The following is a 60,948-nucleotide window of genomic DNA, read 5'->3' as shown; positions in this document are numbered from 1 at the left end:
AAATCTGAAGGAACTGAAGAGGGCTGTGACTTTTCTCTCTATTGGGGTGTATGGCTGCCCTTGAACTGAGTTGCTTTAAATCTTGGGATCTTATTAGAAACTCAATCCCCCAAAGGTGGACTTAAGTGGCCACACTTGCCATCTTTGGGTGGGTATTTGTTTTTAAACAGCAATAAACAAACAGGACTGAAGAAGTTACACAAAACCCTCCTCCTCCCTTTTATTCAGCATAGAAGAAAATGACAAATATACTAATGTTTTAGATTAAATTCGCAAGTACAATCCACCCCAGCATCATTCCTCAAGAGAAAGGAAATACATGAGAACAAAAACTGCTGTTAAAAATCCTGCTTTATTATAATGGAAAGATGATGTTTTTATTTGCTTTAGGATAACACACATCACCTACAATCCTCTCATTTCTCGTGATGGCAGATCTCTGTATTTAGTCCCTCTTCTCTCTGTCTCACAACGATGGAGTCTCTGGCTCAGTTAATTCTAAGTATGCAGATCTCTTCTTCCCAAGGAAGAACAGTCTCCTTCGTGGGTCCAGTACACAGATATTAGGCTCTTCTTGACAAGGATTTTGCTCACTGCCTCTTGGAGTATTTCTCTCTCAGTTTGGAGATTCGACAAAGTTCTGCTTTACACAGAAGAGTGTCTCGGTCGTTTCAGGTTGCAGCAATGGACGGCGTCTCTCAGTGATGCGGTCTCTCCTACAGCTCAGTCTCTTGCATAGAAAATGGTGAGGTTGGCACCTCAGGAAAATGTTCTCATCATCTTTTAGGCAATGTCCTCTTTTAAATCAGGCAGGGTGTTGGGGGCTCTCAGGCTGGTGCTTGCTTCTCTCCCTTCTCCCCTCTTGTTCTTTCTCGTCCCCCCAGCCGGGATTGCCCCAGGGAGAAGGGCAGGACGTTTCTCTAGGCAGACTCGTTGGCGATAGGGGTGGCCGAGTGCTTGGCCACTTCCCTGGGCATCACCTGCTGCAGGGCAGCACGCACCTCTGAGGAGCCCATGGCGGGGAGCTGTTTCTGCTTCCTCAGGTGCTCGGCCTCGGTGGATACCTGGCTGTAGAGATCGGCCACGAAGGATTTCATCAGCCCCTTGGCCTTGGCCGACATGCGCACTTTCTGCATCTGCTGCAGCATCTTGGAGGCATAGCGGGAGGGGACGCCATGCTTCACCGGGCCCTTCTTCCCCTGGCAGCTCTTCTGCTGCTTCAGCGCTGGCTTCTGCCTCATCCGATGCCCTGGCTGTGGCTGGCGCTTCCCCTGCTTGGAGGTGGCTTGTGGCTTATTCTGCGTTGGCTTCTGTCTCCTCAGAAGCTGGACCTTCTTCTTCCCTCCTCGGGCAACAGCCATTGCTCCGCTTCGCTCAGCTCTCCTCTCCGCCTGCAAATGCCAGCAGCCTCCTCCCAGATCTGACCAGTTAAAGCATCTGGCATGCAAATGAGGAGCTCCCACTGTGCCTGCTGATTGGCTAGCTGGGCTGCCACTCCAGGCAACTGCATTGTGACCAGGGAAGTATGGCGTCAGTCCATTGTGACACCCTGTGTGACCTCACCAGTTCCCTCCCTTATGGAAATGAAGGGATCGTAAAATCTAGTAGCTCATTGGCTGTAGACTGTGAGCTTTGGATATGTGAATTTATAGACTTATGATAGGCTCAAAGGGACAGTAAAAATAAATGTGTGGAGATGAGTGATATCTTATTATTTTCATTTTAATATAATTTGATTTTCATTATTTATTTTTATGTTAAAATGTTCATTATAGGCAGAGCTGGTAATGTCCACTCTCTTTATTTTGCCTAACACTTTTCATTATAAAATATGCTTTGAAAAGCTCTCACACCTCCGTCGTTTGCAGCCGGCCTTTTATATTTGGCAGGGGTTATGTCCCATGGCTAGTGAGTTGCCTTTTCTTTGTTACAAGAAACTCTCTCCAACTATTGTTGAGATAAAAAAATCACCATTTCCCCTCTGTTGCTTGCCTTCCGCAGAGAAATTTTGGCAGCCAGCTAGAATAATAACCCAATATACAAACATTCCTAGGCTGGACTGATACCTACTGCAACAGCAGCACATGCTGTATTGGGAACACCTGAGCTCAGCTGTAATAGGGGCTGGAATGAAGATACCTCAACATAAGAACATACGAATGGCCATAGTGGGTCAGACCAATGGTCCATCTAGCCCAGTATCTTGTCTTCCGACTGTAGCCGGTGCTAGATGCTTCAAAGGGAATGAACAAAACAGGGCAATTTATTTAGTGATCTATCCCCTGTCATCCAGTCCCAGCTTCTGGCAGTCAGAGGTTTAAGGACACCCAGAGCCATTGGTCCATAGTCATTGGTTAGTCCTGCTTTGAGCAGGGGGTTGGACTAGATGACCTCCTGAGGTCCCTTCCAACTCTATGATTCTATGAATCTGTCCTCCATGAACTCATCTAATTCTTTGTGAACCCAGTTACATTTTTGGCCTTCACAACATCTCATGACAACGATTTCCACATAGTGACTGTGTGTTGTGTGAAGTACTTTCTTTTGTCTGTTTTAAACAAAAGGCCTTGGCTATCACCTTTCCTCCCCCATCCTGAGCCTGGAATTTAGTTTTAAGAAGGCTGATGGGGCCTCCCTCTGACCCATGTAGGGAGACATCCCTAGAAAACATCGTTTTGGTTTGGCCAGTGAACCAAGAAATCAATTTGTCTCTCATCCCTACCCATAATTCATATGGACAGTGGGGCTGAATTAAGGTTTCCTGGGCAACCATCAATCAGGCATTTCCTAATTTCCAAATGCTTGACTTTGCAATTTAAATAATGTTCCTTTTATGTAGGATGGGGGGTTGTTGTTGTGTTTGTTTGTTTGTGTGTTTTGCTGCTGTTTCTTTTTTCTTTGTTCGTTTCCATGTTCGTTTAGGGGGTAGAGGCTGTATGTTATTTCCTAGGGCACTTTTTTTCCCTAAATGAAAAAGGCAAAACCAAATTCCATTTTATGTAAAGGAAACTGATTCTAAGGGTGGGTGAAAAGGGGGCTCTTTTGGGAGCTGGACTGTGCTAAATAAATTAGACCCCAGGAGACGGGGAATATTGTTTTTAAAGACTTTGGGTTGTGAGTGGATTATTCCCAGGAACCTGAAGAGAAACTGAGGCAGGGGACTACAGTGTCTCCAGGCTAGGGTGTGTAGAGAACCTGTAGGGAACCTGGTGTAAGCTACTGACTACAAAGCTGGTGCATGGATTCTGTCTACATGGAACTCATTGCAGAGCTGGGGCCTTAGATTATAGAACCTCTGAGACAGGGACAAAAGCTTTCAGTGTCTTCCCCACATAGAACATAGGACAGGAAGGGTCATCAAGTCCAGTCCCCTGCCACCCCATCATAAAATCCCATTCATAAATTTTTCAGGCTCCATTTTAGGTTGTTTGCCGCCACTTCCCCTCCTGAGAGGACGGTCTAGAACCTTACTCCTCTGATGGCTGGACACCTTCTAATTTCCAGACTAAATTTAGTCATAGCCTGTTTATTCCCATTTGTTCTTCTGCCTAGATTGTTCTTTAGCTTGAACAGTTCTTCTCCTTTCCTGTTGGTCCCCCTCTCCCGCCTCCCCCCCTCCCCCCCCCCGCAAGATGTATTTAAAGAGAGCAATCAGATCCCCTGTCCGCTTTCCTTCTGGTAGCCTAACCAAGCCAAGCTCTTTTAGTGTCCTCTCATAAGATTTCCCCTGATCATCCTGTTAGCCCTTCTTTGCACCTGTTCCACTCTGAATCCATCTTATTTGAACACGAGTGACCAGATCTGTTCACAATCTTCTGTGAATTTTATAAAAGAACAAATAACAATAATATGAAGCCTGAAAAGATGACACAGTCCCCTAGTGAAAAGTTCCAGAGGGGTAGCCGTTTTAGTCTGTGTACAGCAAAAACAATGAGAATCTTGTAGCACTTTAAAGACTAACACATTTAATTTCTGCAGGCATAAGCTTTCGAGGGCTGTAACCCACTTTGTCAGATGTAAGGAATAGAAATCAGATAGGAGGTATATATATACATCCAAGGGTAAGGAACAACAATGGGGAAGGTAGGTATAAGCAAAGTCCATTCAGTTATAGTAGTAGCTGAGGCTTATTCACAACCATTGATTAGGAGGTGAGAATGTGTGAACAGTAATTGTCACTGTTCACAAATTCTCACTTCCTAATCGATGGTTGTGAATTACTTCTTGTAATGAGATGCCCCTAGGGACATTTTGTAAAGGACTTGGAACCAAAGGGAAAAAGCTTGATAACAATACAAATAAAAAAAATAATGATATATGTACTAAAAATAATAACAGCAAAATGAGAATGGATCAGTTGTAAATAACAATCAGCTAAAGTTTAGCTGGCCTTTATTATAACCCCTAGAGCCAAAGCAACTAATTATCCGAAACAGCGTAATTGTCCTAAAAAGCAGGTGGGATGTTAACATCTTTTTCATTTCCCTAAGGGAGCAACTAGCCCATGGTTGCTCATTATGAGATGCACAGGTCTGTAAAGACATCATCACTTTGTGACTAGCTGGGGCATTGTTCCAGCCAGCCAATCACAGGGCTCGAAACCAGCCCCTCATTTGAATGCCTGCCACTATATATGAGTGCAGTGGTGGGGAGAAGGCCAGTGGCATTTGCAGACAAGAGGGTTGAGTTGAGTGAACTGAGCAAAAGCAGTGTGGAGCAATGGCTGCTGCCCGGAAAGGGAGGAAGAAGGCCCAGACTCAGAGGAGACAGAAGCACTATGTGAGGAAGTCCCAGCCCAAGCGAAGGAGGCAGGCAAGGCGGAAGCCAGTTGGGAAGCGTGGGAAGAGCGGGAAGAGCTGCCGGGGGAAGAAACACTCCCCCACCCCATACGACTCCAAGTTGCTGAGACTGCTGCAGCGGGACAACAGGTGTTTGTCCAACAAGGCCAAAGGATTGATGATCTCCTTCATGAGCGACATCTACAAAAAGGTGTCCACAGAGGCCGAACACCTGAGGAAGCAGAGCCGCCGCCCCACAATCGGCCCTTCACAGATGCAAGCCGTCCTGCAGCAGGTGATGCCGAGGAAACAGGTGAGGTGCTCGGCCACCCCTGTCTCGAAGAGGGGTCACTAGTAAAACATCCCTCCCCTTCTCCCCGGGGTGCATCCTGGCTGGGACAAGAAAAAGAAGAGGGGAGAAGGGAGAGGAGCAAACACCAGCCTGAGACACCGCAGCACCCCCCCCCCCCCCCCCCCCCCCGATTAAAGAACTGACATTGCTTTAAAGAAGCCACCAAAAAAAAACCCTTCACTCTGCAGAGGGACCAATCTCTTGCACAACAATTCTTCATGAGAGATACTCCACCACATGAGAGAGAAAATCAGTGAGAGGCTTTCCGTGACCGAGCCTGGAATGACCGTTCTACTGTAACCTTCATTAGTGAGCTCATCACAGCTTGGAAGAGGAGACTCTTATCTCTGGATTGAGCCACTGAGTAAATTTCCAACACTGGAAAAAAGAGACCGGCCTGCTGGCTGTAGACTGAGTGCACCAGACACTTTCCATCACTGTAAATGCAAAACTATAGAGACGGGCAAGAAAGAGCTGGCATCAACTGAACTGAACGGATTGTATGAGAGACGCTGTCTTAAGGGGAAGGAAATAATCATCTTGTCATTACAATAAAACTGGATTTTAGCAGCATTTTTGGTGCTATGTGCTTTCTCTATTTTAAGGAATCATGATGGGATGGGCTTCACAACTTAGTATAAAACTAGTGGCTGAGAGTTGTGAGACTTTCTTGTATTGAAACAAGAAACAGTTTTATTAACTGCTTTTAAGGCCTTTCTCCTTATCACAGATTAACGGTGAATATCCCACCTAAAATGTTAAAGTCACAGTAGGCCACCACTTTCCCCTGTGCCCAGACTTTAAATTAATCAAAGTGTGGGTACTACCTATCCATACACAGACCAGTCACAGCCCTCTCTGGGTACTCCATATTAGTTCTCTTCCTTCCAATATTTCCCTATTCATGCCTGTATTAATTTGAAGCCAGGTGAAACTCACCCAGGTATTTATCCCTTTGATTTATTTATAGAGAGCAATCATATCTCCCCTCAGCCTTCTTTTGGATAAGGCCCCGCAAAATCTCAGTTAGGGCTTCAAGGTGCTAGTGAAACACAAAGGATAAATACCAGCAGCAAAAAGCATCCCAGAGTGTGTTGTAAAGAAAATTGTTCACTCGCCAGCCATTTCCTTGAGGGGAATGCTAGAAATTTAGGCCCAGATCCTCAAAGGTATTTAGGCATCTAATTCTCATAAGTTAAGCTTCTACATATTTTTGAGGATCTGAATGGGCGGCACGTATAAGAGCCTTGGGGAAGCTATGTATCCCACAATGCCCACTGTGACCGCTCTGTTCACTGTTTCAAACTCCTCTGTCCTGCATCCAGCTAGGCAGGCATGGTGTTGAGCCTGTCACACTGGGTGGTGTGGGGTTGGGGTGTGTGTGTGTGTGTGGCATTTACAGTATTGTGTAACATTAATATGTCAAAATCATGACGATTCATGTGAGATATGTCATGTCAGGTACTGTTAGAAAGGATGTAATGCGCTGAGAAAGATGACAAGACTCATGTTCATGTGTTATAGCTGTAATGGAAGTTATGGACATATTTGATGTACCTGTGTTTCAAACTATGCTGTGTAAGACACACCCCAGACAGAGGCGGCAGGACAATAGCTCGCTTAATGGCCATCAAAACCTTTACAGATGCAAAGGGCCCAGGAAGAAACTAAAGGCATACCTGAAGAGTTACCAGGATTGGCCCATGTGACTCTGGACTCCATTTTAACTGTTGTAACATTCCACAAGACAGCATGGCCAAGGCCAGAGGATATATAAGGCCAAGCCACAGAATCCATTTTGTCTTTGTTCCTGTTCAGCTACAGACAGACGCCTACCTCTGGATCAATTCATTTTGCAGCTGAAACGAAGGACTTAGACCCATCCAGGTACTGGATGTGTACCAGAGGAACTGTACAAGCCTGCAACTCCACAATTCTCCCAGAGATTTGATGTACATGGACTTACAATCATCTCTATGTATCTGATTTGCTTTGACCCTTTAACATTTCTCTTATTGTTTGTTCCTTTCTTTTTACAATAAACCTTTAGTTTTAGTTACTAAAGGATTGGCTGGCAGCATGGTATTTTGGGTAAGATCCAAACTTATATTGATCTGGTACTGTGGCTGACCCTTTGGGGTCAGAGGGAACCATTTTAGTAAAGAGTATAGAGTTTAAAGAACTGATCTCTTTACTGGACCCAGTGGCTGATTTGGGAGCCAGGAACTGGAATGCAGTAAAGGGGACTGTGCGCTTTTGTGGACTGGCTTCTTGATAACCAGTGTGGGGAAATCAGAAGCAGTTTGTGGCTGTTTGAGAAGCCTGACTTCAGTGTCACCCTTCAGCGCTGGAAGAATCTGCTCTCCTTTTGCAGTCTGCCCTGATCTTGGCATTTTCAGGTGGCTACCCTGGGCACGGGATGGGTCACAGAGCCCCTCCCCTTTCAAAGCCCTCGGAAGTTTTGAATTTGCTCAGTGTGGAGAACTCACACAGCTACTGCCTGGCTGAGCATGGATTTCCTTGGTCGGTGGGGAAAGGAGGCCGTGGGGGAACTCGGATGGAATCACAGAATCAAAATATTAATGTGGAATCCTGATCTCCCCGGCACTAGGAGCACAGCGGCAGGCAGGCAGGGCTGGCTGCTGCTGGCGTAGGACAGGGGATAGGCTTGATAGTCTGTGAACCAGTTTCTGCCTCAGGATTGACTGCTTCCGGCTGCTGTCTGAACAAGTGTTCAGGCTGGTGAGTGCTATACTTAAAGAGACAGTGTACCACACACTCACTCTCCAATACACACACTCCCCCCACACACATTGTCTCTCTCTCTCACTCACACACACGCTCCCCACTAAGACACACACACTCTCTCTCTCTCTCTCTCACACACACACACTCATTCGCTCGCAGAAATTCTCCCCCTCCACACACACTTCCTGTGGTACTGTTCAGCAATGTCAGATTGGTCACATCACCGAGGGTACTTTAAAAAGTGATTTAAAATGTGTTGTTTTTCGGGCACGCACAGCAGTCATTGCAAGGTTCATAGCCCGGTGCCAGCAAACAATGCCAGGCTCAGCACACCACAGCAACACACATGTCTGTGGGTCAGTGTTAATATGCTCCTTCAAGGCATCCATCAGTTGAATAGCCCCCCATTGGGCTCGTCTTATAGATTTGTGCTCATAAGGCCCAGCACGATACTGAAGAGCAGTGCAGGATTCAGGCTTTCTGACAGGGATAGCTGGGTTGCAGGTTACCAGGGCAGCTGAAAAGCAGCTGGCGATCGAGTAGGATGCCCATGGAATGATGGGATTGAGAAACCATCATGTCACGCTGTACCTGCCCCCATGAGGCACTGCAAACCCTTCCCAAAATGCCCTGCAGCCAGTTGCACCGTGGGATAGCTACCCATGGTGCACTGCTGTCTGTGTTGAAGACAGACAAGAGCTGCTATTGTGGATGCGCTCCGCTGACACAAGGAGCACTGTGTGGACATGCAACCGTGGTTTAATTACAGCAGTGGCTGTACGCCAACGTAACATAAGTCGACTTAACTTTATAGTGTAGACATAGCCTAAAGCGCTAGTCACTGCAGCGCTGTAGATGTAGGAGTTAGTTTCCCAGACCTGAAGAAAAGCTCCATGAAAGCCTGTCTCGATCACCAACAGAAATTGGTCCAATAAAAGATATTACCTCATCCACCTCGTCTTTCTAATATCTTGGGACCAACAGGGCTACAACAACACTGCAAATGTCAGCTGAGATCCTGGCCCAATATATATGCAGCAGTAGATAATAAAAATAAAACCATGAAAAAACTGAATTTAGGAACAAATGCAATAACACTTATTGATGGTAGTGAAATAATAACATTTAAATAAAAATAATAAATTCTGGTTAACATTCAGATAATTGGCAGCTGGCCCTTATTCTATGGCACAAAAAAATCACCATAGCAACTTAATTGTTCTACTCATCCTACCAAAAACCAGCGAGCAAGTGGAATGTTACAATTTCCTTCATTTCCACACAGGAAGGAGTGAATTAGAGATCATCCTTACGAGGATCACCATTACAGCGTGGCTAACAAGGCCATTGTCCCAGCCAGCCAATCACTGGGCACAGAGTCGGTGCCTCATTTGAATGCCGGACACTATATAGGAGTACAGCTGGTGTGAAGCTTTTGCAGGCGGAGAACTGAGCTGGAGAGACCAGGGTGGAGAGCAATGGCTTCTGCCCAGAGAAGAAAGAAGAAGGCTCAGATTTGGAGGAGGCAGAAGATCCAGCAGATAAAGACCCAGAAGTCACAGCCCAAGTTGAAAAAGTCCCTGTCCCAGCATGGGAGGTGGAAGCCAGTGCTGAAGCGATTGAAGAAAAGCCAGAGGAAGAGGTGCTTGTCCACCCTATATATCTCTGAAATGATGGGCCAGCTGCAGCAGGGAAATAAGCGCATGTCGGCCAAAGCCAAGGGACTGATGAACTCCTCCATGTGCATCATCTACAGTGCAGTATTCACGGAGGCCGATCGCCAGAGAAAGAAGAGACGTGGGTCTTTTATCGGCACCTCAGAGGTGCAAGCTGCTCTGGAGAAGGTGATGAAGGGGAATATTGCCAATTACTCCATCACCTCCATCCACAGCAGGTCTCATTAGAGAAACATTCCTCTTCCTTTCCTCTTAGTCTGCACCATGGCTGGTGGAAGAGAAAGAACAAGAGGGGAGAAAGGAGAGAAGCAAACACCAGCCTGAGAGACCCTAACTCCTGCCTGATTAAAGATCTATCATTGCCTTAGAGATGACCAGAAAAGCTGCACTTTTCCCCTTGCAGAAGGACCAACCTTGCAATTCTTCACGCAGAAGACCGAGAGATGGAATCAGCAGTGGAATCTCCACGATTATGAATGAGAGAGGGACATGCAGCATCATGAACCAACGGGACCATCCATCATTGCAAGACATACCATTCTTCGTCAGAAAAAAGAGTTCATCCTATAGAGGAATGAATCAGCACCAAAGACTTTTCTCACCTGGGAAAAAGAAATCGTCATGCTACACCTTGACTTTACGAGAGATACTTTCCACGACGGATAGAGACCATTGTCTCTGCCTTGCCTCACTGAAAGAGTCTGAGTGAAGAGATTTGCCAGTTATTTGAAATGAAAGGATTTGCCAATGAGATGTTATCATAAGGGGAGAAGTTAAGGTCATCTTGGCATTATAATAAACAGGATTTTAGCAGCAATTTCTGTAGCTAAATGTTCCCTTTATATGGGGGTGGGGGGATATTGACAGAGTGTGTTATGTTTTAGGGTTTAATATAAAGTCTTAGTGAGTTTCAGACTTCTGCTATAGTGAATACAGTAGTCCTTTAATGCATACTTTTTTTCTTGTCAGTGCTTAAAATAAATATCCAGCCATAGATGATAAAGGCATATTAGGCCACCGTTGTCAGCTTGGAAGGATAAGAACTCAACACTATAAACCATTAGGGTGACCAGATATCCCGATTTTATAGGGACAGTCCTGATATTGATGGCTTTTTCTTATATAGGTGCCTATTACCCCACACCCCCTGTCCTGATTTTTCACACTTGTTACCCTATAAACCATTAAGACAAAGAGTGGGGGTAGACAAGCTTTTCAGCATAGAGAACAGTAACAACCATCTCCAGTTCCTCCAGATTTGTTCCTTTTCCTTTCTACTTCGGTATTGTCTGCATTAAACAGAGGACAGTTTTCATGCATGATCCTATCTCTGCTAGATACAGGGAGAATGAGACTGATTAATCTGTAAAAGTAAAGTTGAGCATCATTAGCACTTGGATGGTTGATCCAGATATTAAGGTGTTATATCTTACAGACTCTCACATCCAGGGTCTTCATGGGCACAATAAACAAAGTGGGTTAAAACAGGTCCCTTAAGGAGGATGTGTCAAATACAACCCTGCAGAACCTCCCAAGAAGGAAAGAAAGGAGCTGCTCTAAAGCACAATCTTTGTTCCCCTTGTGTTTTTTCCTCCTTATCTACAATTAAAAACAATTTCATCCTTTTGCCAGGTCCCTTAGCACCTCATGATCACCCATACCAGAGGCGGATGGTAGATGGACTAAAGTCTACAATAAACGCCTGACTTCTGTGAGTCATTAGAAAGAGATCCTCAGCCACTCCAGTTCCTATCCACCACCAGGTCTAGACCCAGGTTGATAAGGAGCTCATAAATAAGAATGAGGTGTAGCTGAAGTTGGTTAATTAGAATCTGCTTGGTAACTGTTCTCTAAATGGTGGGTAAAAATTGATGAGAATGTTAACAGGAAGAGATGACTTCCTCAGCAGAAACTAGCTACTGCTTGCTTCTGGTTATTAAGCAACTTGGTCTCATAAAGGGAGGTGGCATTATTTCCTATCAAAAATAATAGTCCCAGCACTTCCTTTTAATAACCATGGTGGGCATGTGGGCTGGTGGCTGTAAATCTTATCCTAAAAATTGAGACCATCCAGCACTGAGAATGGAAGAAATTCAACCGAGAGAAGTGGTCTGTTCGATCAGACAGCCCGTTCTGAGTGCCTGAGAGACCGTGACAAATCTGAGCAAGCTTATCTGCAAAGCAGAGGGAAAACTACTGCCAGTGTTATGTAAGAGAGAAGAAGAAATAACAATGAAAAGTGGAACATAAAAATGAAACACTGGACCAGCTTTTTGTTCTGTGTTCATACAGTGCTTAGCACAAGGGGGTCTTGGTCCAGGACTAGAACTCCTAGATACTACTGCAATATTACTACTACTAATACCAAGGGGCTGATAAAGTCCTTCATGGCCGATCTCTACAACCAGGTATCCACACGCGCAGCCATTCCCATCCACAAGGAGTCTGTGTAGAGAAACATCCCCTCCTTTTCCCTGGGGCAATCCCATCTGACCAGGAAGAAAGAACAAGAGGGAAGAAGCAAGCACCAGTCTGAGAGACCTCAACATCTGCATGATTGAAAAAAGGACATTGCTGGAAAGATGCTTAACAAACCTGCACTTTGCCCCTTACGGATGGATCAATGTCACACACTTCTTCCTGCCGGATACTCAGCTAAAGTGGGAGACTTAATCCCATCGCCTGAAACCAGGGTCTATCATGTTGCAGCTTGAATCAACTTTCCATGACTGGCAATGAGAGGCCTGTGTGCAGCAGCCTGAATTGCTGAGAGAATTTGCATCATTTTAAAGAAGAGGCCATCCTCTCCAGACTGAATCAGCGTGAGAGATTTCTGTTGTTGGCCATCAGGCTGCAGACTGAATGAAGCAGAGATTTGTCATCCTTGTAACTCAGAGACAACAGAGACTGAGTAAAGAGATTGGCCTTCATTAGAAATGAAAGAGTTGTAGTCGGGTTTGGTCCTGCTTTGAATATGGGGTTGGTCTAGATGACCTCGTGAGGTCCCTTCCAACCCTACTCTTCTATGATTGTAGGTGGGAAAAATAATAGAAAGTAACACAATCTTGGCATTATAATAAAACTAGAATTTTAGGAGAGGTTTGTTGTGTGTTTCTTGTTTCTTGAAGAATAAGAATGGGGTGGTTTTGGTTTGGAATTTAACATTTTTTAGACATAAGGGCCAGATTTTCAAAGCTATTTAGGTGCTGAAGGATGCAGATAAGCACCAAGTAGAGTTTTCAAAAGCACCCCTCGCAGGCTAAGTGCATTCTCCATTTGATTTTGAGGGGTGTTTGGTGCTTTTGAAAATCCTGCTTGGTGCCTATCTGCATCTTTAGGCACCTACACACTTTTGGAAATCTGTCCCGATGCTTGTGCCAGGAGCTGTATTTTTATTACAGACCTCAGCCACCTACACCGCCCTTCTTCAGTCAGTGAAAGCACTCCTACCAACAGAAGGGGAGTAGTGTGGACATCAGCCACCGCAGCAATTACTGAAGTGGCCATAAAGGCTATGTATACATTGATGGCAAATTTGCTGCCGTCAGATCGACTTATCTGAATTGACTCAGCGGTCAGTGAAGACTAGTTTTATTAACAGTGAAGACCCACTCAGTCAATCTAGAAATCGACGTATTAAACCCACCTCCTCAAGTGGCTGAGCGCTGCGTTGACAGAACTGCGTTGCATTGAAGACGGAGCGCAGAACAGAAGCACAGAAGTCGACGGGAATTACGCAAGTTTTTTGCGTAGTTTGCGTAACTCCGGTCGACTGCCGCCGAATCTTTGAGGTAAGTGTAGACAAGCCCTAAGTCAACCTAACATAGGTTGCAATGGGACATGTCCTTAGTTTAAATTAGTTTTAAAAATGGCAGAGATATTGAATGGGAGAGCTGCTGGTGAGTGTATGAGGACCGAACTGAGGCAGATTCCCAGCATCTGAGCCATTCAAGCCTTGAAATAGACATAAAGGTGCTACTGCTCTCAAGTCGGAAGCCCTGTCTACACTACAAATGCTTTGCTGGCATAGGCATACCGATACAGCTATACTGGTAGAGCCCCCAAGTGTAGATGCAGCATATGACCACCGAAGTCGTTTTTCTGTAGCATATCACCACTGCCCCCCTGAGTGACATTAGCTGTGCTGGACAAAAGCACTCTTGTGTTGGTTAAGGTCTTGTCTGCCCTAGCACTTATGCCAGCAAAACTGTTGTTGCTCCAGGGCGTGAAACCGCCCTCCAGCGACATAAGTTTTACCGGCATAAGGGTGTGTGGACAGTGCTATGTCTGCAGGAGACGCTCCCACTGACACAGCTGCTGCTGCTCATTTAGGTGGTTTAATGATGTCCAGTTACCATAAGGTGGGGGCGGCCGCAGGAGTGTATAGTGGCACAGCTGTTCCAATGTAAATTTTAAGTGCAAATGAGCCCTTAGGTGCACGGACAACTGGGGTTTCTGGCAGGTAAAAATCTCTAATGTGCACCAGGTTGTAGGAGTTTGCACTGGGTTGAGGGGTGTGGACTGGAGGGGAAATAGCTATTTGGTAACATTACAGTGCACAGCAGCAGTTTCATGCCACACTGAGCAAGCGGGTCACGTCTCAGTGATTAAATAATTGCCCCGTGGCCTAGCAGCCAGCAGAGTGCATAGGGATTAGATCGATTAAAACATGACTGCAAGCACAGGCCCCACCACCAGAGAATCATGACTCCTCATTCTGGAGCCAATGAGAGAGTTCAGTCCAAGCAGTGTATACCTACAGGGTATAGCTGATTGGTACGTCCTGGGAGACTTTATACACAGAGTATATTGCCTCTGTCTTAGGGAAGGGGGGAGGTAAGAGAAACTGGGCCATAGACCCTTGGGGAAGGGAGGAAAAAGAATCTGGCACAGGGAGACGGGATGAAACCTGATAAACACTGTGCCAGCCCCTTGCTGGGCAGGGAGTTGCTGTATTCAGGACTAGGAGTGATTATCATGTAAACAGCAGCAAAACAAAGAGAGCTGCCGGGAAGCTGAGCCCCGATTTGGGCTAGCCCGGAGTCTGTTTAAACCACTTGCCTGCCATCGTGAGAGTCGCTAGAGCTGTCTGTGATCCTCTTCCTGGATCAGCAGCGGTTGTGGGTCAGGTACGGTGAGTTTTGGAGGCTCTGAGAGCAAAAGAACCCCCCTGCCCGCAAATTGAGCACAAATTTTTGCAGAGAGATTGTGAGCTATTTGTTCCGGTTAGCATAATGTCAGTGTCAGGATGGCCGAGTGGTCTAAGGCGCCAGACTCAAGGCTTTGTCTTCACCTCTCATGGGTGTTCTGGTCTCCGTATGGAGGCGTGGGTTCAAATCCCACTTCTGACACAATTTTTTTTTTAAAATAAATAATAACTCTACCTTTGCTCTCTCAGAAAAGAAAGATTTAATCCCATTGAATTAAAAATAGGAAGACACAGACAAGAAGGGATTCGTTTCTCCTCTGTCTTTCTTATCATTCACAGTATATTTAAAACCACGTAATGAAGTATGTGTTTTGTTTCAGGATCTCTTTTCCTTCTGATCTTTATTTGCCCTGAGACCTTGGCTATATTATGAAGGGGCTTTGAGGAGGGGGTAAAGGGGATTTTGGGGCGCAATCAGCTGCCCCCTTAGCGTAGCATTGTTTAGACAGCCCTGAAAGCTATCGTAAATACACACTGAAACCTCCTGCCAAGTTTAATTTAACTGCAGCTGGTGGGGCAAAAATTTCAGCCAGGCTGTGTTGATTCCTCCCGGATTGGTTCCCACTGTGTGTTTACACGTGCAGCCGTGGCTAGCAGGTTAGAGACGTTTTTGCTATTCAGGCAGCGAGCTGAAACGATTTTGGGGCGGTGCAGTGACGGATTCTGCAATTCCACTCCGTCTGAACGTGGGGAAAACTCATGCTGCATGCGAACAGGAGTACAGCCTACATAGCGCTTCTTTCAGAGCTTCCCTGGTGGTCTAGTGGTTAGGATTCGGCGCTCTCACCGCCGCGGCCCGGGTTCGATTCCCGGTCAGGGAACGACATTTTTTTCTTTTTCAATGTCTCTACTTTTCATGGGGAGAGAGAAAGAAATTCTGCAGTTTGGAATATGTGCTCAATATTTTGTGCTTTAGTTTCATCAGGGTAGCTTCTTATTGTGTAATGCAACCTGGGAAGAAGCATGAACACTGTTAGGAATCTTGTGCTGACTATATGGCTGTTTAGGGCTCAGATATCACAGTCATGGGGGCCTGAGCAAACTGACCAATGAGGATCTGGGAGGGAGACATTTTTAAGGATGAAGACTGCAAACGCAAAGACCCCTGAGGAACTTTACCTACAGGATCAGTGCCCGTGAAGCTCCTGGTGAATACTAGTGGATACTGGTGAATGAAATTGCTCCTGTGTGCAGGATCAAAATCTTAATGTTTTCTCTTAGTAAAGTTAGGAATCAGAGGGTGTATTTCTGAGGGGGTCACCAAGTAATCAGATGCTAACAATTTTTTATCAGTTTCTGATTTTAATGAATAGCAGAAGGACCTCCAGCAGCACAGTATTTAGGAGGCCGGGGAACAAGCCGACTTCTCGTGCCCTCTTAGCAGAGGGGGGATGTCTCCTCAGCACAGTTCCGCATCTGGGGTTTACTCAAGGGGGGGAGGGGCTGTGACTGGGCCCCATTTTACCCTCTCTCTCCCCACTTCAGCAGTCCCAGCTTTGGCTGAGAAAACACTTGGGAGAAGCACTTTGTTAAAAATTTAGCACCCCCCCCCCCAAACCCATCAATCAAGCAGTGAAGAAACTCACCGTGCACCTCTCTGATACCCCCAGTGGGTCCCCCAGCCAAACCAGAAAAATGAGATTATGGATATTTCTGAGGAAGAAAAACCCAAGAAGATTAAAAAAAAAAAATATCAGGGCTTTTTTATATGTCATAAAGAAATGAAAGAGGGTACAGAAATAGTTTATTTCCATTTCACCCTTAACACATGCCAGAAAGGTGGAATCTGGGTCTGCCTAGCCACAAGCATGGGAGAGTGTTTGAAGGAAGGTCACCAGGGTATTTGTATTGTGGTAGCTGCAAGGATCCTAAGTCCCGAACCATACAAGCACAGAACGGATAAGAGGAGAAAGCTGGCTGTGCATATGTGAACTGCATGGAGAGATTTCAGCGATGGATTTCTCACATCCATGTGGAAAGGGAAAGGTGCATTGGGGAGGTGGAGATGAAGAAGAATGGTGAGGGCGAGAGAAGGGGAAAGACAAGGAACATGGGGTTCTGCATCTAACGTGCCATAAACTTTATCCCTTGGGGACCTGATTTTCATCAAAGCACTGGAGTTAGCCACAGATCTCTCTAAATGAAGCTAGTTCTTGAGTCTGTCTGTCGGCATAGCTAATGTCATTGGGGAGTGGATGTTATTACACAGGCAGAAAAACATCCTCTGTTAGCATAAACTGCATCAACACTAGGGGCTTTGCTGGTCTAGCTATAACAGACTGGCTCCACCAGCAAAACATTTGTAGTGTAGACAAGGTCTAGGTCTGAGAAAGAAAAGCCTCCTTCCTGATCAGGAGCTGTGTGTCTGGACCTATCAAAATAGCTGACTGCAGAATCACCAACGTAGTGTTTGAAAAGCATGAGTCAGTCTCAACACCCCACTTTAAGATTAGCTTAGAATTCAGGATATTTTTTTCAAAAGCATTAACTGTGGGGTTCTTTTTATTTGGCTTCAGGTCTTTAGTTTGCGCTTGCCTCACATTTCAAAGGCTTTCTCTGCCACCAAGAAGGCTCCAAGCTTTTTTATTTTTCTTAACTGAAAGCTGAGATTCTCATTCAATCTCTTGTCTCCAGCAGCTGGGGCTTTAAGTAAGCCTCCAGATACTGCCAGATCCGCGATGTAAACTGTGAGAGATGGCACTGCTTTGGTTCTTGACTGTGAGTATTAAGAAATCAAGATATCACAGCTGAAGCACTCTCTCTGATGGGACAGAGACATGCAGTAACACTAAAGCCCAGCATTCAAAGGCTACAAAACGTCATTAGAGTTGTTGAAAATTCATGATGTTTAATTTTTTAAATAGTACATTTTGGGTTCTTTTTCATTGCCTTGTGGCTTTTGAGACTTTAGCAAACATGTTTTCAAGCTTTTCTTTGCAGCTGGGCTAGAAACTTTAAAAAAAGAATGTCACAAAAGCTGACAACACTGAGGGCTTGTCTACACTTGAAAGTTAATGCAAATTAAGATAGATTGTGAATTTAAAGCGCGATAGCTGCGCCTGGCCAATGGACACACTTATTCTGGAACAAAAGTGCCTTGTTTTTGCATAGTTTAACTCTGATAGTTAAACACAAACCAGGCATTCCAGTTCTGGAATAAGAGGGTCCACATAAACAACTGATCAGGACCAACACTAAAGGGCAAGGACTTCTCTTGAGTGCTACAGTTAGCTTGAATTAACACACTCAAATTACTGCACTTGACCTAGCCTCATTGGAATGAAAGTGACTCACCACATTTCTGAATAACACTCTAGATACACAGAGCGATTGCATTAAAAGAGTGATTGGATTAGCTACTGGTGCGCTGAATTTCAACCCACCCTCCCAATAGGCTACTTAGTTCAAGCTTAAAGCACCACTGCACTTGAGCTTGAGATTTCTGTATATGGACAAGAATCAAAGCGGGGGCAACACTCAAGCTAACTGTTCTGTGAAGACACATCCTCGTGTAAGTGATCCCTGAGACTATTGAAGGCAGAAGAATTGTTCACAACGCCGTCTGCTTTGCGGTGGCTCACATTTGCCTGATTTTTAGTTTAAACACCAAACACAGATGCAGAGAAACTTAAGCTCAGATTGGAGAGAATCCCTTGAGGGGTCTGTCTGTGTGTGTGCGTTTGGATATTTTGTGGGACAAGTTTTAGGGTTGTGTGAACAACAAAAAAATAACACTAATTGCTCAGACAAAAATTAAGTGGGAACAGGCATCTTTAGAGATATTAAGATTATATACTTTTGTTTGAGAGTTTGTGACATCAGTGTCAGGATGGCCGAGTGGTCTAAGGCGCCAGACTCAAGGTTCTGTCTTCACCTCTCCTGGGTGTTCTGGTCTCTGTATGGAGGCGTGGGTTCAAATCCCACTTCTGACACTTCCAATTTTACATATTTTGATCTTTTCGAAGGAAGGAAGATTAGTTTACTTAATATTGAATTAAAAATAGGTGAAAACACACACAAGGGATTCATTTTTCTCTCGCTCTTCTCATTGTTTCTTTCCATGTAGGGGTTGGTGTGCTGGAGGGAAATCACTGGAATATTCTTTTATGCTGAAAAATAACAATCATGTAAATTCAACGTATTAAAATAACAACCTAACAATAATTTAGGCAATTGTTATTCTGAGAATTCTGGAAAAAATTGTTAGTCACATGCATACTATATTTTCTTTGGGACATGACATTACAATTGTCAGAAAAAACATCACTGGTTTGGATAGGATTTTTCCTTGTACAGTTGGGTCTGGGATGTGTGAAAAACTGCTCTTCTGTGACAGCATCCTTTCCCACTCTTGCAGCAGTTCTCAAATACCAAAGTGGGTTGTGACCCCATTTTAATTGGGTTGCCAAGGCTGGCATTAGAGTGGCTGGGGCCCAGAGCTGAAGTTGAAGGCTGCAAACATCAGCCCTGGGAAATGTGGCTGAGACTTTGATTACAGCCCCCGACACCACCCAGAACTGAAACCCTCCAGCTCAAGGTTGATCCCCTTCCTGCGATCATATAGTAATTTTAGTTGTCAGGAAGGGGTTGTGGTGCAATGGAGTTTGAGGACTGCTGCACTACTGTAACAATCTTTGTACAAAGTATCCCTTCTAAGGTATCATCTGAAAACTCGTAATTTTCTGATCACTATCATCCTGATAAAATGTGAGCAGTAATATTGTATAGAAAGTTATTACATTCCACTGTACGGTGTTATTAACACATATTGCAAAGTCAAGCTGGCAAAAAGCAAGGGTCCGTATCAAACAAAGAAAAGTGTGCTCTGCTTAAATTGCATTTAGGCAGTGAAGAGAGTCAATGTGTATTTTGGGTCCTGCCTAGCTTGCCATAGCTGACAGAGAGAGACTATTATAGGATAGCTCAGCCACTCCTGTCTGGTCTTAGAGTAGGAGAATAACTCAGTTTTGGTGTGTTTACATCTCGTTGTGTTCCTGTGCCTTGGTTCTCTCTTAGTGCAAGCAACGCCCAAGTACACCAACATAATAGTCATCAAGCAGAAACAGTACACAAAGAAACCACAAAAGGCAAACAATCCTCCTACCAGGATCACCCTACATACTTCCTGAGACAGATGGATACTCCTCCAGACACCGTGCCTGTGGTGCATGAAGGGTGCGACCATGCTCCCGCTGCCTGCCTGCCTGCCTGCCACACGGGGGACCGCTGAGCTGCATTGGAGGAGGAAAAGGGAGGCGTAAAGAAGTGCGGCCAGCAGGTCAAGCTCTTGCGTGCCAAGGGCTGAGCTGGCAGGCCTGCCAGAGGGGCCGCGCCCGCCTGTGGCGCCTGAAGGGTGCGGCCACGCTCCCGCTGCCTGCCTGCCTGCCTGCCACACGGGTGGGGAGTTGGGAAGGCCCGTGGGCCGGGCGCTGCGGGGCCCTTGCCCGTCCTGCTGGCTCTCGGGAGCAAAGGCGAAGGCTGGTGTCCAAAAGCTGCTCTTGGGCAGGGAGCGGGTGTGTTTGGCCTCAAGAGCCGCTTTGATTGTGGCTCTTGAGAGTGAAGGTCCAGGTGGAGCCAGCTTTAGCCCTTGTGTTGCGTGGACCGTTTGCGTCCCCCCTGGGCTGGCCTTAAGACAGCTGCGTTGCACGTTGTGCGTGGTAGCGCCCCCATGAAAGTGGGCAGCCGCCACCGTCCCCGGAGAGGGCGTGAGCGGGGCCACGCCAGAGAGTTGGAGGCAGCGTTTTGAGCCCCTCCCGGGGGTCTTGCTAGCCTCCTGAAGGGGGAGTGGAAAGAGCGGCAGAGTTGAGGCCTGCCGCCGGCAAGTCCCATTGGCTGCCGGTGGCTGAAGAAAGGGTGTGGGTAAGGCATATGGCTGGTTCCTGAGGGCCTCTGGGCAGGCAGCGTTGGTGGTGTAGTGGTTAGCATGGCTGCCTTCCAAGCAGTCGGTCTGGGTTCAATTCCCAGCCAACGCAGAGTTTAAGTGCCGGGTGGGGTGTAACCTTGTTTTAGGCCAGCAAGTTGACTGTTGCAAAGTAGAGAGAAGAGAAGAGAGAGAAGAGAAGAGGAGGGCCCCAGGGCCCGAGGCTCTGTGGCGCAAGGGAAAGCGTGTTGGACTTCTAGGAGGCGGCGTTTGGCTCGGGAGCGGCTGGACATTCAAAGGTTGTGGGTTCAAGTCCCACCAGAGTCACTTTAGCTTCCCCGGCTGACTTTTACACGCTAGACAGCCACTTGAGTGTGGCCAAGGCAGCGGCAGAGAGGAACGCCAGGAGAGCCGAAGCTTCCGCCTGCGTCTCGGTGGCGTGGGGAGGTGTGATGTCCCCGCAGAGAATGAAGGCGAAAGCGGGGAAGAGGAAAAGAAAGCGAAAGCAAAGGCTCCTTGCGGCGGCTGTGGCCCGGTGCGAACGTGCTGGGGCTTCTCCTTTGGGGCGGAGCTGCGGTTGGGGCCCTGCCGTTCAAGCTTGGGCGGCCGGGATCCGGCCGTCCCTGGCTCCGCGCTGAGGAGGGTGATGTTGAAGCCTCTTCCCTCCATCGAGGCTTCGACTCTTAAGCCCCTCCGCCTCGTGCTGCGGAGGGACTCTCAAGCCTCCTTGCGTGGTTTGCGCTGGCGGGGAGCGGGGGGACCGCTGAGCTGCATTGGAGGAGGAAAAGGGAGGCGTAAAGAAGTGCGGCCAGCAGGTCAAGCTCTTGCGTGCCAAGGGCTGAGCTGGCAGGCCTGCCAGAGGGGCCGCGCCCGCCTGTGGCGCCTGAAGGGTGCGGCCACGCTCCCGCTGCCTGCCTGCCTGCCTGCCACACGGGTGGGGAGTTGGGAAGGCCCGTGGGCCGGGCGCTGCGGGGCCCTTGCCCGTCCTGCTGGCTCTCGGGAGCAAAGGCGAAGGCTGGTGTCCAAAAGCTGCTCTTGGGCAGGGAGCGGGTGTGTTTGGCCTCAAGAGCCGCTTTGATTGTGGCTCTTGAGAGTGAAGGTCCAGGTGGAGCCAGCTTTAGCCCTTGTGTTGCGTGGACCGTTTGCGTCCCCCTGGGCTGGCCTTAAGACAGCTGCGTTGCACGTTGTGCGTGGTAGCGCCCCCATGAAAGTGGGCAGCCGCCACCGTCCCCGGAGAGGGCGTGAGCGGGGCCACGCCAGAGAGTTGGAGGCAGCGTTTTGAGCCCCTCCCGGGGGTCTTGCTAGCCTCCTGAAGGGGGAGTGGAAAGAGCGGCAGAGTTGAGGCCTGCCGCCGGCAAGTCCCATTGGCTGCCGGTGGCTGAAGAAAGGGTGTGGGTAAGGCATATGGCTGGTTCCTGAGGGCCTCTGGGCAGGCAGCGTTGGTGGTGTAGTGGTTAGCATGGCTGCCTTCCAAGCAGTCGGTCTGGGTTCAATTCCCAGCCAACGCAGAGTTTAAGTGCCGGGTGTGGTGTAACCTTGTTTTAGGCCAGCAAGTTGACTGTTGCAAAGTAGAGAGAAGAGAGAGAAGAGAAGAGGAGGGCCCCAGCGCCCGAGGCTCTGTGGCGCAAGGGAAAGCGTGTTGGACTTCTAGGAGGCGGCGTTTGGCTTGGGAGCGGCTGGACATTCGAAGGTTGTGGGTTCAAGTCCCACCAGAGTCACTTTAGCTTCCCCGGCTGACTTTTACACGCTAGACAGCCACTTGAGTGTGGCCAAGACAGCGGCAGAGAGGAACGCCAGGAGAGCCGAAGCTTCCGCCTGCGTCTCGGTGGTGTGGGGAGGTGTGATGTCCCCGCAGAGAATGAAGGCGAAAGCGGGGAAGAGGAAAAAGCGAAAGCAAAGGCTCCTTGCGGCGGCTGTGGCCCGGTGCGAACGTGCTGGGGCTTACTCCTTTGGGGCGGAGCTGCGGTTGGGGCCCTGCCGTTCAAGCTTGGGCGGCCGGGATCCGGCCGTCCCTGGCTCCGCGCTGAGGAGGGTGATGTTGAAGCCTCTTCCCTCCATCGAGGCTTCGACTCTTAAGCCCCTCCGCCTCGTGCTGCGGAGGGACTCTCCAGCCTCCTTGCGTGGTTTGCGCTGGCGGGGAGCGGGGGGACCGCTGAGCTGCATTGGAGGAGGAAAAGGGAGGCGTAAAGAAGTGCGGCCAGCAGGTCAAGCTCTTGCGTGCCAAGGGCTGAGCTGGCAGGCCTGCCAGAGGGGCCGCGCCCGCCTGTGGCGCCTGAAGGGTGCGGCCACGCTCCCGCTGCCTGCCTGCCTGCCTGCCACACGGGTGGGGAGTTGGGAAGGCCCGTGGGCCGGGCGCTGCGGGGCCCTTGCCCGTCCTGCTGGCTCTCGGGAGCAAAGGCGAAGGCTGGTGTCCAAAAGCTGCTCTTGGGCAGGGAGCGGGTGTGTTTGGCCTCAAGAGCCGCTTTGATTGTGGCTCTTGAGAGTGAAGGTCCAGGTGGAGCCAGCTTTAGCCCTTGTGTTGCGTGGACCGTTTCCGTCCCCCCTGGGCTGGCCTTAAGACAGCTGCGTTGCACGTTGTGCGTGGTAGCGCCCCCATGAAAGTGGGCAGCCGCCACCGTCCCCGGAGAGGGCGTGAGCGGGCCCACGCCAGAGAGTTGGAGGCAGCGTTTTGAGCCCCTCCTGTGGGTCTTGCTAGCCTCCTGAAGGGGGGAGTGGAAAGAGCAGCAGAGTTGAGGCCTGCAGCCGGCAAGTCCCATTGGCTGCCGGTGGCTGAAGAAAGGGTGTAGGTAAGGCACATTGTTGGTTCCTGAGGGCCTCTGGGCAGGCAGCGTTGGTGGTGTAGTGGTTAGCATGGCTGCCTTCCAAGCAGTCGGTCTGGGTTCAATTCCCAGCCAACGCAGATTTTAAGTGCCGGGTGGGGTGTAACCTTGTTTTAGGCCAGCAAGTTGACTGTTGCAAAGTAGAGAGAAGAGAAGAGAAGAGAGAGGGAGAGGAGGGCCCCAGCACCCCAGGCTCTGTGGCGCAAGGGAAAGCGTGTTGGACTTCTAGGAGGCGGCGTTTGGCTTGGGAGCGGCTGGACATTCAAAGGTTGTGGGTTCAAGTCCCACCAGAGTCACTTTAGCTTCCCCGGCTGACTTTTACACGCTAGACAGCCACTTGAGTGTGGCCAAGGCAGCGGCAGAGAGGAACGCCAGGAGAGCCGAAGCTTCCGCCTGCGTCTCGGTGGCGTGGGGAGGTGTGATGTCCCCGCAGAGAATGAAGGCGAAAGCGGGGAAGAGGAAAAGAAAGCGAAAGCAAAGGCTCCTTGCGGCGGCTGCGGCCCGGTGCCAACGTGCTGGGGCTTCTCCTTTGGGGCGGAGCTGCGGTTGGGGCCCTGCCGTTCAAGCTTGGGCGGCCGGGATCCGGCCGTCCCTGGCTCCGCGCTGAGGAGGGTGATGTTGAAGCCTCTTCCCTCCATCGAGGCTTCGACTCTTAAGCCCCTCCGCCTCGTGCTGCGGAGGGACTCTCCAGCCTCCTTGCGTGGTTTGCGCTGGCGGGGAGCGGGGGGACCGCTGAGCTGCATTGGAGGAGGAAAAGGGAGGCGTAAAGAAGTGCGGCCAGCAGGTCAAGCTCTTGCGTGCCAAGGGCTGAGCTGGCAGGCCTGCCAGAGGGGCCGCGCCCGCCTGTGGCGCCTGAAGGGTGCGGCCACGCTCCCGCTGCCTGCCTGCCTGCCTGCCTGCCACACGGGTGGGGAGTTGGGAAGGCCCGTGGGCCGGGCGCTGCGGGGCCCTTGCCCGTCCTGCTGGCTCTCGGGAGCAAAGGCGAAGGCTGGTGTCCAAAAGCTGCTCTTGGGCAGGGAGCGGGTGTGTTTGGCCTCAAGAGCCGCTTTGATTGTGGCTCTTGAGAGTGAAGGTCCAGGTGGAGCCAGCTTTAGCCCTTGTGTTGCGTGGACCGTTTGCGTCCCCCCTGGGCTGGCCTTAAGACAGCTGCGTTGCACGTTGTGCGTGGTAGCGCCCCCATGAAAGTGGGCAGCCGCCACCGTCCCCGGAGAGGGCGTGAGCGGGGCCACGCCAGAGAGTTGGAGGCAGCGTTTTGAGCCCCTCCCGGGGGTCTTGCTAGCCTCCTGAAGGGGGAGTGGAAAGAGCGGCAGAGTTGAGGCCTGCCGCCGGCAAGTCCCATTGGCTGCCGGTGGCTGAAGAAAGGGTGTGGGTAAGGCATATGGCTGGTTCCTGAGGGCCTCTGGGCAGGCAGCGTTGGTGGTGTAGTGGTTAGCATGGCTGCCTTCCAAGCAGTCGGTCTGGGTTCAATTCCCAGCCAACGCAGAGTTTAAGTGCCGGGTGTGGTGTAAGGCGCCAGACTCAAGGTTCTGTCTTCACCTCTCCTGGGTGTTCTGGTCTCTGTATGGAGGCGTGGGTTCAAATCCCACTTCTGACACTTCCAATTTTACATATTTTGATCTTTTCGAAGGAAGGAAGATTAGTTTACTTAATATTGAATTAAAAATAGGTGAAAACACACACAAGGGATTCATTTTTCTCTCGCTCTTCTCATTGTTTCTTTCCATGTAGGGGTTGGTGTGCTGGAGGGAAATCACTGGAATATTCTTTTATGCTGAAAAATAACAATCATGTAAATTCAACATATTAAAATAACAACCTAACAATAATTTAGGCAATTGTTATTCTGAGAATTCTGGAAAAAATTGTTAGTCACATGCATACTATATTTTCTTTGGGACATGACATTACAATTGTCAGAAAAAACATCACTGGTTTGGATAGGATTTTTCCTTGTACAGTTGGGTCTGGGATGTGTGAAAAACTGCTCTTCTGTGACAGCATCCTTTCCCACTCTTGCAGCAGTTCTCAAATACCAAAGTGGGTTGTGACCCCATTTTAATTGGGTTGCCAAGGCTGGCATTAGAGTGGCTGGGGCCCAGAGCTGAAGTTGAAGGCTGCAAACATCAGCCCTGGGAAATGTGGCTGAGACTTTGATTACAGCCCCCGACACCACCCAGAACTGAAACCCTCCAGCTCAAGGTTGATCCCCTTCCTGCGATCATATAGTAATTTTAGTTGTCAGGAAGGGGTTGTGGTGCAATGGAGTTTGAGGACTGCTGCACTACTATAACAATCTTTGTACAAAGTATCCCTTCTAAGGTATCATCTGAAAACTCGTAATTTTCTGATCACTATCATCCTGATAAAATGTGAGCAGTAATATTGTATAGAAAGTTATTACATTCCACTGTACGGTGTTATTAACACATATTGCAAAGTCAAGCTGGCAAAAAGCAAGGGTCCGTATCAAACAAAGAAAAGTGTGCTCTGCTTAAATTGCATTTAGGCAGTGAAGAGAGTCAATGTGTATTTTGGGTCCTGCCTAGCTTGCCATAGCTGACAGAGAGAGACTATTATAGGATAGCTCAGCCACTCCTGTCTGGTCTTAGAGTAGGAGAATAACTCAGTTTTGGTGTGTTTACATCTCGTTGTGTTCCTGTGCCTTGGTTCTCTCTTAGTGCAAGCAACGCCCAAGTACACCAACATAATAGTCATCAAGCAGAAACAGTACACAAAGAAACCACAAAAGGCAAACAATCCTCCTACCAGGATCACCCTACATACTTCCTGAGACAGATGGATACTCCTCCAGACACCGTGCCTGTGGTGCATGAAGGGTGCGACCATGCTCCCGCTGCCTGCCTGCCTGCCTGCCTGCCACACGGGGGACCGCTGAGCTGCATTGGAGGAGGAAAAGGGAGGCGTAAAGAAGTGCGGCCAGCAGGTCAAGCTCTTGCGTGCCAAGGGCTGAGCTGGCAGGCCTGCCAGAGGGGCCGCGCCCGCCTGTGGCGCCTGAAGGGTGCGGCCACGCTCCCGCTGCCTGCCTGCCTGCCTGCCACACGGGTGGGGAGTTGGGAAGGCCCGTGGGCCGGGCGCTGCGGGGCCCTTGCCCGTCCTGCTGGCTCTCGGGAGCAAAGGCGAAGGCTGGTGTCCAAAAGCTGCTCTTGGGCAGGGAGCGGGTGTGTTTGGCCTCAAGAGCCGCTTTGATTGTGGCTCTTGAGAGTGAAGGTCCAGGTGGAGCCAGCTTTAGCCCTTGTGTTGCGTGGACCGTTTGCGTCCCCCCTGGGCTGGCCTTAAGACAGCTGCGTTGCACGTTGTGCGTGGTAGCGCCCCCATGAAAGTGGGCAGCCGCCACCGTCCCCGGAGAGGGCGTGAGCGGGGCCACGCCAGAGAGTTGGAGGCAGCGTTTTGAGCCCCTCCCGGGGGTCTTGCTAGCCTCCTGAAGGGGGAGTGGAAAGAGCGGCAGAGTTGAGGCCTGCCGCCGGCAAGTCCCATTGGCTGCCGGTGGCTGAAGAAAGGGTGTGGGTAAGGCATATGGCTGGTTCCTGAGGGCTCTGGGCAGGCAGCGTTGGTGGTGTAGTGGTTAGCATGGCTGCCTTCCAAGCAGTCGGTCTGGGTTCAATTCCCAGCCAACGCAGAGTTTAAGTGCCGGGTGTGGTGTAACCTTGTTTTAGGCCAGCAAGTTGACTGTTGCAAAGTAGAGAGAAGAGAAGAGAAGAGAGAGAAGAGAAGAGGAGGGCCCCAGCGCCCGAGGCTCTGTGGCGCAAGGGAAAGCGTGTTGGACTTCTAGGAGGCGGCGTTTGGCTTGGGAGCGGCTGGACATTCAAAGGTTGTGGGTTCAAGTCCCACCAGAGTCACTTTAGCTTCCCCGGCTGACTTTTACACGCTAGACAGCCACTTGAGTGTGGCCAAGGCAGCGGCAGAGAGGAACGCCAGGAGAGCCGAAGCTTCCGCCTGCGTCTCGGTGGCGTGGGGAGGTGTGATGTCCCCGCAGAGAATGAAGGCGAAAGCGGGGAAGAGGAAAAGAAAGCGAAAGCAAAGGCTCCTTGCGGCGGCTGTGGCCCGGTGCGAACGTGCTGGGGCTTCTCCTTTGGGGCGGAGCTGCGGTTGGGGCCCTGCCGTTCAAGCTTGGGCGGCCGGGGTCCGGCCGTCCCTGGCTCCGTGCTGAGGAGGGTGATGTTGAAGCCTCTTCCCTCCATCGAGGCTTCGACTCTTAAGCCCCTCCGCCTCGTGCTGCGGAGGGACTCTCAAGCCTCCTTGCGTGGTTTGCGCTGGCGGGGAGCGGGGGGACCGCTGAGCTGCATTGGAGGAGGAAAAGGGAGGCGTAAAGAAGTGCGGCCAGCAGGTCAAGCTCTTGCGTGCCAAGGGCTGAGCTGGCAGGCCTGCCAGAGGGGCCGCGCCCGCCTGTGGCGCCTGAAGGGTGCGGCCACGCTCCCGCTGCCTGCCTGCCTGCCTGCCACACGGGTGGGGAGTTGGGAAGGCCCGTGGGCCGGGCGCTGCGGGGCCCTTGCCCGTCCTGCTGGCTCTCGGGAGCAAAGGCGAAGGCTGGTGTCCAAAAGCTGCTCTTGGGCAGGGAGCGGGTGTGTTTGGCCTCAAGAGCCGCTTTGATTGTGGCTCTTGAGAGTGAAGGTCCAGGTGGAGCCAGCTTTAGCCCTTGTGTTGCGTGGACCGTTTCCGTCCCCCCTGGGCTGGCCTTAAGACAGCTGCGTTGCACGTTGTGCGTGGTAGCGCCCCCATGAAAGTGGGCAGCCGCCACCGTCCCCGGAGAGGGCGTGAGCGGGGCCACGCCAGAGAGTTGGAGGCAGCGTTTTGAGCCCCTCCCGGGGGTCTTGCTAGCCTCCTGAAGGGGGAGTGGAAAGAGCGGCAGAGTTGAGGCCTGCCGCCGGCAAGTCCCATTGGCTGCCGGTGGCTGAAGAAAGGGTGTGGGTAAGGCATATGGCTGGTTCCTGAGGGCCTCTGGGCAGGCAGCGTTGGTGGTGTAGTGGTTAGCATGGCTGCCTTCCAAGCAGTCGGTCTGGGTTCAATTCCCAGCCAACACAGAGTTTAAGTGCCGGTTGTGGTGTAACCTTGTTTTAGGCCAGCAAGTTGACTGTTGCAAAGTAGAGAGAAGAGAAGAGAGAGAAGAGAAGAGGAGGGCCCCAGCGCCTGAGGCTCTGTGGCGCAAGGGACAGCGTGTTGGACTTCTAGGAGGCAGCTTTTGGCTTGGGAGCGGCTGGACATTCAAAGGTTGTGGGTTCAAGTCCCACCAGAGTCACTTTAGCTTCCCCGGCTGACTTTTACACGCTAGACAGCCACTTGAGTGTGGCCAAGGCAGCGGCAGAGAGAGGAACGCCAGGAGAGCCGAAGCTTCCGCCTGCGTCTCGGTGGCGTGGGGAGGTGTGATGTCCCCGCAGAGAATGAAGGCGAAAGCGGGGAAGAGGAAAAGAAAGCGAAAGCAAAGGCTCCTTGCGGCGTCTGCGGCCCGGTGCAAACGTGCTGGGGCTTCTCCTTTGGGGCGGAGCTGCGGTTGGGGCCCTGCCGTTCAAGCTTGGGCGGCCGGGGTCCGGCCCCCTGGGGTTACCCTGGCTCCGCGCTGAGGAGGGTGATGTTGAAGCCTCTTCCCTCCATCGAGGCTTCGACTCTTAAGCCCCTCCGCCTCGTGCTGCGGAGGGACTCTCAAGCCTCCTTGCGTGGTTTGCGCTGGCGGGGAGCGGGGGACCGCTGAGCTGCATTGGAGGAGGAAAAGGAGGCGTAAAGAAGTGCGGCCAGCAGGTCAAGCTCTTGCGTGCCAAGGGCTGAGCTGGCAGGCCTGCCAGAGGGGCCGCGCCCGCCTGTGGCGCCTGAAGGGTGCGGCCACGCTCCCGCTGCCTGCCTGCCTGCCTGCCACACGGGTGGGGAGTTGGGAAGGCCCATGGGCCGGGCGCTGCGGGGCCCTTGCCCGTCCTGCTGGCTCTCGGGAGCAAAGGCGAAGGCTGGTGTCCAAAAGCTGCTCTTGGGCAGGGAGCGGGTGTGTTTGGCCTCAAGAGCCGCTTTGATTGTGGCTCTTGAGAGTGAAGGTCCAGGTGGAGCCAGCTTTAGCCCTTGTGTTGCGTGGACCGTTTCCGTCCCCCTGGGCTGGCCTTAAGACAGCTGCGTTGCACGTTGTGCGTGGTAGCGCCCCCATGAAAGTGGGCAGCCGCCACCGTCCCCGGAGAGGGCGTGAGCGGGGCCACGCCAGAGAGTTGGAGGCAGCGTTTTGAGCCCCTCCCGGGGGTCTTGCTAGCCTCCTGAAGGGGGGAGTGGAAAGAGCGGCAGAGTTGAGGCCTGCCGCCGGCAAGTCCCATTGGCTGCCGGTGGCTGAAGAAAGGGTGTGGGTAAGGCATATGGCTGGTTCCTGAGGGCCTCTGGGCAGGCAGCGTTGGTGGTGTATTGGTTAGCATGGCTGCCTTCCAAGCAGTCGGTCTGGGTTCAATTCCCAGCCAACGCAGAGTTTAAGTGCCGGGTGTGGTGTAACCTTGTTTTAGGCCAGCAAGTTGACTGTTGCAAAGTAGAGAGAAGAGAAGAGGAGAGAAGAGGAGGCCCCCAGCGCCCGAGGCTCTGTGGCGCAAGGGAAAGCGTGTTGGACTTCTAGGAGGCGGCGTATGGCTGGGGAGCGGCTGGACATTCAAAGGTTGTGGGTTCAAGTCCCACCAGAGTCACTTTAGCTTCCCCGGCTGACTTTTACACGCTAGACAGCCACTTGAGTGTGGCCAAGGCAGCGGCAGAGAGGAACGCCAGGAGAGCCGAAGCTTCCGCCTGCGTCTCGGTGGCGTGGGGAGGTGTGATGTCCCCGCAGAGAATGAAGGCGAAAGCGGGGAAGAGGAAAAGAAAGCGAAAGCAAAGGCTCCTTGCGATGGCTGAGGCCCGGTGCGAACGTGCTGGGGCTTCTCCTTTGGGGCGGAGCTGCGGTTGGGGCCCTGCCGTTCAAGCTTGGGCGGCCGGGATCCGGCCGTCCCTGGGTCCACGCTGAAGAGGGTGATGTTGAAGCCTCTTCCCTCCATCGAGGCTTCGACTCTTAAGCCCCTCCGCCTCGTGCTGCGGAGGGACTCTCAAGCCTCCTTGCGTGGTTTGCGCTGGCGGGGAGCGGGGGGACCGCTGAGCTGCATTGGAGGAGGAAAAGGGAGGCGTAAAGAAGTGCGGCCAGCAGGTCAAGCTCTTGCGTGCCAAGGGCTGAGCTGGCAGGCCTGCCAGAGGGGCCGCGCCCGCCTGTGGCGCCTGAAGGGTGCGGCCACGCTCCCGCTGCCTGCCTGCCTGCCTGCCACACGGGTGGGGAGTTGGGAAGGCCCGTGGGCCGGGCGCTGAGGGGCCCTTGCCCGTCCTGCTGGCTCTCGGGAGCAAAGGCGAAGGCTGGTGTCCAAAAGCTGCTCTTGGGCAGGGAGCGGGTGTGTTTGGCCTCAAGAGCCGCTTTGATTGTGGCTCTTGAGAGTGAAGGTCCAGGTGGAGCCAGCTTTAGCCCTTGTGTTGCGTGGACCGTTTCCGTCCCCCCTGGGCTGGCCTTAAGACAGCTGCGTTGCACGTTGTGCGTGGTAGCGCCCTCATGAAAGTGGGCAGCCGCCACCGTCCACATTTATATTTTCTTTGGGACCGGAGAGGGCGTGAGCGGGGCCACGCCAGAGAGTTGGAGGCAGCGTTTTGAGCCCCTCCCGGGGGTCTTGCTAGCCTCCTGAAGGGGGGAGTGGAAAGAGCGGCAGAGTTGAGGCCTGCCGCCGGCAAGTCCCATTGGCTGCCGGTGGCTGAAGAAAGGGTGTGGGTAAGGCATATGGCTGGTTCCTGAGGGCCTCTGGGCAGGCAGTGTTGGTGGTGTAGTGGTTAGCATGGCTGCCTTCCAAGCAGTCGGTCTGGGTTCAATTCCCAGCCAACGCAGAGTTTAAGTGCCGTGTGTGGTGTAACCTTGTTTTAGGCCAGCAAGTTGACTGTTGCAAAGTAGAGAGAAGAGAGAGAAGAGAAGAGGAGGGCCCCAGCGCCCGAGGCTCTGTGGCGCAAGGGAAAGCGTTTTGGACTTCTAGGAGGCGGCGTTTGGCTTGGGAGCGGCTGGATATTCAAAGGTTGTGGGTTCAAGTCCCCCCAGAGTCACTTTAGCTTCCCCGGCTGACTTTTACACGCTAGACAGCCACTTGAGTGTGGCCAAGGCAGCGGCAGAGAGGAACGCCAGGAGAGCCGAAGCTTCTGCCTGCGTCTCGGTGGCGTGGGGAGGTGTGATGTCCCCGCAGAGAATGAAGGCGAAAGCGGGGAAGAGGAAAAGAAAGCGAAAGCAAAGGCTCCTTGCGACGGCTGCGGCCCGGTGCGAACGTGCTGGGGCTTCTCCTTTGGGGCGGAGCTGCGGTTGGGGCCCTGCCGTTCAAGCTTGGGCGGCCGGGATCCGGCCGTCCCTGGCTCCGCGCTGAAGAGGGTGATGTTGAAGCCTCTTCCCTCCATCGAGGCTTCGACTCTTAAGCCCCTCCGCCTCGTGCTGCGGAGGGACTCTCAAGCCTCCTTGCGTGGTTTGCGCTGGCGGGGAGCGGGGGGACCGCTGAGCTGCATTGGAGGAGGAAAAGGGAGGCGTAAAGAAGTGCGGCCAGCAGGTCAAGCTCTTGCGTGCCAAGGGCTGAGCTGGCAGGCCTGCCAGAGGGGCCGCGCCCGCCTGTGGCGCCTGAAGGGTGCGGCCACGCTCCCGCTGCCTGCCTGCCTGCCTGCCACACGGGTGGGGAGTTGGGAAGGCCCGTGGGCCGGGCGCTGAGGGGCCCTTGCCCGTCCTGCTGGCTCTCGGGAGCAAAGGCGAAGGCTGGTGTCCAAAAGCTGCTCTTGGGCAGGGAGCGGGTGTGTTTGGCCTCAAGAGCCGCTTTGATTGTGGCTCTTGAGAGTGAAGGTCCAGGTGGAGCCAGCTTTAGCCCTTGTGTTGCGTGGACCGTTTGCGTCCCCCCTGGGCTGGCCTTAAGACAGCTGCGTTGCACGTTGTGCGTGGTAGCGCCCCCATGAAAGTGGGCAGCCGCCACCGTCCCCGGAGAGGGCGTGAGCGGGGCCACGCCAGAGAGTTGGAGGCAGCGTTTTGAGCCCCTCCCGGGGGTCTTGCTAGCCTCCTGAAGGGGGAGTGGAAAGAGCGGCAGAGTTGAGGCCTGCCGCCGGCAAGTCCCATTGGCTGCCGGTGGCTGAAGAAAGGGTGTGGGTAAGGCATATGGCTGGTTCCTGAGGGCATCTGGGCAGGCAGCGTTGGTGGTGTAGTGGTTAGCATGGCTGCCTTCCAAGCAGTCGGTCTGGGTTCAATTCCCAGCCAATGCAGAGTTTAAGTGCCGGGTGTGGTGTAACCTTGTTTTAGGCCAGCAAGTTGACTGTTGCAAAGGAGAGAGAAGAGAAGAGAAGAGAGAAGAGGAGGGCCCCAGCGCCTGAGGCTCTGTGGCGCAAGGGAAAGCGTGTTGGACTTCTAGAAGGCGGCATTTGGCTGGGGAGCGGCTGGACTTTCAAAGGTTGTGGGTTCAAGTCCCCCACAGTCACTTTAGCTTTCCCGGCTGACTTTTACACGCTAGACAGCCGCTTGAGTGTGGCCAAGGCAGCGGCAGAGAGGAACGCCAGGAGAGCCGAAGCTTCCGCCTGCGTCTCGGTGGCGTGGGGAGGTGTGATGTCCCCGCAGAGAATGAAGGCGAAAGCGGGGAAGAGGAAAAGAAAGCGAAAGCAAAGGCTCCAGTGTGGATTAGGGTCAGCACAGATGACTCATTGAGGACCATCACTTGTGTGATGTATTTTGTGCTGTGTTTGGGAGAAGCCACATGGTAAAGGGACATAAAAGGCAGCTGCACCATCTCCATATTGTCTTCATTCCTGCTTCCTTCCTACCTCTGGATCAGCTCATCGAAAACTGAAGCTCTGAAACAAAGAACTGAGACCCATCCAGGTACTGGATGTACACCAGAGGGACTGTACATGCCTGTAAACTCCACAATTCTGGTGAGAACTTCACATATATGGATTTTCTAGTCATTTGTATTTATCTGATTGCTTTAATCATATAACACCTCTCACCTTGTTTGCTTCTTTCCTTTTATAATAAACCTTTAATTTTAGTTACTAAAGGATTGGCTGGCAGCATGGCATTTTGGGTAAGATCCAAACTTCTATTGGTCTGGTGATGTGGCTGACCCTTTGGGGTCAGGAGGACCTTTTTGGTAAAGAGCACAGAGTTTGAATAACTTATCTCTGTACTGGACCTAGTTGCTAACTGGGGTCAGTGACTGAAGTGCAGTAAGGGGGCTGTGTAACTTCTTGGTTTTGGCTTCTTGATAAGCAGTGTGGGGGATCAGAGGCACTGTTGGTGACTGGTTGGTGAATCTAACTGCAGTGTTAGCCACCGGTGTGGGACAATCTGCTCTCCTTTTGCAGCCTGCTCTGACCTTGGCATTTTCATGTGGGCTTCCCTGGACACAGACAGGTCACAGGAGGTGTTTGGTTTTCAAAAATGTTGCAGGTAATGTATTAATTGGTTTTGTTTGTTTGTTTTGAAATCAGTGATTTTCTAAATGGAAATGCTCCCGGCTAAGTCAAATGACAATGCAAACCCCAGACTGCAAAAATAATAACCGAGCAAGAAGCCAGCCAAACAAGCTTAAGAACAATGGGGCACTCACCCATCAGGCCACATTGTCCTGTCCCAGGTCTTGGCCACAAAATCAAGCTGATAGGGTCATAGAATCAGAAGATTAGGTTTGGAAGGGACCTCAAAACAGGACCAACCTTGTCTAAATCATTCCATTCAGGGCTTTGTCAAGCTGCACCTTAAAATCCTCTAAGGACGGAGATTCCACCACCTCCCTAGGTAACCCATTCCAGTGCTTCCTAATATCCAACCTAGACTTCCCCCACTGCAACTTGAGACCATTGCTCCTACTTCTGTCATCTACCACCACTGAGAACAGCCTAGCTTCATCCTCCCTGGAACCCCCTTTTAGGTAGTTGAAGGCTGCTATCAAATCCCCCTCATTCTTCTCTTCTGCAGATTAAACAAGCCTAGTTCCCTCAGCCTCTCCTCATAAGTCTTGTGCTCCAGCCCCCAAATCATTTTTGTTGCCCTCCGATGGACACTTTCCAACTTCTCCACATCCTTTCTGTAGTGGGGGGCCCAAAACTGGACACAATACTCCAAATGAGGCCTCACCAATGCCAAATAGAGGGGAACAATCACTTCCTGCGATCTACTGGCAATGCTCCTACTAATGCAGCCCAATATGCTATTAGCCTTCTTGGCAGTAAGGAGACACTGCTGACTCATTTCCATCTTCTTCTCCACTGTAACCCCCAGGTCCTTTTCTGCAGAACTGCTGCCCAGCCCATTGGTCCCTGTCTGTAGCCGTGCATGGGATTCTTCTGTCCTCAGTGCAGGACCCTCCAGGCTACCTGCTTCCTGCTGCCAGGTGACACGCTCTTCCCCAGCCCAGATGGGCACCGGTCCCCCGGGCATATGGCTCACACAGTCAATGACCAGGAAAGTGACCAAACACAAAGCAGGAGGAAGAGGACGATGGTGAAGCTAGTTCTAAAATCCCCCATCCAGGGACAGGGTTCGAGCAGGTCAATGTCTCGTGTGACCCGCTGCGCATTTACAGGCAGAGCTGGTCAGGGGCTCGTTACATCTTTGGGGGGTTAGTGAGGTGAACTCAAAGTGCAGATTCCCTGACAAATCCTCAGGCACTGAGTCATCGACAACATCACCGTGAAAGGGCCAATCTGGGGCCTTCTGAAGTGCCCAACCAACTAAATCAAGGGATCCAGGAATTACTGAGAGGAAATGAAAGCTGCCAGTGCCCTGGGGATGGGATGAGGCATAGCTGAGTCTCTGGCTGTGCTGGAATCCTTGGCAGTGTCTTCCCTGGGGATTCAGCCATCAGGTCCAGTAATTGAAGCAGCTGCCAGTGCACGAATCCCTGGTGCCGGCCAGGAATGGCGCCATGTGTGTGGCTGGGGATTCACCCTGCTTGAAACCAGCTTTGCCTGCCTGCCTGCCCTTGGGGATATGAAACTACACCAGTCACAGGCCATGGATGGCTGAACCGGGGTGAACCCACGTGTAGACCAGGCCTTAGTGAAACATGAGAGCAGGGTGGAGATGGACCCAAGAGTGCATCCGGCATGTGGGCTTCTCAGCACAGGGAGAAATGGTGGATGGATTTTGATACTAACTAGAGACCCCTTGGGCCTCTTCACTTTAATAATAAACAATACTTGGATTTTGCTTTCTCATCTGGTTCCCCTCTTTTACCTGGAGAAGAGATATAGGACCCCACAGGAGTACACTGGACACAGTGTTGTGTTACTTCACTCTTCAATACTTTTTCTTCTGGATCTGGGATTGGCCAAATTTCCACGTTTCAGAACAATGTTGAATTTTATCCCAGATCTGGGTTGAGCTGCGTGTGAACCACAGATTCTTTAAAAATAACCCTTTCCACGGAATCGTTCTTATCAGGGGAAGGCTCTTAATAACTTGTGACTCATTTACTTCTTTTCCAAGAATTAAACAGGAAGACATTCTTCACCTATTGTCAACACTTTCCCCAGAACTGAGAAATGCAAATACCTCAGAACTTGTCTTCCGGGATTCTCTGTAACCTTGATAAGTCCAACAATCCATTACATGTTCCAAAACATCATTAATATAAGTTAATGTTTCCCACTGGTGCCTTGTGCCCTTCCAGAATTCGGAGTTCACTGCATTGAAACTCTGACAACCAGAAAATGAAGAGTTTTGGTACATTTCACTTCAGCAGTCCCTTGCTCAAATGACCCCAGATTTGGATCTTTACCCCTATCCCAGGCTCCAAAGAGGCTAAGCAAGTTTCAAGACAATCGGAGTAAAACGTGGATTTTATGGCCCTCCAAAAAGTTGTCTGTCCCAACAGTAAGCAAGCAGGCATGTGTGGGTGCAGTTTGTGGAGGGCAGTTCTGTATAGACTGCCGGGGGGGGGAGGGGCAGAGAAGAATGATTTCTATGTGCAGCGTGATTAGTGACTTTAGTAGCTCCATTTGCTCCTCCATGGCTTTTATCATGTGATCATGACCTGCCATAACTCGTTTATGGTTTTCTTTCCTCGCCTGGTGATCCATGCTTCTCCCTGCCCTTTCTTCTGTTTTGTCCATCTCAGAGGCCTGAAGGAGTTCTTGGAACATCTCCTTTTTGCTCCTCTGAGGTCGCTTTCTATCAACCGCAGCCATTTGGCAGGTGTGGGATGTTTGACCAGCAAGGCCACATCTGCAGAAACATACTAAACAATGAACAGAAACATTATTGAGTGCAATAACAGCATTGGTGCATTACTGTTAAATACACCTCTTCCTCACTGTCCACTGGCAAATGCACAGCTCCACGGTGAAGCAGGGAACGATGAGTTTTTCCTTGGGCTTGGAGGGGGCCATAAACCTGGGGAAGAGGTTACGAGAGGGAGGTTGTTTGGGGTCTCGATGCTGTTCGAGAGGGAAAAAATTGTAAATTGTGCCACCATTTTCCATAGGCAAGGGCCATAAAAGCTGATATCTCACTCCTCAGAGTAAGCAGGGATGCTAGAGTGCATCTCCTCCATGAGCGCAGCTTCGAACTGGGTTCCTATGCCGCTCGCCTGCATGCTGCTTTGATGCCTGCACAAGTGATTGCCGATTGTCATGGGAAAGTTTCCTTCAGTGGTGGAAGGAACAAAACTGCTCTGCCAAGGAACCTTCGGCAGAGGATTTGCGAGCACCTCCAAGAAAGTTTTCTTGAGATCTTTCTGGAGAATTCCTGAGAAATCTCGGCATGCATTCACATGCTTTTCCATACACTGCCTCGCTGAAGGGGGGTTGGGAAGCACATGCAAACACAGGATCTACTGCTGTGCATTTCTATCCCTTCAACCAGTTTTATAATGCAACAAACCAAAGGACAGTTTTCCCTCACGTACACAAAATTTAAAAAACCACTTACCTGAGCCCCCCTCTCTCCTGGATCCAGGACACCAAAGCTGTAGGTCTGGGACTGGCTGCAATCTTCTGGAGTCAAGAAGAGCTTCTTGTCACGCTGGCTGGACTGGGGGGAAGGGGTATTTATTGTATTATTTAACATCAATATGTCATAGTCATAATAGTTCATGTGAGATATGCCATGTCAGGTACTGTTAGAAAGGTTATAATGTGCTAAGTAAGATGATAATGTTTATGTTCATGTGTTATATGTGTAGTGGAAGTTATGGATATGGTTGCTATATCTGTATTTCAAATTGTGCTATCTGGGTAACAACTCAGACAGGATGGCTGCAGCACTAGCCTGCTTAATGGCCCATTAAGACATTCACAGGTGCAAGGGGCCCAGGGGTAGAAGCCAGGGATATACCTGATGAGTCACCAGGACTTGCCCATGTGACTCTGGATTCCATTTTGGTTCCTGTAAAAAATTCCACAAGCACCATGGCATAGACCAAAGGACATAAAAGGCAGCTGCCCGGGATCTATTTTGTCTTCAGTCGTGTTCAGCCTTCAGTCACCTATCTACCTCTGGATCAAACTCAACTACAACTGAAGCTGTGAAACAAAGGACTGAGACCCATCCAGGTACTGGATGTATACCAGAGGGATTATACAAGCCGGCAAACTCCACAAGTCTACTTCAAATCATTTGTATGTATCTGATTACTTTAATCCTTTAACATTTCTCTTACTGTTTGTTCCTTTCTTTTTATAATAAACCTTTAGTTTTAGTTACTAAAGGATTGGCTGGCAGTATGGTATTTTGGGAAAGAGCCAAACTTATATTGATCTGGTACTGAGAAACTTTTTTGGTAAGGAGCATAGAGTTTTAAATAACTGGTCTCTTTACTGGACCTAGTGGCTGATTGGGAGCCAGAGACCAGTGTGGGGAATCAGAAGCATTGTTTGTGGCTGGTTGGGAAGTCTGGCTTCAGTGTCACCCACCAGCGCTGGGAGAATCTGCTCTCCTTTTGCAACCTGCCCTGCCCTTGGCATTTTCAGGTGGCTACTCTAGGCACGAAAGGGTCACACTCCTGACTCCCCATTTCACGAAACAAACTGGTCCCCGGCTCCGCATCATCCTCCAACTCCTCATCAACAACTTCTTTGTCAGGGTTGAGTCCAGTGTCTGCTGGCCCCGGGGCTGTGAAGGTATCCACGGGTGTCTTGGGGGTGGAGGTGGGGTCACTGCTGAGGATGGCTTCCAGCTCTTTATAGAATTTGCAGCTCTTTGGCTCCACACCAGAGCGACGGTTTGCCTCCCTGGCCTTCTGGTAGCTCTGCCACAGCTCCTTGATTTTCGCTCAGCACTTCAGCCCATCCCATTCATAGCCCTTCTCCACCATGGCACCAGAAATCTGGCCATAGGTATCATAGTTCCTACGGCTAGAGAGGAGCTGGCACTGCATGGCCAACTCTCCCCAAATGCCGATCTGGTCCGGTGTGCTCCAAGTGGGAGAGTGTTTGGTGCCTGGAGTCGCCCTCCTCAGCTGGGAAGATGAGATGTGAACTCTCCATCCTGACCAAGCAGGAAGTGGAATTTCAAAAAATCCCAGGACTTTAAGGTGGAGGGGCGGGTGACTGCAGGGCAGCAGAGTTCCAACTGATGGCTAGAGTGGTCAGGATGGGCATCGTGGGACACTTCCTGGAGGCCGTTTACCGCAAGAGAACCAAATGCAGTGTCTACACTGATGCTTTGTCAATAAAAGTTTGTTGATAAAAGCTCTGTGCCTCTCACTGAGGTGGTTTTTATTTCATCAAAAAAACAGGGCAGCTGCGTCAGCGGGGGGTGTGCACCAGCAGTGTTTTGTCAACAAAAGCTGACTTTGGTTGACATACTTTCTAGTGTAGACCAGGCCTTAAGGAACTGGCTGAAGCGATCTCTGAGCCATTAGTGATTATCTTTGAGAACTCCTGGAGGACGGGAGAGATATCAGAGAACTGGAAAAGGACAAATATAAATAGTATCTATCTATAAAAAGGGATATATGGCCAATCCATGGAATTATAGACCAGTCAGCTTACCTATGGTACCCAGAAAGATAATGGAGCAAATAACCAAACAATTCAATGTGTAAGCACCTAGAAGACAATAAGGTGATAAGTAACATGGATTTGTCAAGAACAAGTCATGTCAACCAGCCTAATATCCTTCTTTGACAGGGTAAGAAGCCTGTAGACTGGGTAAGCAGTAGGTGTGATATATCTCGAGTTTAACCATGTTTTTGATACTGTCTCACATGAACTGCTCATAAACAAACTACAGAAATATATCCTACATGAACCTGCTATAAGGTGGTGCACAACTGTCTGGAAAACTGTACTCAGGGAGTAGTTAACAATGGTTCACAGTCAGGCTGGAAGGGCTTATCTAGTGGACCCCTGCAGGGATCTGTCCTGGATCTGGGTCTATTCAGTGTCTTCATAAATGATTCTAATAGTGCCATAGAGAGTACACTTATGAAGTCTGTGGACAATACCAACTTGTGGGGAGGGGTTGTAAGTGCTTTGGAGAACAGGATTAGAATTAAAAAATTATCTTGATGAACCGGACAAATGGTCTGAAATAAATAGGATGAAATTCAATAAAGAGAAATGCAAAGTATTGCACTTGGGAAGGAACAAACAATTGCACAACTACAAAATGGGAAGTGACAGCCTTAGAAGGAGTACTGCAGAAAAGGAGCTGGGAGTTATAGAATCATAGAATCATAGAATCACAGAGTTGGAAGGGACCTCAGGAGGTATCTAGTCCAACCCCCTGCTCAAAGCAGGACTAACCTCAGCTAAATCATCCCAGCCAGGGCTTTGTCAAGCCTCAGCTTAAAAACCTCTAAAGAGGGAGATTCCACCACCTCCCTAGGTAACCCATTCCAGTGCTTCACCACCCTCCTAGTGAAAAACTTTTTCCTAATGTCCAACCTAGACCTCCCCCCCTGCAACTTGAGACCGTTGCTCCTTGTTCTGTCATCTGCCACTACCGAGAACAGCCTAGCCCCATCCTCCCTGGAACCCCCTTTCAGGTAGTTAAAGGCCGCTATCAAATCCCCCCTCACTCTTCTCTTTTGCAGACTAAACAAGCCCAGTTCCCTCAGCCTCTCCTCATAAGTCCTGTGCTCCAGCCTCCTAATCCTTTTTGTTGCCCTCTGCTGGACTCTCTCCAACTTCTCCACATCCTTTTTGTAGTGGGGGGCCCAAAACTGGACACAATATTCTAAATGTGGCCTCACCAATGCCGAATAGAGGGGAATAATCACTTCCCGTGACCTGCTGGCAATGCCCCTCCTAATGCAGCCCAATATGCCATTAGCCTTCTTGACAACCAGGGCACACTGCTGACTCATATCCAGCTTCTTATCCACTGTTACCCCCAGGTCCTTTTCTGCAGAACTGCTGCCCAGCTCGTCGGTCCCCAGTCTATAGTTGTACATTGGATTCTTCCTTCCTAAGTGGAGGACTCTGCACTTTTCTTTGTTGAACCTCATTAGATTTCTTTTGGCCCAATCCTCCAGTTTGTTTAGGTCACTCTGTATACTATCCCTACCTTGCAGGGTATCTACCACTCCCCCCATCTTAGTGTCATCCGCAAACTTGCTGAGGGTGCAATCTACCCCATCCTCCAGATCATTAATAAAGATGTTGAACAAAACCGGCCCCAGGACTGACCCCTGAGGCACTCCGCTTGTGACCGGTTGCCAGCTAAACATGGAGCCATTGATCACTACTCGTTGAGCCCTATGCTCTAGCCAGTTCTCTATCCATTTTGTAGTCAATTCATCCAACCCATACTTCTTTAACTTGCTGATAAGAATACCGTGAGAGACAGTATCAAAAGCTTTGCTAAAGTCAAGGTATATCACATCCACCGCCTTCCCTACATCCACAGAGCCAGTCACCTCATCATAGAAAGCAATCAGGTTGGTCAGGCATGACTTTCCCTTGGTGAATCCGTGTTGACTGTTCCTGATCACCTTCTTCTCTTCCAAGTGCCTTAGAATAGATTCCTTAAGGACCTGCTCCATGATTTTTCCAGGGATTGAGGTGAGGCTGACCGGTCTGTAGTTCCCTGGATCCTCTTTCCTCCCTTTTTTGAAGATGGGCACTATATTTGCTTTTTTCCAGTCCTCAGGGACCTCCCCCTGTTCCCACGACCTTTCAAAGATAATAGCCAATGGCTCTGAAATCACCTCAGCCAACTCCCTCAGCACTCTCGGGTGCATCGCATCTGGCCCCATGGACTCGTATATGTCTAATCCTTCTAAATAGTCTTGGACCTGTTCCTTCAGCACTGCGGGATGTTCGCCTCCTTCCCATTCTGTGCCACCCAGTACAGTAGTCTGGGAGCTGATCTTGTCTGTGAAGACAGAGGCAAAAAAGGCATTGAGTACCTCAGCTTTCTCCACATCCTCCGTCACTAGGTCGCCTCCTTCATTCTCTAAGGGGCCCACACTTCCCCTAATCTTCCTCTTGTTGGCAACATACCTGTAGAAACTCTTCTTGTTCCCCTTCATGTCCCTTGCTAGCTGCAACTCCAATTGCTCTTTGGCCTTCCTGATTTCATTCCTGCATGTTCGAGCAGCGTTTTTATAATCCTCCCTAGTCATCTGACCAAGCTTCCACTTCTTGTAAGCTTCTTTTTTACGTTTAAGTTCACCAGGGACATCTTTGTTAAGCCAAGCTGGACGCCTACCATATTTGCTATTCTTTCTGCACATCGGGATGGTTTGCTCCGGTGCCCTCAATAAGGTCTCTTTAAAATACAGCCAGCTCTCTTGGGTTCCTTTCCCCCTCATATTAGCCTCCCAGGGAATCCTGCCCATCAGTTCCCTGAGGGAGTCAAAGTCCGCTTTTCTGAAGTCCATGGTCCGTATCCTTCTGTTCTCCTTCCATCCTTTTGTCAGGATCCTGAACTCAACCATCTCATAGTCACTGCTGCCTAGGTTGCCACCCACTTCTACTTCCCCTACCAAATCTTCCCTGTTTGTGAGCAGCAGGTCAAGAGAAGCACGGCCCCTAGTTGGTTGCTCCAGCACTTACACCAGGAAATTGTCTGCGACACCCTCCAAAAACTTCCTGGATTGTTTGTGCTCTGCTGTATTGCTCTTCCAGCAGATGTCAGGGTGATTGAAGTCTCCCATGAGAATCAGATCCTGTGAACTGGAAACTTTCCCTAGTTGAGTAAAGAAAGCCTCATCTACCTCATCCTCCTGGTCTGGTGGTCTGTAACAGACACCCACCACGACATCATGCTTATTGTTCTTGCTTCTAAGCTTAACCCAGAGACACTCAACTGACTTATCTCCAGTTTCATACTTGAGCTCAGAGCAGTCATAGTGCTCTCTTACATACAGTGCAACTCCTCCACCCTTTCGCCCCCGCCTGTCCTTCCTGAACAGTTTATACCCATCCATGACAGTGCTCCAATCGTTAGAGTTATTCCACCAAGTCTCAGTTATTCCAATCATGTCGTAGTTTCTTGACTGTGCCAGGACTTCCAGTTCCTCCTGCTTGTTTCCCAGGCTTCTTGCATTTGTGTACAGGCATTTGAGATAAGTAGCCGATTGGCCTACTTTCACAGTATGAATCGGGAGGCCTCCCCTGCTGCACCCTCCTCCTTTTGCTTCCTTGTGGTGTCCCTCTTCCCCACTTATCTTCGGGCTTAGGTCCCCGTCCCCCGTCGAAACTAGTTTAAAGCCCTCCTCACTAGGTTAGCCAGCCTGTCTGCGAAGATACTCTTCCCTGTCTTCGTTAGATGAATCCTGTCTCTTCCTAGTAATCCTTCTTCCTGGAACAACATCCCATGATCGAAGAATCCAAAACCCTCTCTTCGACACCACCTGCGTAACCACGCATTTACTTCCACAGTGCGACGGTCCCTAGTGGACCACAAACTAAATATGAGTCAACAATGTAATACTACTGCAAAAAAACAAAAAACGAAACAAACATAATTCTGGGATGTATTAGCAGAAGTGTGGTAAGCAAGACTCAAGAAGTAATTCTTTCACTCTACTCAGCACTGATAAGACCACAACTGGAGTATTGTGTCCAGTTCTGGGCACCAAACTTCGGGAAAGATGTGGACAAACTGTAGAAAGTCCAGAGGAGAGTAACAACAAAAATGATTAAAGGTTTAGAAAATGTGCCCTATAAGAAATGATTGAAAAAACTGGGTTTGTTTAGTCTGGAGAAAATAAGACTGAGGGGGGGACATCATAACAGTCTTCAAATATGTAAAAGGTCATTATAAAGAGTAGGGTGATAAATTGTTCTTCTTAACCATTGAGGACAGTACAAGAAGTAATTAGCTTAAATTGCAGCAAGGGAGATTTAGGTTAGACATTAGGAAAAACTTCCTCACTGTCAGGGTAGTTAACCACTGGAACAATTTTACCTAGGGAGGTTGTGAAGTCTGTGTCATTTGGAGGTTTTTAAGGATAGGTTAGTCAAACACCTGTCAGGGATGGTCTAAATCAGTGGTTCTGAACCCATGGCCTGTGGGTTGCTTGCAGCCCAATCAGCACAGAGCTACGGCCCACGTGACACCCTCAGGACTATCCAGATAGCATATATATTGTGTGGCGGGGACCCACATAACACATAGAGAGCTGTATATGCAGCCCACAAAGGTAAATAGGTTGAGAACCACTGGTCTAGATAATACTTAGTTCTGCCTCATTGTGGGGGACTGGACTAGATGACCCATTAACGTCCCTTCCAGTCCTACATTCCTCTGATTCTATGATTGCTGCCCGCAGTGGCTGACAGCTCGGGGGGCCCCGTCACATGTGTGGCTGAGAGCAGCAGGGCCCATGGCTCAGAGCTCTGGGGTCCATGCCCGCAGTGTTATACTTGTAAAAAAAAAAAGACTAGCAGGATCTTATTCAGGGGGACAAGGCAACACACCACGTTTATTGTACATGTGAGAATATCAAAAAGCAGTCACATTCACACACACATTCACAAAGTTCTGCAAGCTGGTGTGATATAATTACCAGTCCTTTTATGTGTTGCTCGAGCCAGCCCAGTGGCCAGCTAGGCTGGGCAAGAGAAAGGAACCAGGCCTCTGTTGGTCGCGAATCCAGTGCTCCAAGATGACAATTGCAGAACGAGACCCAAAGTTTCCATGTTTTTACCCATCTTTTATACTTCCTGGCTCTCGTGTAAGTCTATGGCCTTGCTGTGTCATGCTGCCTCTGGGTTCAGTATAGCTGTTAATCACCAGCTATTCTCTTATTTCTGTACTTTGTCAATTCCCAACGTGGAGCCTTCTGTACTTTAGGGTCATTTATTTGCACTTTAGGGTCGTTGGTAGGTATTCTTCAGCCTTCAGGGTTAGGATGGCAGTTGGTGTCTTCACTCCCCTTTCTGTTGTTAGAGCAGTTTAGGTTGGTGTCTTTTTATGCCCTGCACATACATTCCTCACTCACACACAGAGAATTTATCACTGGGAGTGGCGCGATCGGTCTTCCCCCACTCGGACAAAGGTGAAGATGACAACGTCATCCGGGTGGTGGTCACGCCAGACGTCCACCAGGGAGTGATGGTCTATAATCTCCCAGAGGATGTCCATGGCGGCCGGGCACTGCTCGGTCCCCATGCGGTCCCATTCCTCGAGTGTGGTGCTGAAATCCCCACCCAGGACCAGGCACTCGTGAGGATCCAAGGTGCCGAGGAAGGCAGATGCCTGCCGTAAAAAGCGCACCCTCTCCGGGCCCGATGTCAGGGCATAAGCATTGACAAGATGCAATACCAGACCCTCCATATGGACCCGGAGGTGCAGCAGGCACGACCTCAGCAACCCCCAGCACCTCAGGCTGTAGGTCGGGGGGAGAACAGGGTGGCCACTCTGCCCGCGTGGGCTGAGAGATGACTAAAGAACACCCTGTCCCCCCACTCCAGCCGCCAACTAGCCTCGGCGGCTGGATCCGTATGGGTCTCCTGCAGGAACACTACGGAGTACCCTTCCTCCTGCAGGAAGGAGAGCACTTGGTTCCTGTGGAGACCCATCCTACAGCCCCTGGCGTTTAAGGTGGCGAGGACTGTCGTAGCCATGGGGAGGGCTGGGGAGGATCCTCATGGGCAGGAACGCTGCAGCCCCCGTCAGGCCCCACAGCAGTACGTGACCGACCCCGAAGGCCAGAAGGGAGTCACGGAAGGTAGGAGGCAGCATCCTGCCTCCCGGTTCCTTTCCCCTCCTTCAGGATAGCCCTCACGGCCCAGAGGACGAGATGGAAATCCCTCCAGTGCTGCAGGGAGAGCTGCACCCTATTCCTGGCCCCACGACAGTCAGCCAGGAAGGTCTACAGCTCATCCCGCATCACCTCGGGGGCCGGGGTAGAAGACCCTGGACCGTCCTCTGCCTGGGGCCCCGCAGCGGCCCTGTGGCCAACAGAGATGGGCAGACAAGGGGCAGAGCCCTGACGCGGCGCCGATGTCATGGGCGCCGCGCTGCCCACTTCGACCCCCCGGCACAAGGAGCGGTGGAGGAGGGAAGACAACAGCCCCAGATGGAAGGGAGGACTCAAATACCGCCTCCTGGGAGTTGGCGGATGGTAGGGGGAATGACAACCACAGGGGCGGTAACAATACGGAAGGTGGGTAGGGGAGGGACAGGAGCCGGATAGGGGGTGGGAATGGGGTCACGGCCAGGGACGGGATCAGGGACAGAGATGGGGGCAGGATCAGGGGCTGAGCCACCAGGGAGCGACTCCACCCGACCCAGCACAGGGGTCAGGGGCATGGGATTAGGAGGGGTGCCCTCACCCACACTTGGCTCGGGCGTCAGGGGGCTCAAGTCAGGGCCCCCAGGAGGGGTGAGGGACAGCTGTCCTGCCTCAGATACCCCAGGGCCCGGGTGCCCGGTGCCAGCCTTCGCCTCAAGAGACCCAGCAGCCGCAGATGTAATGCCAGCCGCAGCCGGGCAGATGGGGGTATCGGGTGGGGACTCAAGGGCAGGAGCAGCTGTCTGGGGAAGAGGAGGGGGAGGAAGGGGAAGGGCCGGCACAAGACTGCCTAGATCGAGGCCCAGTGGAAAAGGGTTGTCCTCCCCCTGGCTGACAGGGGCAGACCCAGGGACTCGAGCGCCACGAATATGGAGCCATAGTCTCCCTCCGCCACCCCGGGTGCTGCCCCGCTAGAAGTCGGGGTGACAAATGCCTCAGTGACAACAGGGGGCGAAGGGGACAGGGTGGCTGGGGCATCTCCCTCCGCAGCTCCCGCAGGGAGGGGGGCAAAGGGGACCTCCAAGATGGGGGCGGAGCTACTCCTCCGCATTGCTGCAGTGTCCCCCTCAACCGGCGCCACCTGCGGGACGACGTCGGGGGGCGCAGCAGAAGGCTCAGCATTGGTGGTCCCCTTCCGAGACTTCCGGGGGGCTTCCTCCCCGTCCGAATGGGACCCCAAGCAAAAGCAAAAGCAAAAGCAAAAGCCCCAGGAGCTCCATAAACTAGCAGTCTCCTCCATAGCAGCCTGAGGGGAGATAGGGGAGCCTCAGAATGCTCAGGGCTCTGTTCCCTGCTAACGAGCTAAGAGCCATTAGGGGGCAATTAGGAGCAGCTGAGGCCAGTTAAGGACAAGCTAGGTGCTTGATAAAAGCCCTCTGCTCCAAACAGTCAGTGTGTAAACTGGTGGAGAGTGGTCTGGTCTGGTCTGGTCTGGTCTGTGGACAGAAGGAAGGAACCAGGCTTAAGAAGCCAGAAGGCGGGGGGAAAATCAGCCCAGGGGAAGACAGCGCAGCTGGGAACACAGTGCCAGCAGCACATAGCTGCTTCTCATAGGGCCCCTGGGCTGGGACCTGGATGAGTGGGTGGGCCCGGGTCCCTACCCCCTCCTGGGGAAAGATGGAGATGCCCTGGCCCACTACAAACACTAGAAGCATGAGACCCACTAGAGGGGAGCTGGCTGCTTGCCACAATATCTTAAGTCTCATTTGTTGTTACTTGCTGCCTGATTTACACACTAACCACATTCCTGATATGCATTGGGCATTCTTATTGCACTTATAAATTACCACGCGATCAGATTTCAAGATGTTCCCAAACATTTACTTAAAGTAACAAACAGCAGAGTTCTAATATGTCATGAATGTTAAACCACAGACTGTTTAGGCAGGATGTCCTTACATTCGCTAATTATCATAGTGGAGCCTGAGGTGGCACGAACAAACCATTAATAGGTCTGAAATTTCCTTATCTATATTGCCTAGTTTTGTTCTCGTTCTTAGTGTAAAAATTTAACCCGTAAGCTTCATGTTGTGGTGTTCATGGTTCAGGCCTGCTTTGGTTCCGACCTGTATTACAGTATCACAGTGCAGGGGTCTGCTGGGGCCTACAGGAACCTGAACCTTTTGGCAAGACGCAACAGTCAGACACCTGGGAAAGAATTCTCTGTAGTAACTCAGAGCCCTCCCTATCTCGGGCCCCATCACTGGCCATTGGGGATATTTGCTACTAGCCATCACAAAGAGGCTACATGCCATTATAGGCAATCTCATCACACCATCCCCTCCATAAATGTATCGATCTCAGTCTTGAAGCCAGTTAGGTTTTTTGTCCCCACAGCTCCCCTTGGAAAGCTGCTCCAGAACTTAACTCCTCGGATGGTTAGAAACCTTCCTTAAATTTCAAACCTAAATTTGTTGATGGCCAGTTTATTTCCATTTGTTCTTGTGTCCATATTAGTGCTTAGCTTAAATAACTCCTCTTCCTTCTTAGTATTTATTCCTTTGATGTATTCATAGAGAGCAATCCTACCTGCTTTCAGCCTTCATTTGGTTAGGCTAAACAAGCCAGGCTCTCTGAGTCTCCTCTCAGAAGGATCAAACCCCCATTATGTGAGTTGCTGAATAAACATAGAACAAAGAGCTCACAATCTAAGTATAAGACAAGGGGCAAGAGATGGATGCAGACAAATAAGGGAACTGTTCATCATGACAGGCTGCTGTCAAACCATTGTCACCTATTTTTTTTGGGCGGGGGGGGGGGGGGGCATTGCAGCAAAGGAGATTTTTAAGGGGGGTTTTGAAGGAGGATACAGAGCTAGCCCTGTGGATGATTACGAGGAGCACCTAAAAATATGAGGGCTAGAGTAGGAGAAAGCACAAAGGTGCTTCTTTGAAAATAAGTGGGCAAAGGAGGCTGCTATCAAGGGATGATTGGAGCCTGGGGGCTGACATTTTGATATCAAATGAGAGAGTGTAGGGGGAGTGGGGATAGGCCATGAATGGCCTTGAAAGGGAAGACAAACGGCTCCAGTGGAGGGAGGCAAAGAAAGGGATGTTTAAGTGTTTGCAGAAATTTCACCCATTTTCCTCTGTGAGTTGCACAGATTTCTTCAAATTTATTGGGGCAATAGGGAGGAAAATCCATAGAGATTTTGCCAAATTACAGAATTAAGCATTTTACAATCTCTGCTGAGAGGAAGACAGATGACCTGGACGTATACATGTGTGGGACTTACCAGAAAAATAAGTAATTTGCATTCCATGAACTTGGTGTCTCCTGATCAAAAGGTGGGACAGACAGAGGAGAAAAATATACAGAAGTGTGTCTTCAATTGCTGTAGATTTATTAATTTACATCTCTCTCAGTGTTTGGGACATACTGATTGGTAGGAATTTTTGAACCACTCCTTTTTTTCTGTCACTGCCTGGTTCAGGCTATAAAATGAAAGTTCTGACTTGATGACTTGTGCAGCTTGTGGAAACATGGCCAGATTCTGTAAGTGAAACTGCTGTGCTGGGGAGAATTGCTTTGGAACTGAGAAAAATTGCCTTTTAGTCCATCTTCAACTTGCTTTCTTGTTTTGCATCTTTCTCTTTTTTTAGCTCTTCCTGGTTTTTTTTTTTTTCTCTCCTTTTCCCATGAATATGTTTTGGGCTTCGTTTTTAAGTGCCACTTGCTGCACTTTACGGGTATCCCTTGAAGTTGACGGAAAGGTTCCCACTCATTTCCACGAGCCTTGGATGAGCTTTTGGTGGCAATGTGATTTTTTTCAAGGGAAGGGTATTTTATGGTAAAATGTGATCACACTAAGGACCTCATCCTGAACCATGGAACGCAATGGGAATTTTGCCTTTATCTTCAATGGGAGCGAGATCAGATTCTAGCGCTCTAAATACATTGATTGCCATTAACCTTTTGTAACCGTCTGAGGATGCAATCCATTAATATTTTGGGGGACCCATTTACAGCACCTGTGCTCTGTTCAAGACTGTGGCACAGATCAGGGACACTGTTTCAATGCCAACAATGATTCCGCAAGATTCCTCATGTGAGAAAGGTTTGTTGGATCAGTGTTTAAAGCAAGTCATGTTGTCCAAAGGAAATTTTTGATACTGTGTAGTTTCTTGAGTGAAACTGGTTCCTATTTGTCAAGGGAAGAGAAAAAAAAATATTGTTCTATAGTTCTTTAGGTAATAGTTTCCACCTGACACTGGAAAATCTTGAACTGTATTTCTCTTCACTAAGAATGGAATTTATATGCATTGCTGATTAATCTATTCATAGTTTAAGGGCTTGTTCTGAGTGGGTTGTGATCTACCCTGCTCTTTCTCAGGGCATTTCTAGAAAACTACATTTATTTTAGAAGTACAGAGAGGTCCAATCACCAATATTTCCAAAATATCCAGTGGAGTAAAAGCTCTGTAGCTAGGGTGACCAGATGTCCTGATTTTATAGACACAGTCCCGATGTTTGGGGCTTTTTCTTATATAGGCTCCTATTATCCTCTACCCCGGTCCCGATTTTTCACACTTGCTATCTGGTCACCCTAACTGTAGCAATGTGGCGATTTAGTGGGAGGAAAGTTAGGCCAACACTGAGCACTTTTGAAAATCCCACCCACTGTGCCTTAAAGTTGTATTTAAATGTCATTAATGTTCTTTGTTAGAAGTACTTTTGAACTTTAAAGTTATGTAACAACCTTCACTACAATCTTGTCCACACTGGGGAAATTTATTAAACAGACTCAAACTTGTTTTAAATCAGTTTGAAACCAGTCAGAGCCACAATGTAGACAAGGTTCAAGCAACCAGACTCATTCTTATAATTGGTTTACTTAAGCCTCCTGATAGCCAGTTTATTTAAACTGGTCATCCATATAATTATGGCCACCGAAAATTTTAGTTACTCTGTGGCTCCAACTGATTTTTAAACTGGTGATTTTTCTGGGAAAATATCTAAAATGTTGTCAAGACCTTAAAGTTAACAAAGATTTTTGTCTCTTTCGGGCCAAGATTTTTAAAAATGGCTAGTGATTTTGTATGACTTATTATTTCACAGACCCTGAGGCCAGAAGGGACCATTATGATCTTCTAGTCTGACTCCTGCCTAATCCAAGACATAGAATTTCATCCTGTAATTCCTGCATCCAACCTATTACTTGTGGTTGAGCTTATTGCAAAGAGCAATTTCTGAGTTCCCCAGTCGAGGAATCTTAAAGGGGCCTAATTTTGCTCCCATCTGAAAATCAGTCCTCTTTGAAGTGTCCTAGACTGGTCTCACAAAATCACTTTTGAAAATGTTGGCCATTATATTTATTACATTGCAACTCCTCTGTCCAGGTTGCTAGCATGTCCCTAGAGCAGTGGCATACAATGGGTCTCCGGCACCTGGAAGATCCATTCCCCAAAGATCTTATAATCTGAGGGTATGACTACGCTGGAGCGGGAGGCGTATTTCCAGTTTGAATAGACATACCCCCACTAACACCAAATAAGCTAGAGGACTAAAAATAGAAAAGTGAGTATCCATGGTGGTGTGTGCAATGGGAAGTGCTAGCTGCCCTTAATATGATTCTGTCCAAGACCTCCAGACTCCTGCTCCCCCCCACCCCGCTAGCACTGCTGTGGATGCAATTCTATTTTTAGCATGCTAGCTCAATAAGAAGTAGCACGGGTGTGTCTACTCATCTGGAAATTACACCTTCCGCTCCAGTGTAGATGTAACTTAAAATGACCTTCTTTGTATACTGGTAATATTAGGAATTGGTTTGCTCATAAATATCTTCTGGCAATACACAGGACTGATTTGCTGCACACCCTTACCTGGATTTTAGCTCTGCTGTGGACTGATTTGTGTAATTTCAGTGACGCCACTTGCCATCTGGGTTTCAGAGAATGAGTTTGCTTCACCGACTGCATCATTCATTAACTGCACCGTAATTTTCTGTGTCTATATGTCCCTAGTACTTTCCCAGCTGTTTCTCCTGGTGGCTGTACCATGGCCTGAGAGTCTCTCTCGCTATCCCGGAGATTGCTTTCATGATCCTGACTACGATAAGCTGGTGGAGATTGCCCAAAACGGACTTGGAAAGGCAGATCATCCAGTGACGGTTGTCATTGTAGGGGCAGGAATAAGCGGACTTACTGCTGCCAAACTGCTCAGAGATGCCGGTCACAAGGTAATTTACTATACAAAGATGTCAGAATAAGGCAGAGAGTCCGTGCTACCTTGACTATTTTTCACTGTTTCTTTTCTGAAGATAAAAGGTTATTAGGCTAAAGAATGATTAAAAACCAAATAAGGGGAATTTGAAAGAAAGAAAGATGGCTCACTGACAAAGGAAGAGATTTTTCAAAGACATTAATGGGATTTAGGTGTCCACTCCCATTGTATTTCAATAGGATTAGGCTCCCTACTCCTATTTTAATCTTGGAATATTTCCCTAAACCTTCAGTAGTTTAAAGTTGGAGGAGTTACAGTAACTACCAAAAAAGCTACAGTTTCAGAGTAACCCTATCCATCAGAAAGTGATACATTAAATAAAATAATACATATTAAAATTCAAATATCTGTACAGAGCATACATTCTCTTGTAGAAATGTAAGCATGGGAAAATTGATATGATTAAAAAAAATGATATGGTAATGAAAATTGATACTGGTAGCCTTCACTCTGCCTTCTTTTTATTTTCTTTACATGCTTGGGGGTGAATTTCACCCCTGTACAGAGTAGTCAGTGCAAGACTTATGAACCATTTAAGTCCCACATAAATCAATTTGACTTAAAGGCCGTGATGTGCAAAAGAGCTTCAGGAGTTGAAATTTCCACCAGTTTAAGCACAGTTGTGAACTCTGAGGACCATGCTGCTATTGGAAAACTTATGGACAAAATATTCTTACTTGGGTGTTTGAAGTTAAGCATCTACAGGAAGATTTTCTAAAGCACAAATGGCAGCTAGGTACAACACCTAATTGCCATTTGTGTTTTAGAAAATCTTCCCTCTAAATCCTTATTCAGGCATGTAAGGTTCAGGCTTTGTCTACACTACAAATTCTTTGCCAGGATAGTTATACCAGCAAAGCCACCTAGTTTATATTGAGCTTATGCCGACAGAAGGAGTTTTGTCTGTCAGGGTAGTAACATCACCTCCCCAAATGACATTGGCTATGTCAACTAAAGCACTCTTGTGTCGTCATAGCTGTGTTTACATTGGGGGTTTTGCCAGCATACCTATGTTGGCTGGAATGTGTGTTTTTTTGCATACTCCTGATCAACACAGGTATGGTGACAAAACCTGTAGTATAGAACTGGTTCTCAGACTTCTAGACGCACTCAGAGTTGGTGTAATTTGGCCTCCAGTAACTGCAGTGGGTGTAGTTCAACCGACACTGAGTGCTTTTGAAAATCCCACCTTAAATAAATGGCCCAATTTTCAGAGGTGCAAAGTACCTAATACGTCTATTCAGGGCCAGCCCTAGACAAAATGGCCCCCTAGGTTAGCAACCGTCTTTGCACACATCCCCCCCCACCGCATTTGTTTAACTTTTTAATACCTTATTTTTTATTGCTCTTGATGACTTTGACGCATGATTTCATGCATGATTCATCCCTGTCATAAAAGATAAGTTAGCATGCTAGGATCTTTAAATCTGTATTTATTCATGCCATATATAAACAAATCCTTTTTTTAATCTTTTCCCTATTTTCGCTTTTGTTGCTAACAACAAAAAAAGCACCCCAAGCCTGGCGCCCCCTAATCCTGTGTCACCTGTCCCTAAATTCAGCCCAGTGTCTATTGATTTAGTTAGGAACTGGTGGGTGCAGAGACATCAAGACACTTATTTAAGTGCCTGAATGTAGATGTAGTTGCCTATTTTTAGTCACCGAGGTTTGAAAGTTTTGGCATTTGCGAATAAAATTATGCAGCTGCCACACTGGTGACTGGAAATGGTGTCCCATGCTTGTTCCTAGGTTACAGTTCTGGAAATCAGTGGTCGTGTGGGAGGACGAGTCATGACCTACCGAGATGAGACAGACGGTTGGTACGTGGAGTTGGGAGCCATGCGTTTGCCAAGCGCCCACAGGTAAGACAGGTTTCACTCCTCCACTGTGTAAGTTGTTCAGGAAAGGAACAGTCCAGTTTTGCTGAAATCTGCTATGGTTAGGGATGATATCAAGCATCCTAAAAGAATGTGCTGCCAGATATAATGTTTCTTACCTTGACTAGTCTCATTGACTTGGGTGGCATTATGGCCAAGAGTAAACAATGAACTCGGCAATAAATGTTTTCAGGCTCGTGCCTAATTATGGACCTGACAGTTTGTAAATGCATGACCAAACTTCCAGAAAACCAATGGAAAAACTCCCAATTTACTTAAACAGAAGTTGTATCAGGCCCTGAGTCAAAAGAAAGTCGGAAAATAGATACTGGCTCTTCATTAGCCAAAAAATTATTTAAAATGAGTTGCATTATTTCATAATGCACCGCACTCAATTGTTTTGTGAGGAAGTATAATATCAAGAATAGAATAGAATATTTTTTCAGTACTATTATATGGAACAAAAGTTTATTGAAAACAAACACAAAAAACAATATCACAAATATACCCTACTTCACATGAAACTATGATGACCTAAGACTACAGTTTAGAAGCAGAACAATAGGATGGGATTATTATAAAACTGGTTATGTAGTTACCAGTTAATGTGTCAGGCCCTCAGCTACTATTTTCCAGGTAGCTCCCTTGTAGTCAATGGAACTACATCAGTTTACACCAAGCTCAGAATCTATCTACGTATCTATCTGTCTATCATATTCCTACAGCATTAATAACATAAATTGGAGACAGGAAGTTTCAGCAAGGGAATGAAATTAATCACATACTTACAACATTATTATTTTTATAGCCAGTTGAACGTATAATTTATTTTCTCAATTTTGACTCTCTCCTTTTCCCTTTCTCTCCCCTTTCTTTCTTTTGCAGAATTGTTCGTGAATTTATTACGCAATTTGGCCTTAAGCTAAACAAGTTCTCTCAGACAGATGACAATGCCTGGCATTTGGTTAATGGAGTGAGGACAACAGCTGGGAACGTCAGCCAGAATCCTGATATCTTGAATTATCCTGTGGCTCCCTCAGAGAGAGGCAAATCTGCTAATACGCTTTATTATGAAGCATTGCACGCGGTATGTATTTTGGTCAATTGTATAAAGGAAAGTAACTTAGTTACCAGGCCTGATTCTGAAAAAAACAGCCCTAATTTGTGCTTCAGCACAGGTGATCTCTCGTTCTGCAGCATGTGCTGGTATCTTCTCTTTTTCCATCCCTTCCCCACACCATTCCAATCCAGGATACATCCTGTGTCAGGGGAATCTTTGAAAGCTGCCTTAATATAGCTATAATTCCCCTTGCGGTGACACGAAGGGGATTTATCAGGACAGATGATCTGTTCCTGGTTCTTCTTTCAGTTTCACCCACGTAAATCAGGAGTAACTCCATGCAACCCCATGGGACACTCGCTGCCTCTGAAAACAAATACTTGTTTTTGTTTCCTAAACAGTCAAGTTGGGATCAAATCCTGTCATTTAACTATAGCAGAGCTGGAGACTATGCCATGCAGCTCAGTTACATTCAGTGGGGTTTCATGGATACACACAGGAATTATAATGTAGAAGACAGGCACTGTGGTTGGACACAAGAAGTTGGTGTTCAGTTGCTGCCATAGTTATGTGCTGTGTAAAATGATGTTGATTCTACAGTGGTTATGAAGCCCTCAGATATCATGGGGAGGAGGGTCATGCAAGTACCCTGCTAATTACATAGGAGAACAGAGTTTGGCCCAATGTCTTTGTGAACATATTTCTCTTTCCGTCAATAAATATGTCCATGCATGCTTCCAACACAGGCCCTAGAACGGTTCCAGAATAAAGACTGTGAAGAGTGGCTGCGTCAGTTAGACTCCTTTTCCACCAAGGTAATGGATATTGGACTTTGAGAATCTTTAAATCCAAATGTTTATGCAAAGCCTGCAATAATTGCTCTGAGAGAGGTGTAAAGTGCTCTATTTATCCCGGTGAAACCTAATGATGCCGGTTTGCATGTCAATGTTGTCATTTATTCAAAGCACCAATAAAGGAAAGAGGGAAAACGTCATATAACCAAGCTCTGCACAGTCTATCGAATAGTTCCAGGGGGGTAGCTGTGTTAGTCTATATACAGCAAAAACAACGAAAGCTCTGTGGCACTTTAAAGACTAAGAAATTTAATATTTGCAGGCATAAGCTTTCGAGAGACTCCGCTCTCTTCTTCAGATGCAGTAATCTGTATTGTTAGTCTTCAAAGTGCCACAGAACTCTATAAAAACAACGAATCTATTGAGAATGGCTTCTCATTTTGGCAGCCTGCGTGGGCAGGGTTTTAGTTGTGGCCAAGATTATGGAAAAGAAAGGCCTGAGTGCTAAAAAGATGTCATACTTCCTTCAATTATTATTTTAATATTGTTATACTGGAAGGTGCTCATGGCAGTGATCAAACATATCTTTAAACTATAGATTAGCCACAGATCTGGTTAAAGTCGATGGGCGTGCTAACCACCCTTCATTCAGGCTAAATGGAAGAAGCAAGTAAGCTCCTTTCTGGAGTAAGAGAGCTGGAGGCAGTGGAAGCCACTGCTCAAGGCACTACTAGTTTGTATGGCTAGGCCAATCAGAAGCTAAGCTGTGTGGGCTGAGGGGTTTCCCTAGGGTCGAGTGCAAATGCAGGGGCTGAGGGGTTGATTGTCTGCAACTGAATCTGTATTTGTGTGAGAAAGAGAGAGTAGCAGTGGTCAACATGGCCCTGGGAGGGGAAAAGAGGGACAGAGCTTTTTTGATAACAGTATTTGCTGGGAAGGCAGACTTGGACTTCGGAGCATGAATATTGCCCCTGTTGGTTGATTCTACCGTATTCAGGGAAAGGGGATTTTGTGTCCATTCTTTTCAAATAAACTGGATCACACACAAAAAAAGACCTTGCTCACATCCTCAATCTCTCCTTTGAACGGAAACAACCAGGCAAGGCTTTGGATATTGGCAATGGCTCAGAACTAAAAGGGGTAACAATATCACCAGATAAGACTTGAAAATAACCCTTTATCTTCTCCTCCTTCATGAAAATCAAATCTTTCCCCAGTGACATCTGCATGACTCTTATTTCCAGCAGAAATGTGGTTCTTGTGCCTAAAGAGAGAACAACTTTACTCCCTTTCCTCCCCTACCAGGAATATTTGATTAAAGAAGGGAAATTAAGCCGTGGGGCTGTGCAGATGATCGGTGACTTGATGAATGAGGATTCTGGATTCTACATGTCGTTTCTTAGCTCTCTCACGGAGTTTGAGACCTTCTCTGATGAAGATGGGTAAGACACAAATGTAGCTAAATTACAGTCTTTGGGGAAGAGCTATGTATTTTCATTCTACATGTGTGTACAGAACCTAGGACAGTGGGGCCTGTTGATTGTTGGCCTGTATGGGTATGTCTATAGAGCCAGTGGCCCGCCCATGGTAGTGAGCCTCCTGGTCCAGGTTGAGAGATTTAGGCTAGTGGGGCTTTAGCTAGCTCTGTAAAAATAGCTGTATGGACAGCACTTTGAAGTCGTGGCTTGGGCTGTGTAGCATAGGGAGATGGGTGGTCTTGAAAGCCCAATTTCCAGCTCATGCTGCAGCTTTCAAACACTGTCAGCACAGCAGTTTCTACAGGGCTACTGCGAGCTCCGCTAACCCGAGTCTCTCAATCTGGGCTGGGAGTCCTGTCGCGGCCGGCAGTCTAGATGTACTCTTTCTGTAACTGCAACACAAATGAGCTCCTTCTTCTCGCAGTTGAGAGGGGAAGAGGCAGACACTCCATCTTACAATGGATTTGGCATTGGTGAAGCCTCATTTGGAGTATTGTGTCCAGTTTTGGGCCCCCCTCTACAAAAAGGATGTGGAGAAGTTGGAGAGAGTCCAGTGGAGGACAACAAAAATGATTAGGGGGCTGGAGCACAGGATTTATGAGGAGAGGCTGAGGGAACTGGGCTTGTTTAGTCTGCAAAAGAAAAGAATGAGGGGGGATTTGATAGCAGATTTTAACACACCTGAAAGGGTGTGTCAGGGAGGATGGAGCTAGGCTGTTCTCAATGGTAGTAGATGACAGAACTAGGAGCAGTGGTCTCAAGTTGCAGTGGGGGAGGTCTAGGTTGGACATTAGGAAAAAGTTTTTCACTAGGAGGGTGGTGAAGCACTGGAATGGGTTACCTAGGGAGGTGATGGAATCCCCATCTTTAGAGATTTTTAAATTGCGACTTGACAAAACCCTCGCTGGGATTATATAGCTGAGGTAAGTCCTGCTTTGAGCAGGGGGTTGGACTAGATACCTCCTGAGGTCCCTTCCAACTCTAATATTCTATGATTCGAACTCCCCTTGTGGAAGTCAGCATGTGCACAGAGACGCAATCTCAGTTGCCAAGTAGGTCCTATTGTTAACAGAATATTCCTAGATTGCCTAATCTGGGGCATAATTTAGACTCACCCTGTGCAGCACAATCTTCATTCCTCTGCACTAGCTGAAATTCCCAGGCTTGTGTATCACTTAAACCCTCTTTCGAGAGATTTTTGAAGGGACTTTTACTGACTCACATGATTATCAGTTTGCAGCTATGCTTTGCTCCTTCTGAAATGGTCACACTCTGTGCCATGTTCTAGCAGGTCTTGGGTTCCAACCCAAAGTGGGGAGGGAGTGTTTGCTGTAGTTGCCAAAATTTGACTTTCTCTTGGGATACGAAGCATCAATTTACTGTTAAAACACTGGCTTGGGGTTTAGGAAACCTGGATTCAGTACCCAGCTGTATGATAGATTTCATATGTCACTTTGGGCATGTCACTTGCTTTCTCTGTGCCTCAGTTTCCCCTTCTGTCAAATGGTGATAATAAGCCTTTCTCGCTCTGTCTGGTCTAGTTGGAGTGCAATCTCTCTGAGTCAGGGTCTGCCTCAGACACAGACACAGCCTCTACCTCAAAGAGCTCCCACACTATGGTTATCCCTAAAAGCAATTGTAATACTGCTACGTACGTAATTCTTTCACCCATCACTTCTTGTTTCTTTCAGTTTTGATGAGATCACAGGGGGATTCGACCAATTGCCCAAGGCCTTCCACCAGTCTATGCCTGGACTTGTCCATCTAAACTGCACAGTAGAACGGATAATATCCAAGGATAAAAAGCTCAGAGTGTTTTACCGTGAACCTGACACACTGAGCCCTTCCTCAGTGACTGCTGACTATGTCCTTGTTACAGCTACAGCAAAAGCCACGAGACATATCAAATTTCTGCCCCCGCTTTCCTCCAATAAGACCCATGCCCTGCGCTCCATTCACTATGCCAGCGCCACCAAGATTGTCTTGGCCTGCACTGAAAAGTTCTGGGAGAAGGACAGGATTCAAGGCGGGCCGTCAGTCACAGATCGCCCTTCCAGGTTCATCTACTATCCCAACCACAACGACTCTAGCAGGCTGGGGGTGATCGTGGCTTCCTACACATGGAACGACGATGCTGGATTCTTTGTTCCCCTGAGTGACGAGAAGTGCATTGATGTGGTGCTGGAGGATCTGGCAGAAATCCACCAAGTACCTAAGGACCATCTCCAGTTAATCTGTGACAAACATGTGATACAGAGATGGAACCTGGACAGACATTCCATGGGGGCCTACGCCTCGTTCACCCCCTATGAGTTCACTGACTATTCTGGACATTTGTTTCAGAATGAAGGGAGGATCCACTTTGCAGGAGAACACACAGCTCAGCCTCATGCCTGGATTGACACTGCTATGAAATCTGCTGTGAGAGCAGCAAGGAACATCCACAATGATAGCTACCTATCACTGGGGCAACGTCAGCTGCAGAAGCAGCAGGACCAAGCAGAGCAGACAAAAAGGGTTAATTCGGTTAAAAAAGTTGAACTTTAATTGCTTATGGGTGTTTAGGGAAGGCACAACTGCACTGGACGCCGAGTAGGGAATTAGAAACTCCAATCTTAATCTCCTCAGATCCTCAGCTGGTGTAAACTGGTGTATTTCCATTGAAGTCAATAGAGCTACACCAATCAACACCAGTAGAGGATCTGGCCCCAAATCTGATGTAAGTAAACTGAGATTGTTCTTCTCCTTTGAAATATTAGGTAGCCGATAGCAGATAGAGCTAGTACAGTATAGAAACCTCCCTAGAATCAATCAAAATAATGACTGATCAAATACACTGCATTAACCGGTTCTTCATAAACAGAAAAAAAAAATGCTCTGTAGCATCCTATCAATAAAGGAATAGATGGAAATAATCCAGTCTTGCTTAGTTTCTATGAATTGCTTTTATTTTGTTTTAGTTGTAAACTATGATATGTTGCAGTCATGCTGCTATGGGATAGGGAAGGCTGACAGAACAGCTTATTCCTAAACCAATTCCAGGCAGTTACATTTTTCATAACATGTCTCTAACACTGCAAATAAACAAAAGCTGGCATGTGTTGATGGCCTTAATCCTAGCCCTGACTAGACCAGACATGTTGGTCATGCTATAAATCAAGTTGGCTGAGAGCCTGGGTGAACGAAGCTGATGCTGGCTGGAAATGTGGGTACTCCACAAATGTTGTTGGTCATGGGTTCAGTTTAGGGCTCGGGGAAACAATGTTGGTGTCACTGAACAAACAAGAGGGCAAAGTTTAGTCGAGACCAGGCCCGCTGGGTGATTTCCTTTCAAAGAAAATGGGAATTAAACATTTTCAGATATTGCTGATGTGCATGAGTGGGAAATAAGCACTTTCTCTGCCACTGAGGGATTTGTTTTGTTCATCCTGAAACCGGGCATGTGATTCTGCCACTCACCCCACGTGGAATAGTACTTCACTCCAGGCCGGATTCTAACACATGTACTTATCTCATGTAATACCAAAGGCTTTGTCTGCACTACAAAGAGAAGTCGACCTATGTTAGGTCAACTTACAGTCACCGCATTATTTACTGCAGTGGCTGATGTCCTTTGCCCAGATTTCATGTCAATTTCTTGGCTCCAGCAGACCCACTCTCCCTCCCTTACATTTCTGGCTGGCTCGGATCCTGTCGCTGGCAGCAAAGCCCGGGCTGGGAGCAGAAGCTGCCTTCCGAGCCAGGCTCTCTCTGCCACACTCCAGAGCAGTGGTTGGAAGAGGCCGGCTTCAGCCAGCATTAGAAGCGGCTCCCTCCTGCTCCCCGCCTGGTCCTAGCTGCCAGGGAGAGTGGCGGAATGTGCTGGGCGGGGACTCAGTGGGAGAAAAACATAGCCCC

The 60,948-nt window shown here is 49.0% G+C and overlaps 4 protein-coding genes, 1 long non-coding RNA gene and 18 other non-coding genes across 23 annotated transcripts; 22 read left to right on the top strand and 1 right to left on the bottom strand.

Annotated features, from left to right (window-relative positions):
- Positions 1-920: 920 nt before the first annotated feature.
- On the bottom strand, positions 921-1,361 carry LOC137155649 (uncharacterized). The gene has a single exon (XM_067552018.1). It carries the CDS (start codon positions 1,359-1,361, stop codon positions 921-923), a length of 441 nt encoding a protein of 146 aa, XP_067408119.1.
- A 3,358-nt stretch (positions 1,362-4,719) lies between these two features.
- Positions 4,720-5,744, top strand: LOC137155647 (uncharacterized). Its single transcript, XM_067552017.1, has 2 exons — positions 4,720-5,091; positions 5,736-5,744. The coding sequence occupies exons 1-2, from the start codon at positions 4,720-4,722 to the stop codon at positions 5,742-5,744; spliced, it is 381 nt and encodes a 126-aa protein (XP_067408118.1).
- Positions 5,745-9,356: 3,612 nt separating this feature from the next.
- On the top strand, positions 9,357-9,782 carry LOC137155646 (uncharacterized). Its single transcript, XM_067552016.1, has one exon. The coding sequence runs from the start codon at positions 9,357-9,359 to the stop codon at positions 9,780-9,782; it is 426 nt and encodes a 141-aa protein (XP_067408117.1).
- Positions 9,783-14,796: 5,014 nt separating this feature from the next.
- On the top strand, positions 14,797-14,905 carry TRNAL-CAA (transfer RNA leucine (anticodon CAA)). Its single transcript has 2 exons — positions 14,797-14,834; positions 14,860-14,905. It is a non-coding gene; the product is annotated as a tRNA-Leu (tRNA).
- A 607-nt stretch (positions 14,906-15,512) lies between these two features.
- TRNAE-CUC (transfer RNA glutamic acid (anticodon CUC)) lies at positions 15,513-15,584 on the top strand. The gene has a single exon. It is a non-coding gene; the product is annotated as a tRNA-Glu (tRNA).
- A 2,646-nt stretch (positions 15,585-18,230) lies between these two features.
- On the top strand, positions 18,231-20,663 carry LOC137155644 (uncharacterized). Its single transcript, XR_010920591.1, has 2 exons — positions 18,231-18,274; positions 19,780-20,663. It is a non-coding gene; the product is annotated as an uncharacterized lncRNA (long non-coding RNA).
- On the top strand, positions 18,587-18,695 carry TRNAL-CAA (transfer RNA leucine (anticodon CAA)). The gene is made up of 2 exons: positions 18,587-18,624; positions 18,650-18,695. It is a non-coding gene; the product is annotated as a tRNA-Leu (tRNA).
- On the top strand, positions 20,664-20,735 carry TRNAG-UCC (transfer RNA glycine (anticodon UCC)). Its single transcript has one exon. It is a non-coding gene; the product is annotated as a tRNA-Gly (tRNA).
- A 110-nt stretch (positions 20,736-20,845) lies between these two features.
- On the top strand, positions 20,846-20,950 carry TRNAR-UCU (transfer RNA arginine (anticodon UCU)). Its single transcript has 2 exons — positions 20,846-20,882; positions 20,915-20,950. It is a non-coding gene; the product is annotated as a tRNA-Arg (tRNA).
- Positions 20,951-22,059: 1,109 nt separating this feature from the next.
- TRNAG-UCC (transfer RNA glycine (anticodon UCC)) lies at positions 22,060-22,131 on the top strand. Its single transcript has one exon. It is a non-coding gene; the product is annotated as a tRNA-Gly (tRNA).
- Positions 22,132-22,236: 105 nt separating this feature from the next.
- Positions 22,237-22,341, top strand: TRNAR-UCU (transfer RNA arginine (anticodon UCU)). The gene is made up of 2 exons: positions 22,237-22,273; positions 22,306-22,341. It is a non-coding gene; the product is annotated as a tRNA-Arg (tRNA).
- Positions 22,342-23,450: 1,109 nt separating this feature from the next.
- Positions 23,451-23,522, top strand: TRNAG-UCC (transfer RNA glycine (anticodon UCC)). Its single transcript has one exon. It is a non-coding gene; the product is annotated as a tRNA-Gly (tRNA).
- A 111-nt stretch (positions 23,523-23,633) lies between these two features.
- On the top strand, positions 23,634-23,738 carry TRNAR-UCU (transfer RNA arginine (anticodon UCU)). Its single transcript has 2 exons — positions 23,634-23,670; positions 23,703-23,738. It is a non-coding gene; the product is annotated as a tRNA-Arg (tRNA).
- A 1,114-nt stretch (positions 23,739-24,852) lies between these two features.
- TRNAG-UCC (transfer RNA glycine (anticodon UCC)) lies at positions 24,853-24,924 on the top strand. The gene has a single exon. It is a non-coding gene; the product is annotated as a tRNA-Gly (tRNA).
- A 2,083-nt stretch (positions 24,925-27,007) lies between these two features.
- On the top strand, positions 27,008-27,079 carry TRNAG-UCC (transfer RNA glycine (anticodon UCC)). The gene has a single exon. It is a non-coding gene; the product is annotated as a tRNA-Gly (tRNA).
- A 115-nt stretch (positions 27,080-27,194) lies between these two features.
- On the top strand, positions 27,195-27,299 carry TRNAR-UCU (transfer RNA arginine (anticodon UCU)). Its single transcript has 2 exons — positions 27,195-27,231; positions 27,264-27,299. It is a non-coding gene; the product is annotated as a tRNA-Arg (tRNA).
- A 1,110-nt stretch (positions 27,300-28,409) lies between these two features.
- TRNAG-UCC (transfer RNA glycine (anticodon UCC)) lies at positions 28,410-28,481 on the top strand. Its single transcript has one exon. It is a non-coding gene; the product is annotated as a tRNA-Gly (tRNA).
- A 110-nt stretch (positions 28,482-28,591) lies between these two features.
- Positions 28,592-28,696, top strand: TRNAR-UCU (transfer RNA arginine (anticodon UCU)). Its single transcript has 2 exons — positions 28,592-28,628; positions 28,661-28,696. It is a non-coding gene; the product is annotated as a tRNA-Arg (tRNA).
- A 1,119-nt stretch (positions 28,697-29,815) lies between these two features.
- Positions 29,816-29,887, top strand: TRNAG-UCC (transfer RNA glycine (anticodon UCC)). The gene has a single exon. It is a non-coding gene; the product is annotated as a tRNA-Gly (tRNA).
- Positions 29,888-29,993: 106 nt separating this feature from the next.
- On the top strand, positions 29,994-30,098 carry TRNAR-UCU (transfer RNA arginine (anticodon UCU)). Its single transcript has 2 exons — positions 29,994-30,030; positions 30,063-30,098. It is a non-coding gene; the product is annotated as a tRNA-Arg (tRNA).
- Positions 30,099-31,230: 1,132 nt separating this feature from the next.
- TRNAG-UCC (transfer RNA glycine (anticodon UCC)) lies at positions 31,231-31,302 on the top strand. The gene has a single exon. It is a non-coding gene; the product is annotated as a tRNA-Gly (tRNA).
- A 1,320-nt stretch (positions 31,303-32,622) lies between these two features.
- On the top strand, positions 32,623-32,694 carry TRNAG-UCC (transfer RNA glycine (anticodon UCC)). Its single transcript has one exon. It is a non-coding gene; the product is annotated as a tRNA-Gly (tRNA).
- A 12,754-nt stretch (positions 32,695-45,448) lies between these two features.
- Positions 45,449-59,953, top strand: LOC137155645 (L-amino-acid oxidase-like). The gene is made up of 7 exons (XM_067552015.1): positions 45,449-45,554; positions 51,584-51,798; positions 53,592-53,704; positions 54,605-54,806; positions 55,526-55,594; positions 56,879-57,015; positions 58,743-59,953. The coding sequence occupies exons 1-7, from the start codon at positions 45,449-45,451 to the stop codon at positions 59,596-59,598; spliced, it is 1,698 nt and encodes a 565-aa protein (XP_067408116.1). The 3' UTR covers positions 59,599-59,953.
- Positions 59,954-60,948: the final 995 nt, after the last annotated feature.

Source organism: Emydura macquarii, unplaced genomic scaffold (genome assembly GCF_026122565.2).
Source record: "Emydura macquarii macquarii isolate MOO-44397 ecotype Brisbane River unplaced genomic scaffold, CSIRO-AGI_Emac_v2 contig_1365, whole genome shotgun sequence".
Taxonomy (NCBI): Eukaryota; Metazoa; Chordata; order Testudines; family Chelidae; genus Emydura; species Emydura macquarii.
This window is presented reverse-complemented; position numbering and strand designations above follow the sequence as displayed.

What these genes read in the sequence shown, in the direction of transcription:
- LOC137155649 (XM_067552018.1), bottom strand. Translation starts at nt 1,361, where the DNA reads ATGGCTGTTGCCCGAGGAGGGAAGAAGAAGGTCCAGCTTCTGAGGAGA.
- LOC137155647 (XM_067552017.1), top strand. Translation starts at nt 4,720, where the DNA reads ATGGCTGCTGCCCGGAAAGGGAGGAAGAAGGCCCAGACTCAGAGGAGA.
- LOC137155646 (XM_067552016.1), top strand. Translation starts at nt 9,357, where the DNA reads ATGGCTTCTGCCCAGAGAAGAAAGAAGAAGGCTCAGATTTGGAGGAGG.
- LOC137155645 (XM_067552015.1), top strand. Translation starts at nt 45,449, where the DNA reads ATGGGGAGGGCTGGGGAGGATCCTCATGGGCAGGAACGCTGCAGCCCC. An exon ending in TCAGAGATGCCGGTCACAAG is followed by an intron (nt 51,799 to 53,591) that starts GTAATTTACTAT and finishes GCTTGTTCCTAG; the next exon opens with GTTACAGTTCTGGAAATCAG. An exon ending in ATTATGAAGCATTGCACGCG is followed by an intron (nt 54,807 to 55,525) that starts GTATGTATTTTG and finishes CTTCCAACACAG; the next exon opens with GCCCTAGAACGGTTCCAGAA.